Below are 72,089 nucleotides of genomic sequence, written 5' to 3' on the forward strand. Positions count from 1 at the left end.
GATTTTGCTGGGTCCCAGCACATTCAGGTGTGGAAGGAAATTAAATTGTAGACCAGTTATCTAAAAGAGCTTTAAAACAAGATATAATTGATATTAATGTTCCACTGGGTAGAGGTGAGGCCAAATGTAAGATCAGAGACATTTTGATAGATGTGTGACAGAAGAGATGGGACTCTGAGCACAAGGGACGGCATTTATATGTCCTCTAAAGGTCGGTGGACCAAGGATCAAAGGTCAGATTAGGAAGGAAGAGGTGGTGTTTACTCGATTGTGTTTAGGACATTGTACATTGAACTGGTTCTTACATCTGGTTGGCAGCATGTGAATGGTTTGTGTCTGGAGGGTATGGTCAATGAAACGGTGGAGCATGTGTTGTTATATTGTTGTAAGGATGTTGAAGAGAGGGAAAGATTGAAGTGTAGGGTCATTGAGGTTGGATGGGGTTGGGGGGGTTTGAAAGGGATTTGGGGGATAGGGGAGGGTCTATTAGAAGTTAGTAGGACTCTTTTTATTTTCTCAGAAGTTATGAGTTAGGTAGGAGGATTTAGAAATGGTGTAAACCGTGATTGAACACACTCCAGCACAGTAGGTGGCGCCATTCCCCTTTAACGTTGGTTTGTGAACCGCCATTATATCATAGAAGAAGAAGTTGGTCTGTGAGGGTTTTGTGGTTCCTGAGGAGGGCTACTATTCTTTTTTATTTTGGTTTTCAAGTATTTTCTGAATTTATTAAAGCCAAAGCTAAATCTACCCTAAACAATTCAATATATCAGTCAATGTATTTTCTCTGTGATTTGATGTTTTCCCGTCAACCGTTCCATCGCATCTTAACCGTGTTACCGGGCGGGCACTAGGACCCGGGGGAGGCTGCTGCTGCAGAGGCTGCTGCACCGGTAGTGACGTCAGTCCTACTTGTAGCTCATTGTGGTCAACGTCAGCTGTGGCTCGAGACTGCTAGCTAACGGTTAACGGAGAGGAAAAGACTCTGACAGGACACATTCATGTAGATAGGCTATGATGGCAATTTGTGGTAAGAGACTTTTCACTACTATAGACTTTGGTCATAATCAAAGCTTTGTTAACCAATACGTTTTAATGTGAGGCTGCCGGTAAGTTACAGTGTAACAGACGTTGTGAGCTAGCTAACGGTAACGTTAACGGTGTCTTTTAAATTCCACATAAGTTATGTGGCGATGATATCTAGATAACGTTGTATTTAATGTAGTTTTACTATCTGTACCAGGCTATAAATGACACAAATGATATCTAGTTAACGTTGTATTTAATGTAGTTTTACTATCTGTACCAGGCTATAAATGAGACAGATGAAATAACATCAGACACATATCTTTTCATCCTCAGTTGTTTTCATTCAGTAGCCGTTGTAAAATAGTTATCAGTAGGTCATGTGTAGAAAAGGTGACAGTGTTGATCACAGCTTTCTGCTTTCCATGTAGAGGTTTTGGCAAAAAACATTACATTTGATTATTTTTTGTACCTGCCTGTCCAGGAGGGAGGAGAGTAGAGCAGGACCAAGAGGTGTTCTGTACCTGTCTGTCCAGGAGGGAGGAGAGTAGAGCAGGACCAAGAGGTGTTCTGTACCTGTCTGTCCAGGAGGGAGGAGAGTAGAGCAGGACCAAGAGGTGGTCTGTACCTGTCTGTCCAGGAGGGAGGAGAGTAGAGCAGGACCAAGAGGTGTTCTGTACCTGTCTGTCCAGGAGGGAGGAGAGTAGAGCAGGACCAAGAGGTGTTCTGTACCTGTCTGTCCAGGAGGGAGGAGAGTAGAGCAGGACCAAGAGGTGTTCTGTACCTGTCTGTCCAGGAGGGAGGAGAGTAGAGCAGGACCAAGAGGTGGTCTGTACCTGTCTGTCCAGGAGGGAGGAGAGTAGAGCAGGACCAAGAGGTGTTCTGTACCTGTCTGTCCAGGAGGGAGGAGAGTAGAGCAGGACCAAGAGGTGTTCTGTACCTGTCTGTCCAGGAGGGAGGAGAGTAGAGCAGGACCAAGAGGTGTTCTGTACCTGTCTGTCCAGGAGGGAGGAGAGTAGAGCAGGACCAAGAGGTGTTCTGTACCTGTCTGTCCAGGAGGGAGGAGAGTATAGCAGGACCAAGAGGTGTCCTGTACCTGTCTGTCCAGGAGGGAGGAGAGTAGAGCAGGACCAAGACGTGTTCTGTACCTGTCTGTCCAGGAGGGAGGAGAGTAGAGCAGGACCAAGAAGTGTTCTGTACCTGTCTGTCCAGGAGGGAGGAGAGTGAGCAGGACCAAGAGGTGTTCTGTACCTGTCTGTCCAGGAGGGAGGAGAGTAGAGCAGGACCAAGAGGTGTTCTGTACCCGTCTGTCCAGGAGGGAGGAGAGTAGAGCAGGACCAAGAGGTGTTCTGTACCTGTCTGTCCAGGAGGGAGGAGAGTAGAGCAGGACCAAGAGGTGTTCTGTACCTGTCTGTCCAGGAGGGAGGAGAGTAGAGCAGGACCAAGAGGTGTTCTGTACCTGTCTGTCCAGGAGGGAGGAGAGTAGAGCAGGACCAAGAGGTGTTCTGTACCTGTCTGTCCAGGAGGGAGTACAAGGCCTGGTTCGACCTGGAGAGCAGGGTGGCAGAGTTCTGACTCAATGAGTTGCAGAGGTACTGTACCTACTGTCTCTCTCTCTCTCTCTCTCTCTCTCTCTGTCTCTCTCTCTCTCTCTCTGTCTCTTTCTCTTAACAGCGCTCTGCACAGGCAGCAGTGGAGGACAGTGATCAGATCTTTACTGAGCTGATCCGCTCCATTGAGAGAAGGAGCTCTGAGGTGAAGGAGCTGATCAGAGCCCAAGAGAAGGCTCAAGTGAGTCAAGTTGAAGGACTCCTGGAGCAACTGAAGCAGGAGATAGCTGAGCTGAGGAAGAGAAGCACTGAGCTGGAGCAGCTCTCACACACAGAGGATCACATCCATTTCCTCCAGGTAACTAAACTGTCTTGTTACATGTGATATGAAATTAACTTCATGTGAAACTATTCATCTACATCATTATGTTGTCCTGTCTCTCTGTCCGTCCCTGTCTCCCTCTCTCTCTGTCCGTCCCTCTCTCTCTGTCCGTCCCTCTCTCTCTGTCCGTCCCTCTCTCTCTGTCCGTCCCTCTCTCTCTGTCCGTCCCTCTCTCTCTGTCCGTCCCTCTCTCTCTGTCCGTCCCTCTCTCTCTGTCCGTCCCTCTCTCTCTGTCTGTCCCTCTCTCTCTGTCCGTCCCTCTCTCTCGGTCCGTCCCTCTCTCTCTGTCCGTCCCTCTCTCTCTGTCCGTCCCTCTCTCTCTGTCCGTCCCTCTCTCTCTGTCCGTCCCTCTCTCTCTGTCTGTCCATCTCTCTCTGTCTGTCCCTCTCTCTCTGTCTGTCCCTCTCTCAATTCAATTCAATTCAAGGGGCTTTATTCTCTCTCTGTCTGTCCTCTCTCTCTGTCTGTCCGTCTCTCTCTCTCCCTCTGTCCTTCTCTCTCTCTCCCTCTATCTCTGTCCCTCTGTCTCTCTCTTTCCCCTACCTCTGTCTGTCTTTGTCATTCTCTGTTCCCCTTTCTCTCTCTGTCCATCTCTCTCTGTCCCTCTCTCTCTCTGTCTCTCTCTCTCCCTCTGTCCCTCGCTCTCCCTCTGTCCCTCGCTCTCCCTCTGTCCTTCACTCTCCCTCTGTCCCTCGCTGTCCCACGCTCTCTCTCTCTCTCTCTCTCTCTCCAGAGTTATCAGTCTCTCTCCGCTATCAGTGTATCTTCAGACTTACCCAGCATCGTTGTCCGTCCTCTTCAGTACTTTGGAGATGTGAGTAAGACTGTGTCTGAACTGAGAGAGAAACTAGAAGACTTCCTTAAAGGAGAATGGACCAAGATCTCCACTACAGGTGTGTTGAAAACAATAAGAACATCAACTTTAGACCATTGAAAGTTCCCTACTAGTCATATACATGTGGAATATGGTCTGATGATAACATTCCCTCTCTCTGTCAATGTGTTTGTGTGTCTGTAGTGAATATAGTGGATGTTGTACTGCCTCCAGAGCCCAAGACCAGAGAACAGTTGTTACAATGTGAGTCTCTTTATTGTGAAGTAACTAACAGTCTCTTTTTACTGACACTCCTAACAATCCCTCTAGAAATATATAGCAATAGTAGATCTAATCAAAGACTGGGTATCTATCTGACTCCTCATATTTCTCTGATTTGATCTCTGCTGTGCTCTAATCAAAGACAGGGTAGATACAGTATCTGACTTAACTTATTGTTCTGACTCCCCTCATTGGTCTCTGCTCTGCTCTTCTCCCAGATTCCTGTCAGCTCACACTGGACCCAAACACAGCACACACACACCTCTCTCTGTCTGAAGGGAACAGAAAGGTGACCTATACAGACCAAGTCCAACCATATCCTGACCATCCAGACAGATTCACCAACTACTGTCAGGTTCTGTGTAGAGAGGGTCTGTCTGGACGCTGTTACTGGGAGGTGGAGTGGACTGGGGAGTGGGTTTATACAGCAGTCTCATATAAAGACATCAGCAGAACAGAGAGAGGGACAGATAGTGGATTTGGAGACAATAACAAGTCCTGGAGTTTACAGTACTATAGTGGTGATTATTATTTCAGTCACAATAATGTTGAGACTAAAGTATCAGGCCCTCAGTCCTCCAGAGTAGGAGTGTACCTGGATCACAAGGCAGGTACTCTGTCCTTCTACAGTGTCTCTGACACAATGACCCTCCTCCACAGAGTCCAGACCACATTCACTCAGACCCTCTATCCTGGGTTTATGCTCAATGGTACTGCTGAGCTGGTTAAACTGTAGTAGGGTCCACATAGATACTAGTCATGCTGGTGTAGTCTATAGCTGAGCTGGTTAAACTGTAGTAGGGTCCACATAGATACTAGTCATGCTGGTGTAGTCTATAGCTGAGCTGGTTAAACTGTAGTAGGGTCCACATAGATACTAGTCATGCTGGTGTAGTCTATAGCTGAGCTGGTTAAACTGTAGTAGGGTCCACATAGATACTAGTCATGCTGGTGTAGTCTATAGCTGAGCTGGTTAAGCTGTAGTAGGGTCCACATAGATACTAGTCATGCTGGTGTAGTCTATAGCTGAGCTGGTTAAACTGTAGTAGGGTCCACATAGATACTAGTCATGCTGGTGTAGTCTATAGCTGAGCTGGTTAAACTGTAGTAGGGTCCACATAGATACTAGTCATGCTGGTGTCGTCTATAGCTGAGCTGGTTAAACTGTATTAGGGTCCACATAGATACTAGTCATGCTGGTGTAGTCTATAGCTGAGCTGGTTAAACTGTATTAGGGTCCACATAGATACTAGTCATGCTGGTGTCGTCTATAGCTGAGCTGGTTAAACTGTAGTAGGGTCCACATAGATACTAGTCATGCTGGTGTAGTCTATAGCTGAGCTGTTTAAACTGTAGTAGGGTCCACATAGATACTAGTCATGCTGGTGTAGTCTATAGCTGAGCTGGTTAAACTGTAGTAGGGTCCACATAGATACTAGTCATGCTGGTGTAGTCTATAGCTGAGCTGTTTAAACTGTAGTAGGGTCCACATAGATACTAGTCATGCTGGTGTAGTCTATAGCTGAGCTGGTTAAACTGTAGTAGGGTCCACATAGATACTAGTCATGCTGGTGTAGTCTATAGCTGAGCTGGTTAAACTGTAGTAGGGTCCACATAGATACTAGTCATGCTGGTGTAGTCTATAGCTGAGCTGGTTAAACTGTAGTAGGGTCCACATAGATACTAGTCATGCTGGTGTAGTCTATAGCTGAGCTGGTTAAACTGTAGTAGGGTCCACATAGAGACTAGTCATGCTGGTGTAGTCTATAGCTGAGCTGGTTAAACTGTAGTAGGGTCCACATAGATACTAGTCATGCTGGTGTAGTCTATAGCTGAGCTGGTTAAACTGTAGTAGGGTCCACATAGATACTAGTCATGCTGGTGTAGTCTATAGCTGAGCTGGTTAAACTGTAGTAGGGTCCACATAGATACTAGTCATGCTGGTGTAGTCTATAGCTGAGCTGGTTAAACTGTAGTAGGGTCCACATAGATACTAGTCATGCTGGTGTAGTCTATAGCTGAGCTGGTTAAACTGTAGTAGTGTCCACATAGATACTAGTCATGCTGGTGTAGTCTATAGCTGAGCTGGTTAAACTGTAGTAGGGTCCACATAGATACTAGTCATGCTGGTGTAGTCTATAGCTGAGCTGGTTAAACTGTAGTAGGGTCCACATAGATACTAGTCATGCTGGTGTAGTCTATAGCTGAGCTGGTTAAACTGTAGTAGGGTCCACATAGATACTAGTCATGCTGGTGTAGTCTATAGCTGAGCTGGTTAAACTGTAGTAGGGTCCACATAGATACTAGTCATGCTGGTGTAGTCTATAGCTGAGCTGGTTAAACTGTAGTAGTGTCCACATAGATACTAGTCATGCTGGTGTAGTCTATAGCTGAGCTGGTTAAACTGTAGTAGGGTCCACATAGATACTAGTCATGCTGGTGGTGATGGTCCCCAGATGTGATGATTCATTCTGCTCTGTTTTATCTACAATGATTTAACTGATTTGATCTTCAGAAGATGTTATGAATTAAAATTAAAAGTATTCATATTTTTGTAATTGCAATGTTTTAATCTTGTACATTTCCATGAATCATGATGTCTGGTGTTGATGTATATTGGTTGTCATTCAGAACCATTGATATGTTTTCTCAGTTGGTTCTCTGTCTCTATGTAATTCTCCTCAGTATCGTTGATCAGCTTGTTGGTCCTAATTGATGTGTTCAAAGTCACCTGGAGCTGCATGGAAAATGGTCCAGGAACTAAAGGACAATTCAGGACTAGTCAGCCCACTACAAGCTGGTATCACTTACTTTCTACTAAACTATATGGACTGGTTTCCCAGACACAGATTAATCCTAGTCCTGGACTAAAAAGTATGTTCAATGTAGATGTCCAGGAAACCGTCCCTAAATGTGTCATCTTTCATCCTCCCATACTGCTCAGTCCAGCAACATTAAACCTGTCCAGCAGGTGGTGCTATTGACCAAACAATAAAACCAGCAGATATCTTGACTTGCCACTCAGTATATCAGTAATGTTCAGAATAGTACTTTAATATCATTGGAGATTGATGGTCTTTTTAATCCACTATCCAGAGTCAGGAACAGATGAAGTTAGGTCTGCTACTGTTCAGTGATTAAATATGATTTATGGTGATGGGAAATAATAAAAAACACTAAACTTCATCTAGTAATAGTTGTCCTTTGTTATTTATTCCAAGGTGTGTCTTTAACTTGTAAATGTATTGTGTGGAGGTGAGCTAGTGGTGTGGCTGATAGAATAGAATGAAAAGGGAAGAGGGGAGGAAGAGGGTAGGAGTGAAGGGCTGTTCAAGAAACCAGATGAGGAAGAGGAAGATTTTCAGGGGAATTACTGTCTCTGTTCCAAATGGTTCCCTATTCCCTACGTAGTGCACTACGGTGCTTCTGACCAGGTCTAAAGTAGTGTTCTACATAGGGAATAGGGTGTAGATTTATTACAATATCATGCTTTAGTGTTTGGCACAACAATATATTAGATCTCCACCCCCCCCCACTTCCTGTCTGTCATCCCCCAGTTCTGTTAAGACTTCCTCTCAGTGAACTGGGCCTCATTCTAAATGGTCACTTTGTATTGATAGTCCATACTGGTCTTTACTATGGTTCTACATACAGTACCTGTATTGATAGTCCATACTGGTCTTTACTATGGTTCTACATACAGTATCTGTATTGATAGTCCATACTGGTCTTTACTATGGTTCTACATACAGTACCTGTATTGATAGTCCATACTGGTCTTTACTATGGTTCTACATACAGTATCTGTATTGATAGTCCATACTGGTCTTTACTATGGTTCTACATACAGTACCTGTATTGATAGTCCATACTGGTCTTTACTATGGTTCTACATACAGTACCTGTATTGATAGTCCATACTGGGCTTTACTATGGTTCTACATACAGTACCTGTATTGATAGTTCATACTGGTCTTTACTATGGTTCTACATACAGTACCTGTATTGATAGTCCATACTGGGCTTTACTATGGTTCTACATACAGTACCTGTATTGATAGTCCATACTGGTCTTTACTATGGTTCTACATACAGTATCTGTATTGATAGTCCATACTGGTCTTTACTATGGTTCTACATACAGTACCTGTATTGATAGTCCATACTGGTCTTTACTATGGTTCTACATACAGTACCTGTATTGATAGTCCATACTGGGCTTTACTATGGTTCTAGATACTGTCATGACTGTCCTGCTCGGCTCAGGTTACTAATGACCACAATCCTGCAGAGAGATTTCATCTCACCAGAGGAGAAGGGATCTCAAGGGAGAGGAAGATGGGGGTTTTATGACGCCCCTGGTGAATCTTAGGCCACAGACAACATTCCTTTGTCACTATGGATACCTCAGAACATTAAAGCAATAAAGGACTTTGGAACAATGGTGGTCATGACGATAGATGGAATATGAAAATGTATGTCATTTTTGTTTTGTTATTAAAGGTTAATAGATTACGTTATAACAAAATCATTGTAACGTTAAGAGTTTTCCTAGTATATGTTTGATGTTTATACATTGTACGTTGTGTGTAAAATGTCCAAATCAAAGAGAATGTTTTGGTAAAGATGAAATGTGAAGTTAGTTGTCTAAAATTGGATCTGAGTAAAATCTAGGCCTTTAACTTGGTACGAACAGAGAACTGCCCTGAAGGCAGTTACGCCCACTTCTGACCCGAGGGTAAGGGGGTTACGGCCACTTCTGACCCGAGGGTATAAAACCTGTGAGTGAAGAATTAACAGATCAGACTAAGTGACCCGAGCTGCAGCCAAAGGTCTAAAAGGTCAACGAACCAAAACGCAACAAGTTTGAAGACAAAGGGATCTTTTTTCTACCCATGCTACGGATGAGTAGCTGTGTCTAAGTGGGTGAATTCAAGCCAGACCACCTAGCCTCCACTCCCCATCGAATCGTGGTATCTACACTGTTTCACCCCTACGCTGTGAGCTCTGAGCTACAGAGCTGTCTGTCCTCAGAAGACCCCTTCCAGAGCAAGGGCGAGGAATCGGACCAATAAACCAAAAGGACACTGACATCGTGAGGACGACCAGAGAGTTGAGCCGGAGAAGTGCATCATTGAGAAGCCTAAAGGACCCTGACATCGTGAGGACGACCAGAGAGTTGCCCCGGAGAAGTGCGTCATTGAGAAGCCTAAAGGACACTGACATCGTGAGGACAACCAGAGAGTTGCCCCGGAGAAGTGCGTCATTGAGAAGCCTAAAGGACACTGACATCGTGAGGACAACCAGAGAGTTGCGCCGGAGAAGTGCGTCATTGAGAAGCCTAAAGGACACTGACATCGTGAGGACGACCAGAGAGTTGCCCCGGAGAAGTGCGTCATTGAGAAGCCTAAAGGACACTGACATCGTGAGGACGACCAGAGAGTTGAGCCGGAGAAGTGCGTCATTGAGAAGCCTAAAGGACACTGACATCGTGAGGACAACCAGAGAGTTGCGCCGGAGAAGTGCGTCATTGAGAAGCCTAAAGGACACTGACATCGTGAGGACGACCAGAGAGTTGCCCCGGAGAAGTGCGTCATTGAGAAGCCTAAACGACCCACGCGGAGCTTCCCATCTGAGACCTCCAACACGTAATTACATCACTATATTCTGACCCATAAGAGCGGCAGTTCGGGGCAAGGCTCGGGTTAAAATAAGCATAGCTGACAAATGTACCCAAATGTATATTTCTCTCGTGTACTTTCTCTCTTTTAAATCCCCATGTTGGGTAACACGCGCCAGAGTGTGTTGGCCCGTTATACTAAGTTCTAATCAAAAGCCTAGAATGTGTTTTTGTGTATCTTTTATCATCATTTTAGCTTTCTAGTAAATAAATACTCAACTAAGATTGGTGTGGTACGAACTCATTGGTGAGACCCGGGTCTGTGCAGATTCCCGGATTATGCGACGTTCAGAACGAGACTGTAGAGGAAACTAATTAGCGACTGTTGTAAAATCGATATTCTGATATTCTTTGAGTTAATTTGGGAAATAGAAACTCAATAAAACACATTTTCCCATGGTGCCCCAGGTTAATGAGTTAATAATTGATTCATTTAATCACGCAATTAGAAACCTTTAATCATTCGATGAGCAATAGTCGTCACGACAATAGTCGTCACTGGACCTCACCAGTACCCAGCATATAGACAACAGTGTTACAACTGTGGAGGAGGACACAGACCTCACCAGTACCCAGCATATAGACAACAGTGTTACAACTGTGGAGGAGGACACAGACCTCACCAGTACCCAGCATATAGACAACAGTGTTACAACTGTGGAGGAGAACACAGACCTCACCAGTACCCAGCATATAGAAAACAGTGTTACAACTGTGGAGGAGGACACAGACCTCACCAGTACCCAGCATATAGAAAACAGTGTTACAACTGTGGAGGAGAACACAGACCTCACCAGTACCCAGCATATAGACAACAGTGTTACAACTGTGGAGGAGAACACAGACCTCACCAGTACCCAGCATATAGACAACAGTGTTACAACTGTGGAGGAGAACACAGACCTCACCAGTACCCAGCATATAGAAAACAGTGTTACAACTGTGGAGGAGGACACAGACCTCACCAGTACCCAGTATATAGATAACAGTGTTACAACTGTGGAGGAGAACACAGACCTCACCAGTACCCAGCATATAGACAACAGTGTTACAACTGTGGAGGAGGACACAGACCTCACCAGTACCCAGCATATAGACAACAGTGTTACAACTGTGGAGGAGAACACAGACCTCACCAGTACCCAGCATATAGAAAACAGTGTTATAACTGTGGAGGAGGACACAGACCTCACCAGTACCCAGCATATAGAAAACAGTGTTACAACTGTGGAGGAGAACACAGACCTCACCAGTACCCAGCATATAGACAACAGTGTTACAACTGTGGAGGAGAACACAGACCTCACCAGTACCCAGCATATAGACAACACTGTTACAACTGTGGAGGAGATCACAGACCTCACCAGTACCCAGCATATAGACAACAGTGTTACAACTGTGGAGGAGATCACAGACCTCACCAGTACCCAGCATATAGACAACAGTGTTACAACTGTGGAGGAGGACACAGACCTCACCAGTACCCAGCATATAGAAAACAGTGTTACAACTGTGGAGGAGGACACAGACCTCACCAGTACCCAGCATATAGAAAACAGTGTTACAACTGTGGAGGAGAACACAGACCTCACCAGTACCCAGCATATAGAAAACACTGTTACAACTGTGGAGGAGGACACAGACCTCACCAGTACCCAGCATATAGAAAACAGTGTTATAACTGTGGAGGAGAATACAGACCTCACCAGTACCCAGCATATAGACAACAGTGTTACAACTGTGGAGGAGAATACAGACCTCACCAGTACCCAGCATATAGAAAACAGTGTTACAACTGTGGAGGAGATCACAGACCTCACCAGTACCCAGCATATAGACAACAGTGTTATAACTGTGGAGGAGAATACAGACCTCACCAGTACCCAGCATATAGACAACAGTGTTACAACTGTGGAGGAGAACACAGACCTCACCAGTACCCAGCATATAGAAAACAGTGTTACAACTGTGGAGGAGAACACAGACCTCACCAGTACCCAGCATATAGAAAACAGTGTTACAACTGTGGAGGAGAACACAGACCTCACCAGTACCCAGCATATAGAAAACAGTGTTACAACTGTGGAGGAGAACACAGACCTCACCAGTACCCAGCATATAGAAAACAGTGTTACAACTGTGGAGAACACAGACCTCACCAGTACCCAGCATATAGAAAACACTGTTACAACTGTGGAGGAGAACACAGACCTCACCAGTACCCAGCATATAGACAACAGTGTTACAACTGTGGAGGAGAACACAGACCTCACCAGTACCCAGCATATAGACAACAGTGTTACAACTGTGGAGGAGAACACAGACCTCACCAGTACCCAGCATATAGACAACAGTGTTACAACTGTGGAGGAGGACACAGACCTCACCAGTACCCAGCATATAGAAAACACTGTTACAACTGTGGAGGAGAACACAGACCTCACCAGTACCCAGCATATAGACAACAGTGTTACAACTGTGGAGGAGGACACAGACCTCACCAGTACCCAGCATATAGAAAACACTGTTACAACTGTGGAGGAGAACACAGACCTCACCAGGACCCAGCATATAGACAACAGTGTTACAACGGAGACAACAAAATACAGTACACTGTGTCAACTAGGACCAGGACAACAGTGGAGACAACAACATACAGTACACTGTGTCAACTAGGACCAGGACAACAGTGGAGACAACAACATACAGTACACTGTGTCAACTAGGACCAGGACAACAGTGGAGACAACAACATACAGTACACTGTGTCAACTAGGACCAGGACAACAGTGGAGACAACAACATACAGTACACTGTGTCAACTAGGACCAGGACAACAGTGGAGACAACAACATACAGTACACTGTGTCAACTAGGACCAGGACAACAGTGGAGACAACAACATACAGTACACTGTGTCAACTAGGACCAGGACAACAGTGGAGACAACAACATACAGTACACTGTGTCAACTAGGACCAGGACAACAGTGGAGACAACAACATACAGTACACTGTGTCAACTAGGACCAGGACAACAGTGGTGACAACAACATACAGTACACTGTGTCAACTAGGACCAGGACAACAGTGGAGACAACAACATACAGTACACTGTGTCAACTAGGACCAGGACAACAGTGGAGACAACAACATACAGTACACTGTGTCAACTAGGACCAGGACAACAGTGGAGACAACAACATACAGTACACTGTGTCAACTAGGACCAGGACAACAGTGGAGACAACAACATACAGTACACTGTGTCAACTAGGACCAGGACAACAGTGGAGACAACAACATACAGTACACTGTGTCAACTAGGACCAGGACAACAGTGGAGACAACAACATACAGTACACTGTGTCAACTAGGACCAGGACAACAGTGGAGACAACAACATACAGTACACTGTGTCAACTAGGACCAGGACAACAGTGGAGACAACAACATACAGTACACTGTGTCAACTAGGACCAGGACAACAGTGGAGACAACAACATACAGTACACTGTGTCAACTAGGACCAGGACAACAGTGGAGACAACAACATACAGTACACTGTGTCAACTAGGACCAGGACAACAGTGGAGACAACAACATACAGTACACTGTGTCAACTAGGACCAGGACAACAGTGGAGACAACAACATACAGTACACTGTGTCAACTAGGACCAGGACAACAGTGGAGACAACAACATACAGTACACTGTGTCAACTAGGACCAGGACAACAGCGGTGACAACGAGTACAGTGAGGGGTCCTTGGGTGACCTCTTTGTGGGAACAGTCACACTTACAGGACCAGAGGAGGACTGGACTGCTACCTACAAGACTAATAGGAACTGACATTGTAATAGGAACTGACATTGAACTGACATTGTGTTCAAACGTGACCCTGGATCACAGGTCAACATCATTCCAGAGACTGAATCGTTACGGTTACAGGTAAAACCAATGGGGAACACAACGCAAAGGAGAAGACTGAAAGGTTACAGTGGTGAAGCAGTTGTCACTTCAGGGACATGAACATTGGTGCTGGAGGGAGATGAGACATCTCACAAGGTTCAGGTTGTCATAGTAAAGGGAGGAAAAACAGCCATCATTGGGTTAAAGTCATGTGACTTACTGGGTCTAGTGAAACGGGTTCATATGGTGAAATGACTCATGTTGAGGATGCAGATGCTGATGTTTTTCAGGGACGAGGAAAACTCAAGGTGCAGCACAACATGGAGTTAGAACAGACAGATAGACCAGGGATCCATGTACCTAGAAAGATCTCATTATCACTAAGAGACCAGCTAAAAGCAGAGATACTGTAGACCAGGGATCCATGTACCTAGAAAGGTCTCATTATCACTAAGAGACCAGCTAAAAGCAGAGATACTGTAGACCAGGGATCCATGTACCTAGAAAGATCTCATTATCACTAAGAGACCAGCTAAAAGCAGAGATACTGTAGACCAGGGATCCATGTACCTAGAAAGGTCTCATTATCACTAAGAGACCAGCTAAAAGCAGAGATACTGTAGACCAGGGATCCATGTACTTAGAAAGATCTCATTATCACTAAGAGACCAGCTAAAAGCAGAGATACTGTAGACCAGGGATCCATGTACCTAGAAAGATCTCATTATCACTAAGAGACCAGCTAAAAGCAGAGATACTGTAGACCAGGGATCCATGTACCTAGAAAGGTCTCATTATCACTAAGAGACCAGCTAAAAGCAGAGATACTGTAGACCAGGGATCCATGTACCTAGAAAGATCTCATTATCACTAAGAGACCAGCTAAAAGCAGAGATACTGTAGACCAGGGATCCATGTACCTAGAAAGATCTCATTATCACTAAGAGACCAGCTAAAAGCAGAGATACTGTAGACCAGGGATCCATGTACCTAGAAAGATCTCATTATCACTAAGAGACCAGCTAAAAGCAGAGATACTGTAGACCAGGGATCCATGTACCTAGAAAGGTCTCATTATCACTAAGAGACCAGCTAAAAGCAGAGATACTGTAGACCAGGGATCCATGTACCTAGAAAGGTCTCATTATCACTAAGAGACCAGCTAAAAGCAGAGATACTGTAGACCAGGGATCCATGTACCTAGAAAGATCTCATTATCACTAAGAGACCAGCTAAAAGCAGAGATACTGTAGACCAGGGATCCATGTACCTAGAAAGGTCTCATTATCACTAAGAGACCAGCTAAAAGCAGAGATACTGTAGACCAGGGATCCATGTACCTAGAAAGGTCTCATTATCACTAAGAGACCAGATAAAAGCAGATATACTGTAGACCAGGGATCCATGTACCTAGAAAGGTCTCATTATCACTAAGAGACCAGCTAAAAGCAGAGATACTGTAGACCAGGGATCCATGTACCTAGAAAGGTCTCATTATCACTAAGAGACCAGCTAAAAGCAGAGATACTGTAGACCAGGGATCCATGTACCTAGAAAGGTCTCATTATCACTAAGAGACCAGCTAAAAGCAGAGATACTGTCGACCAGGGATCCATGTACCTAGAAAGATCTCATTATCACTAAGAGACCAGCTAAAAGCAGAGATACTGTAGACCAGGGATCCATGTACCTAGAAAGGTCTCATTATCACTAAGAGACCAGCTAAAAGCAGAGATACTGTAGACCAGGGATCCATGTACCTAGAAAGGTCTCATTATCACTAAGAGAACAGCTAAAAGCAGAGATACTGTAGACCAGGGATCCATGTACCTAGAAAGACCTCATTATCACTAAGAGACCAGCTAAAAGCAGAGATACTGAGGATAGAGACCTTAAATATCCTAGACAAAGTAGCAGAGCCTACTGAATGGGTCCACTCACTAGTAATAGTGGAGAAGAAAGACTCTCTCAGACTGTGTATGGATCCAACAGAGATAAACAAGCATGTAAAAAGGGAACACTTCCAGCTGCCTACCAGAGGGGAGATATTCAGGGACATAACAGGTGATAAATACTACTCAAAGCTAGACGCCTCATCAGGGTTTTGTCAGAACAGTCTAGACAAGGAGAGTACAAGGCTTTCTACTTTCAATAGTCCTTCTGGTAGGATCTCATTTAAAAGGCTCCCGTTTGGTCTCACTTCAGCCCCAGAAGTCTTTCGTAGGACAGTCCAACAGATATGAGAGAGTGTGCCAGGCACCACAGTGTCCATTGATGATGTGTTAATATGGAGTCAGACTGTTGAAGAACACAAAACCAGGTTGAAAGCAGCACTTGATCTAACCAGAGATAACGGACTAAAGATAAAACACAGACAAATGCCAATTCAGAAAGACACAAATCACCTTCTTGGATGAAAAACTAACATGTGAAGGTGTTCAGATAGACCAGAGCAAAGTGACAGCCATCAAGAACATGCCACCGTCTACCGATCAAGAGGGTGTACAAAGGTTCTTAGATATGGTTAACTATGTGGGTAAATGTGTACCTAGTCTGTCAACTCCCACGATTCAGATGAGAAGTGTACTGTGTAAAACTACAGAGTGGTGTTGGAACAGTCATCAGCAGAAAGAGTTGGAGCAGCTCAAGGCATTGATCATGAACGCTCCAGTACTGAGGCTCTGTGATGCTCAACACCAACATCTCAGCAGATGCCTCTAAAGCAGGTTTAGGTGCTGTGTTGTTACAGCAGTATGATACTAGGTGGTGTCCAGATGCCTCTAAAGCAGGTTTAGGTGCTGTGTTGTTACAGCAGTATGATACTAGGTGGTGTCCAGATGCCTCTAAAGCAGGTTTAGGTGCTGTGTTGTTACAGCAGTATGATACTAGGTGGTGTCCAGATGCCTCTAAAGTAGGTTTAGGTGCTGTGTTGTTACAGCAGTATGATACTAGGTGGTGTCCAGATGCCTCTAAAGCAGGTTTAGGTGCTGTGTTGTTACAGCAGTATGATACTAGGTGGTGTCCAGATGCCTCTAAAGCAGGTTTAGGTGCTGTGTTGTTACAGCAGTATGATACTAGGTGGTGTCCAGATGCCTCTAAAGCAGGTTTAGGTGCTGTGTTGTTACAGCAGTATGATACTAGGTGGTGTCCAGATGCCTCTAAAGCAGGTTTAGGTGCTGTGTTGTTACAGCAGTATGATACTAGGTGGTGTCCAGATGCCTCTAAAGCAGGTTTAGGTGCTGTGTTGTTACAGCAGTATGATACTAGGTGGTGTCCAGATGCCTCTAAAGCAGGTTTAGGTGCTGTGTTGTTACAGCAGTATGATACTAGGTGGTGTCCAGATGCCTCTAAAGCAGGTTTAGGTGCTGTGTTGTTACAGCAGTATGATACTAGGTGGTGTCCAGATGCCTCTAAAGCAGGTTTAGGTGCTGTGTTGTTACAGCAGTATGATACTAGATGGCGCCCAGTCACATAACATGCAGGTGGTCTGTACAAGCTGTACCCTTATGGTCAATACAGGGATGAGATATCTGTACTGGAGGGAGTTGACCTATACCCTACCATTATGGTCAATACAGGGATGAGATATCTGTACTGGAGGGAGTTGACCTATACCCTACCATTATGGTCAATACAGGGATGAGATATCTGTACTGGAGGGAGTTGACCTATACCCTACCATTATGGTCAATACAGGGATGAGATATCTGTACTGGAGGGAGTTGACCTATACCCTACCATTATGGTCAATACAGGGATGAGATATCTGTACTGGAGGGAGTTGACCTATACCCTACCATTATGGTCAATACAGGGATGAGATATCTGTACTGGAGGGAGTTGACCTATACCCTACCATTATGGTCAATACAGGGATGAGATATCTGTACTGGATGGAATTCTGTTTAAGGGTTCATGAATTACAGAACAACATGCTGATCAAAATACACCAGGACCATCTAGGGATGGAAAAGTCAAAACGACGTACAGAAGCAGTGTTATTCTGGCCCAAGATGAATGGTGATATAGAGCAGACAGTCAGAGCCTGTGGAACATGCCAGAAATACAGGTCAAAACAGAGCAAAGAGCCAATGAAGGTTGAGGAAGAAGAGGTATTAGGACCATGGGACCAAGTAGGACTAGATGTCTGTTCTCTGGAGGGAGAGAACCATGTTCTACTGATGGACTCTCATTACCCAGACAGCTTTGCTGAAGGACACTACTGCTAGTCAGCTGATAACTCACATTGAGTCATTCTTTGCTCGTCATGGGGTCTCAGAGGTCGTCCGTACGGACACCTCACAGTTCAGCTGATAACTCACATTGAGTCATTCTTTGCTCGTCATGGGGTCTCAGAGGTAGTCCGTACAGACACCTCACAGTTCAGCTGATAACTCACATTGAGTCATTCTTTGCTCGTCATGGCGTCTCAGAGGTAGTCCGTACAGACACCTCACAGTTCAGCTGTTCAGCTTTCAGTGATTTTGATCAGCTGTAGGGGTTCAAGCATGTCCCCTCCAGCCCACTGTACCCACAGTCTAATGGGTTAGAGGAGAACGGGGTCAGAACAGTCAAACTACTGGTTAAGAAAGCTCTGGACTCAAAGACAGATCCGTATCTTGTTAAACTAGAGGGCTACTCCACTAAAACCTGGTGTGTCTCCTGCAGAGCTGTTGTTCAACAGGAAACTCATTTACATTTACATTTACATTTAAGTCATTTAGCAGACGCTCTTATCCAGAGAGACTTACAAATTGGTGCATTCACCTTATGATATCCAGTGGAACAACCACTTTACAATAGTGCATCTAACTCTTTTAAGGGGGGGGTGGTTAGAAGGATTACTTATCCTATCCTAGGTATTCCTTAAAGAGGTGGGGTTTCAGGTGTCTCCGGAAGGTGGTGATTGACTCCGCTGACCTGGCGTCGTGAGGGAGTTTGTTCCACCATTGGGGTGCCAGAGCAGCGAACAGTTTTGACTGGGTTGAGCGGGAACTGTACTTCCTCAGAGGTAGGGAGGCGAGCAGGCCAGAGGTGGATGAACGCAGTGCCCTTGTTCGGGTGTAGGGCCTGATCAGAGCCTGAAGGTACGGAGGTGCCGTTCCCCTCACAGCTCCGTAGGCAAGCACCATGGTCTTGTAGCGGATGCGAGCTTCAACTGGAAGCCAGTGGAGAGAGCGGAGGAGCGGGGTGACGTGAGAGAACTTGGGAAGGTTGAACACCAGACGGGCTGCGGCGTTCTGGATGAGTTGTAGGGGTTTAATGGCACAGGCAGGGAGCCCAGCCAACAGCGAGTTGCAGTAATCCAGACGGGAGATGACAAGTGCCTGGATTAGGACCTGCGCCGCTTCCTGTGTGAGGCAGGGTCGTACTCTGCGAATGTTGTAGAGCATGAACCGACAGGAACGGGTCACCGCCTTGATGTTAGTTGAGAACGACAGGGTGTTGTCCAGGATCACGCCAAGGTTCTTAGCACTCTGGGAGGAGGACACAATGGAGTTGTCAACCGTGATGGCGAGATCATGGAACGGGCAGTCCTTCCCCGGGAGGAAGAGCAGCTCCGTCTTGCCGAGGTTCAGCTTGAGGTGGTGATCCGTCATCCACACTGATATGTCTGCCAGACATGCAGAGATGCGATTCGCCACCTGGTTATCAGAAGGGGGAAAGGAGAAGATTAATTGTGTGTCGTCTGCATAGCAATGATAGGAGAGACTATGTGAGGATATGACAGAGCCAAGTGACTTGGTGTATAGCGAGAATAGGAGAGGGCCTAGAACAGAGCCCTGGGGGACACCAGTGGTGAGAGCACGTGGTGCGGAGACAGATTCTCGCCACGCCACCTGGTAGGAGCGACCTGTCAGGTAGGACGCAATCCAAGCGTGGGCCGTGCCGGAGATGCCCAACTCGGAGAGGGTGGAGAGGAGGATCTGATGGTTCACAGTATCAAAAGCAGCCGATAGGTCTAGAGGGATGAGAGCAGAGGAGAGAGAGTTAGCTTTAGCAGTGCAGAGCGCCTCCGTGACACAGAGAAGAGCAGTCTCAGTTGAATGACTAGTCTTGAAACCTGACTGATTTGGATCAAGAAGGTCATTCTGAGAGAGATAGCAGGAGAGCTGGCCAAGGACGGCACGTTCAAGAGTTTTGGAGAGAAAAGAAAGAAGGGATACTGGTCTGTAGTTGTTGACATCGGAGGGATCGAGTGTAGGTTTTTTCAGAAGGGGTGCAACTCTCGCTCTCTTGAAGACGGAAGGGACGTAGCCAGCGGTCAAGGATGAGTTGATGAGCGAGGTGAGTTAAGGGAGAAGGTTTCCGGAAATGGTCTGGAGAAGAGAGGAGGGGATAGGGTCAAGCGGGCAGGTTGTTGGGCGGCCGGCCGTCACAAAACGCGAGATTTCATCTGGAGAGAGAGGGGAGAAAGAGGTCAAAGCACAGGGTAGGGCAGTGTGAGCAGAACCAGCGGTGTCGTTTGACTTAGCAAACGAGGATCGGATGTCGTCGACCTTCTTTTCAAAATGGTTGACGAAGTCATCCGCAGAGAGGGAGGAGGGGGGGGGGGGGGGGGGAGGAGGATTCAGGAGGGAGGAGAAGGTGGCAAAGAGCTTCCTAGGGTTAGAGGCAGATGCTTGGAATTTAGAGTGGTAGAAAGTGGCTTTAGCAGCAGAGACAGAAGAGGAGAATGTAGAGAGGAGGGAGTGAAAGGATGCCAGGTCCGCAGGGAGGCGAGTTTTCCTCCATTTCCGCTCGGCTGCCCGGAGCCCGGTTCTGTGAGCTCGCAATGAGTCGTCGAGCCACGGAGCAGGAGGGGAGGACCGAGCCGGCCTGGAGGATAGGGGACATAGAGAGTCAAAGGATGCAGAAAGGGAGGAGAGGAGGGTTGAGGAGGCAGAATCAGGAGATAGGTTGGAGAAGGTTTGAGCAGAGGGAAGAGATGATAGGATGGAAGAGGAGAGAGTAGCGGGAGAGAGAGAGAAGGTTGGGACGGCGCGATACCATCCGAGTGGGGGCAGTGTGGGAAGTGTTGGATGAGAGCGAGAGGGAAAAGGATACAAGGTAGTGGTCGGAGACTTGGAGGGGAGATGCAATGAGATTAGTGGAAGAACAGCATCTAGTAAAGATGAGGTCAAGCGTATTGCCTGCCTTGTGAGTAGGGGGGGAAGGTGAGAGGGTGAGGTCAAAAGAGGAGAGGAGTGGAAAGAAGGAGGCAGAGAGGAATGAGTCAAAGGTAGACGTGGGGAGGTTAAAGTCACCCAGAACTGTGAGAGGTGAGCCATCCTCAGGAAAGGAACTTATCAAGGCGTCAAGCTCATTGATGAACTCTCCAAGGGAACCTGGAGGGCGATAAATGATAAGGATGTTAAGCTTGAAAGGGCTGGTAACTGTGACAGCATGGAATTCAAAGGAGGCGATAGACAGATGGGTCAGGGGAGAAAGAGAGAATGTCCACTTGGGAGAGATGAGGATCCCAGTGCCACCACCCCGCTGACCAGAAGCTCTCGGGGTGTGCGAGAACACGTGGGCAGACGAGGAGAGAGCAGTAGGAGTAGCAGTGTTATCTGTGGTAATCCATGTTTCCGTCAGTGCCAAGAAGTCGAGGGACTGGAGGGAAGCATAGGCTGAGATGAACTCTGCCTTGTTGGCCGCAGATCGGCAGTTCCAGAGGCTGCCGGAGACCTGGAACTCCACGTGGGTCGTGCGCGCTGGGACCACCAGGTTAGAGTGGCAGCGGCCACGCGGTGTGAAGCGTTTGTATGGTCTGTGCAGAGAGGAGAGAAGAGGGATAGACATACACATAGTTGACAGGCTACAGAAGAGGCTACGCTAATGCAAAGGAGATTGGAATGACAAGTGGACTACACGTCTCGAATGTTCAGAAAGTTAAGCTTACGTTGCAAAAAATCTTATTGACTAAAATGATACAGTACTGCTGGCTGGTGAAGTAGGCTAGCTAGCAGTGGCTGCGTTGTTGTTGACTTTGTTTGAAAGTGTAGCTGGCTAGGTAACCTCGATAACCTCGATAATTACTCTAAACTACACAATTATCTTAGACACAAAGACAGCAAAGACAACTATGTAGCTAGCTAACACTACACTAATCAAGTCGTTCCGTTGTAATGTAATAGTTCCTACAGTGCTGCTATTCGGTAGAAGTTAGCTAGCTGGCTAGCTAGCAGCTAGCAGTGATGACTACGTTAGAAGGACGAAAATAGCAGGCTAGCTAACCTCGATAATTACTCTAAACTACACAATTATCTTTGATACAAAGACGGCTATGTAGCTAGCTAACTAAGAAAAAATTGCTAAGATCAAACAAATCAAACCGTTGTACTGTAATGAAATGAAATGTAATACTACCTGTGGAGCGAAGCGAAATCTCTAGATGCGAAATGCGACTACTCGCTCCAACCCGGAAGTTGCACGAACGGCGGCGCTAGCTAACGGCGGCGCTAGCTAACCTCGATAATTACTCTAAACTACACAATTATCTTAGATACAAAGACAGTAAAGACAACTATGTAGCTAGCTAACACTACACTAATCAAGTCGTTCCGTTGTAATGTAATAGTTCCTACAGTGCTGCTATTCGGTAGAAGTTAGCTAGCTGGCTAGCTAGCAGTGTTGACTACGTTAGAAGGACGAAAATAGCTGGCTAGCTAACCTCGATAATCACTCTAAACTACACAATTATCTTTGATACAAAGACGGCTATGTAGCTAGCTAACTAAGAAAAAATTGCTAAGATCAAACAAATCAAACCGTTGTACTGTAATGAAATGAAATGTAATACTACCTGTGGAGCGAAGCGAAATCTCTAGATGCGAAAAACTCCACACTAGGTTGTCCTCCTAGAAACAGAGCAGCAGGACGAGGTGATTCTTAACAAACGGAGAGGAAAGAGGGAACAGAAAAGGTACGATGACAAAGGGTCCAAGGTGCTCCGTGCACTCAGTCCAAATGATAGGGGGGAAATGCATGATGGGAAAACATGGAGCGTTGAGGCCCGTGTGGTGAAAACAGTGGCAACCAGGTCACATGATGTAATGACACCTGAGGGAGTTCCATACAGGAGAAATAGGAGACACGTGTTCCATGTACCTGAGTGTGAGCAGACAGACAGGCAAGAGAGTGACATTACAGGTCAGACCACGTCAAGCCCAGACACTCCTGTGTCAGACCCACCAGGGCAGCCTGTTGTAATGAGACGGTCAGGTAGAGAAGCCCAGACACTCCTGTATCAGACCCACCAGGGCAGCCTGTTGTAATGAGAAGGTCAGGTAGAGAAGCCCAGACACTCCTGTATCAGACCCACCAGGGCAGCCTGTTGTAATGAGACAGTCAGGTAGAGAAGCCCAGACACTCCTGTATCAGACCCACCAGGGCAGCCTGTTGTAATGAGGTCAGGTAGAGAAGCCCAGACACTCCTGTGTCAGACCCACCAGGGCAGCCTGTTGTAATGAGGTCAGGTAGAGAAGCCCAGACACTCCTGTGTCAGACCCACCAGGGCAGCCTGTTGTAATGAGGTCAGGTAGAGAAGCCCAGACACTCCTGTATCAGACCCACCAGGGCAGCCTGTTGTAATGAGACAGTCAGGTAGAGAAGCCCAGACACTCCTGTATCAGACCCACCAGGGCAGCCTGTTGTAATGAGACGGTCAGGTAGAGAAGCCCAGACACTCCTGTGTCAGACCCACCAGGGCAGCCTGTTGTAATGAGACGGTCAGGTAGAGAAGCCCAGACACTCCTGTATCAGACCCACCAGGGCAGCCTGTTGTAATGAGACGGTCAGGTAGAGAAGCCCAGACACTCCTGTATCAGACCCACCAGGGCAGCCTGTTGTAATGAGACGGTCAGGAAGAGAAGCCCAGACACTCCTGTATCAGACCCACCAGGGCAGCCTGTTGTAATGAGGTCAGGTAGAGAAGCCCAGACACTCCTGTATCAGACCCACCAGGGCAGCCTGTTGTAATGAGGTCAGGTAGAGAAGCCCAGACACTCCTGTATCAGACCCACCAGGGCAGCCTGTTGTAATGAGACGGTCAGGTAGAGAAGCCCAGACACTCCTGTATCAGACCCACCAGGGCAGCCTGTTGTAATGAGACGGTCAGGTAGAGAAGCCCAGACACTCCTGTATCAGACCCACCAGGGCAGCCTGTTGTAATGAGACGGTCAGGTAGAGAAGCCCAGACACTCCTGTATCAGACCCACCAGGGCAGCCTGTTGTAATGAGGTCAGGTAGAGAAGCCCAGACACTCCTGTATCAGACCCACCAGGGCAGCCTGTTGTAATGAGACGGTCAGGTAGAGAAGCCCAGACACTCCTGTATCAGACCCACCAGGGCAGCCTGTTGTAATGAGGTCAGGTAGAGAAGCCCAGACACTCCTGTATCAGACCCACCAGGGCAGCCTGTTGTAATGAGACGGTCAGGTAGAGAAGCCCAGACACTCCTGTATCAGACCCACCAGGGCAGCCTGTTGTAATGAGACGGTCAGGTAGAGAAGCCCAGACACTCCTGTATCAGACCCACCAGGGCAGCCTGTTGTAATGAGACGGTCAGGTAGAGAAGCCCAGACACTCCTGTATCAGACCCACCAGGGCAGCCTGTTGTAATGAGGTCAGGTAGAGAAGCCCAGACACTCCTGTATCAGACCCACCAGGGCAGCCTGTTGTAATGAGACGGTCAGGTAGAGAAGCCCAGACACTCCTGTATCAGACCCACCAGGGCAGCCTGTTGTAATGAGGTCAGGTAGAGAAGCCCAGACACTCCTGTATCAGACCCACCAGGGCAGCCTGTTGTAATGAGAAGGTCAGGTAGAGAAGCCCAGACACTCCTGTATCAGACCCACCAGGGCAGCCTGTTGTAATGAGGTCAGGTAGAGAAGCCCAGACACTCCTGTATCAGACCCACCAGGGCAGCCTGTTGTAATGAGACGGTCAGGTAGAGAAGCCCAGACACTCCTGTATCAGACCCACCAGGGCAGCATGTTGTAATGAGGTCAGGTAGAGAAGCCCAGACACTCCTGTATCAGACCCACCAGGGCAGCCTGTTGTAATGAGGTCAGGTAGAGAAGCCCAGACACTCCTGTGTCAGACCCACCAGGGCAGCCTGTTGTAATGAGACGGTCAGGTAGAGAAGCCCAGACACTCCTGTATCAGACCCACCAGGGCAGCCTGTTGTAATGAGACGGCCAGGTAGAGAAGCCCAGACACTCCTGTATCAGACCCACCAGGGCAGCCTGTTGTAATGAGACGGTCAGGTAGAGAAGCCCAGACACTCCTGTATCAGACCCACCAGGGCAGCCTGTTGTAATGAGACGGTCAGGTAGAGAAGCCCAGACACTCCTGTATCAGACCCACCAGGGCAGCCTGTTGTAATGAGGTCAGGTAGAGAAGCCAGACACTCCTGTATCAGACCCACCAGGGCAGCCTGTTGTAATGAGACGGTCAGATAGAGAAGCCCAGACACTCCTGTATCAGACCCACCAGGGCAGCCTGTTGTAATGAGGTCAGGTAGAGAAGCCCAGACACTCCTGTATCAGACCCACCAGGGCAGCCTGTTGTAATGAGGTCAGGTAGAGAAGCCCAGACACTCCTGTATCAGACCCACCAGGGCAGCCTGTTGTAATGAGACGGCCAGGTAGAGAAGCCCAGACACTCCTGTATCAGACCCACCAGGGCAGCCTGTTGTAATGAGGTCAGGTAGAGAAGCCCAGACACTCCTGTATCAGACCCACCAGGGCAGCCTGTTGTAATGAGACGGCCAGGTAGAGAAGCCCAGACACTCCTGTATCAGACCCACCAGGGCAGCCTGTTGTAATGAGGTCAGGTAGAGAAGCCCAGACACTCCTGTATCAGACCCACCAGGGCAGCCTGTTGTAATGAGACGGCCAGGTAGAGAAGCCCAGACACTCCTGTATCAGACCCACCAGGGCAGCCTGTTGTAATGAGGTCAGGTAGAGAAGCCCAGACACTCCTGTATCAGACCCACCAGGGCAGCCTGTTGTAATGAGACGGTCAGGTAGAGAAGCCCAGACACTCCTGTATCAGACCCACCAGGGCAGCCTGTTGTAATGAGACGGTCAGGTAGAGAAGCCCAGACACTCCTGTATCAGACCCACCAGGGCAGCCTGTTGTAATGAGGTCAGGTAGAGAAGCCCAGACACTCCTGTATCAGACCCACCAGGGCAGCCTGTTGTAATGAGACGGTCAGGTAGAGAAGCCCAGACACTCCTGTATCAGACCCACCAGGGCAGCCTGTTGTAATGAGACGGTCAGGTAGAGAAGCCCAGACACTCCTGTATCAGACCCACCAGGGCAGCCTGTTGTAATGAGACGGTCAGGTAGAGAAGCCCAGACACTCCTGTATCAGACCCACCAGGGCAGCCTGTTGTAATGAGACGGCCAGGTAGAGAAGCCCAGACACTCCTGTATCAGACCCACCAGGGCAGCCTGTTGTAATGAGGCCAGGTAGAGAAGCCCAGACACTCCTGTATCAGACCCACCAGGGCAGCCTGTTGTAATGAGGCCAGGTAGAGAAGCCCAGACACTCCTGTGTCAGACCCACCAGGGCAGCCTGTTGTAATGAGACGGTCAGGTAGAGAAGCCCAGACACTCCTGTATCAGACCCACCAGGGCAGCCTGTTGTAATGAGGTCAGGTAGAGAAGCCCAGACACTCCTGTATCAGACCCACCAGGGCAGCCTGTTGTAATGAGGTCAGGTAGAGAAGCCCAGACACTCCTGTATCAGACCCACCAGGGCAGCCTGTTGTAATGAGACGGTCAGGTATAGAAGCCCAGACACTCCTGTGTCAGACCCACCAGGGCAGCCTGTTGTAATGAGACGGTCAGGTAGAGAAGCCCAGACACTCCTGTATCAGACCCACCAGGGCAGCCTGTTGTAATGAGGTCAGGTAGAGAAGCCCAGACACTCCTGTATCAGACCCACCAGGGCAGCCTGTTGTAATGAGACGGTCAGGTAGAGAAGCCCAGACACTCCTGTATCAGACCCACCAGGGCAGCCTGTTGTAATGAGGTCAGGTAGAGAAGCCCAGACACTCCTGTATCAGACCCACCAGGGCAGCCTGTTGTAATGAGACGGTCAGGTAGAGAAGCCCAGACACTCCTGTATCAGACCCACCAGGGCAGCCTGTTGTAATGAGACGGTCAGGTAGAGAAGCCCAGACACTCCTGTATCAGACCCACCAGGGCAGCCTGTTGTAATGAGGTCAGGTAGAGAAGCCCAGACACTCCTGTATCAGACCCACCAGGGCAGCCTGTTGTAAAGAGACGGTCAGGTAGAGAAGCCCAGACACTCCTGTATCAGACCCACCAGGGCAGCCTGTTGTAATGAGGTCAGGTAGAGAAGCCCAGACACTCCTGTATCAGACCCACCAGGGCAGCCTGTTGTAATGAGGTCAGGTAGAGAAGCCCAGACACTCCTGTATCAGACCCACCAGGGCAGCCTGTTGTAATGAGACGGTCAGGTAGAGAAGCCCAGACACTCCTGTATCAGACCCACCAGGGCAGCCTGTTGTAATGAGACGGTCAGGTAGAGAAGCCCAGACACTCCTGTATCAGACCCACCAGGGCAGCCTGTTGTAATGAGGTCAGGTAGAGAAGCCCAGACACTCCTGTATCAGACCCACCAGGGCAGCCTGTTGTAATGAGACGGTCAGGTAGAGAAGCACAGACACTCCTGTATCAGACCCACCAGGGCAGCCTGTTGTAATGAGGTCAGGTAGAGAAGCCCAGACACTCCTGTATCAGACCCACCAGGGCAGCCTGTTGTAATGAGACGGTCAGGTAGAGAAGCCCAGACACTCCTGTATCAGACCCACCAGGGCAGCCTGTTGTAATGAGGTCAGGTAGAGAAGCCCAGACACTCCTGTGTCAGACCCACCAGGGCAGCCTGTTGTAATGAGACGGGCAGGTAGAGAAGCCCAGACACTCCTGTATCAGACCCACCAGCCTGTTGTAATGAGGTCAGGTAGAGAAGCCCAGACACTCCTGTATCAGACCCACCAGGGCAGCCTGTTGTAATGAGGTCAGGTAGAGAAGCCCAGACACTCCTGTATCAGACCCACCAGGGCAGCCTGTTGTAATGAGACGGTCAGGTAGAGAAGCCCAGACACTCCTGTATCAGACCCACCAGGGCAGCCTGTTGTAATGAGGTCAGGTAGAGAAGCCCAGACACTCCTGTATCAGACCCACCAGGGCAGCCTGTTGTAATGAGACGGTCAGGTAGAGAAGCCCAGACACTCCTGTATCAGACCCACCAGGGCAGCCTGTTGTAATGAGGTCAGGTAGAGAAGCCCAGACACTCCTGTATCAGACCCACCAGGGCAGCCTGTTGTAATGAGGTCAGGTAGAGAAGCCCAGACACTCCTGTATCAGACCCACCAGGGCAGCCTGTTGTAATGAGACGGTCAGGTATAGAAGCCCAGACACTCCTGTGTCAGACCCACCAGGGCAGCCTGTTGTAATGAGACGGTCAGGTAGAGAAGCCCAGACACTCCTGTATCAGACCCACCAGGGCAGCCTGTTGTAATGAGGTCAGGTAGAGAAGCCCAGACACTCCTGTATCAGACCCACCAGGGCAGCCTGTTGTAATGAGACGGTCAGGTAGAGAAGCCCAGACACTCCTGTATCAGACCCACCAGGGCAGCCTGTTGTAATGAGGTCAGGTAGAGAAGCCCAGACACTCCTGTATCAGACCCACCAGGGCAGCCTGTTGTAATGAGACGGTCAGGTAGAGAAGCCCAGACACTCCTGTATCAGACCCACCAGGGCAGCCTGTTGTAATGAGACGGTCAGGTAGAGAAGCCCAGACACTCCTGTATCAGACCCACCAGGGCAGCCTGTTGTAATGAGGTCAGGTAGAGAAGCCCAGACACTCCTGTATCAGACCCACCAGGGCAGCCTGTTGTAATGAGACGGTCAGGTAGAGAAGCCCAGACACTCCTGTATCAGACCCACCAGGGCAGCCTGTTGTAATGAGGTCAGGTAGAGAAGCCCAGACACTCCTGTATCAGACCCACCAGGGCAGCCTGTTGTAATGAGGTCAGGTAGAGAAGCCCAGACACTCCTGTATCAGACCCACCAGGGCAGCCTGTTGTAATGAGACGGTCAGGTAGAGAAGCCCAGACACTCCTGTATCAGACCCACCAGGGCAGCCTGTTGTAATGAGACGGTCAGGTAGAGAAGCCCAGACACTCCTGTATCAGACCCACCAGGGCAGCCTGTTGTAATGAGGTCAGGTAGAGAAGCCCAGACACTCCTGTATCAGACCCACCAGGGCAGCCTGTTGTAATGAGACGGTCAGGTAGAGAAGCACAGACACTCCTGTATCAGACCCACCAGGGCAGCCTGTTGTAATGAGGTCAGGTAGAGAAGCCCAGACACTCCTGTATCAGACCCACCAGGGCAGCCTGTTGTAATGAGACGGTCAGGTAGAGAAGCCCAGACACTCCTGTATCAGACCCACCAGGGCAGCCTGTTGTAATGAGGTCAGGTAGAGAAGCCCAGACACTCCTGTGTCAGACCCACCAGGGCAGCCTGTTGTAATGAGACGGGCAGGTAGAGAAGCCCAGACACTCCTGTATCAGACCCACCAGCCTGTTGTAATGAGGTCAGGTAGAGAAGCCCAGACACTCCTGTATCAGACCCACCAGGGCAGCCTGTTGTAATGAGGTCAGGTAGAGAAGCCCAGACACTCCTGTATCAGACCCACCAGGGCAGCCTGTTGTAATGAGACGGTCAGGTAGAGAAGCCCAGACACTCCTGTATCAGACCCACCAGGGCAGCCTGTTGTAATGAGGTCAGGTAGAGAAGCCCAGACACTCCTGTATCAGACCCACCAGGGCAGCCTGTTGTAATGAGACGGTCAGGTAGAGAAGCCCAGACACTCCTGTATCAGACCCACCAGGGCAGCCTGTTGTAATGAGGTCAGGTAGAGAAGCCCAGACACTCCTGTATCAGACCCACCAGGGCAGCCTGTTGTAATGAGGTCAGGTAGAGAAGCCCAGACACTCCTGTATCAGACCCACCAGGGCAGCCTGTTGTAATGAGACGGTCAGGAAGAGAAGCCCAGACACTCCTGTATCAGACCCACCAGGGCAGCCTGTTGTAATGAGACGGTCAGGTAGAGAAGCCCAGACACTCCTGTATCAGACCCACCAGGGCAGCCTGTTGTAATGAGACGGTCAGGTAGAGAAGCCCAGACACTCCTGTATCAGACCCACCAGGGCAGCCTGTTGTAATGAGACGGTCAGGAAGAGAAGCCCAGACACTCCTGTATCAGACCCACCAGGGCAGCCTGTTGTAATGAGGTCAGGTAGAGAAGCCCAGACACTCCTGTATCAGACCCACCAGGGCAGCCTGTTGTAATGAGACGGTCAGGAAGAGAAGCCCAGACACTCCTGTATCAGACCCACCAGGGCAGCCTGTTGTAATGAGACGGTCAGGTAGAGAAGCCCAGACACTCCTGTATCAGACCCACCAGGGCAGCCTGTTGTAATGAGGTCAGGTAGAGAAGCCCAGACACTCCTGTATCAGACCCACCAGGGCAGCCTGTTGTAATGAGGTCAGGTAGAGAAGCCCAGACACTCCGGTATCAGACCCACCAGGGCAGCCTGTTGTAATGAGGTCAGGTAGAGAAGCCCAGACACTCCTGTATCAGACCCACCAGGGCAGCCTGTTGTAATGAGGTCAGGTAGAGAAGCCCAGACACTCCTGTATCAGACCCACCAGGGCAGCCTGTTGTAATGAGACGGTCAGGTAGAGAAGCCCAGACACTCCTGTATCAGACCCACCAGGGCAGCCTGTTGTAATGAGGTCAGGTAGAGAAGCCCAGACACTCCTGTATCAGACCCACCAGGGCAGCCTGTTGTAATGAGGTCAGGTAGAGAAGCCCAGACACTCCTGTATCAGACCCACCAGGGCAGCCTGTTGTAATGAGGTCAGGTAGAGAAGCCCAGACACTCCTGTATCAGACCCACCAGGGCAGCCTGTTGTAATGAGACGGTCAGGAAGAGAAGCCCAGACACTCCTGTGTCAGACCCACCAGGGCAGCCTGTTGTAATGAGGTCAGGTAGAGAAGCCCAGACACTCCTGTATCAGACCCACCAGGGCAGCCTGTTGTAATGAGACGGTCAGGAAGAGAAGCCCAGACACTCCTGTATCAGACCCACCAGGGCAGCCTGTTGTAATGAGACGGTCAGGTAGAGAAGCCCAGACACTCCTGTATCAGACCCACCAGGGCAGCCTGTTGTAATGAGACGGTCAGGAAGAGAAGCCCAGACACTCCTGTATCAGACCCACCAGGGCAGCCTGTTGTAATGAGACGGTCAGGTAGAGAAGCCCAGACACTCCTGTATCAGACCCACCAGGGCAGCCTGTTGTAATGAGGTCAGGTAGAGAAGCCCAGACACTCCTGTGTCAGACCCACCAGGGCAGCCTGTTGTAATGAGACGGTCAGGTAGAGAAGCCCAGACACTCCTGTATCAGACCCACCAGGGCAGCCTGTTGTAATGAGACGGTCAGGTAGAGAAGCCCAGACACTCCTGTATCAGACCCACCAGGGCAGCCTGTTGTAATGAGACGGTCAGGAAGAGAAGCCCAGACACTCCTGTATCAGACCCACCAGGGCAGCCTGTTGTAATGAGGTCAGGTAGAGAAGCCCAGACACTCCTGTATCAGACCCACCAGGGCAGCCTGTTGTAATGAGGTCAGGTAGAGAAGCCCAGACACTCCTGTATCAGACCCACCAGGGCAGCCTGTTGTAATGAGACGGTCAGGTAGAGAAGCCCAGACACTCCTGTATCAGACCCACCAGGGCAGCCTGTTGTAATGAGACGGTCAGGTAGAGAAGCCCAGACACTCCTGTATCAGACCCACCAGGGCAGCCTGTTGTAATGAGGTCAGGTAGAGAAGCCCAGACACTCCTGTATCAGACCCACCAGGGCAGCCTGTTGTAATGAGGTCAGGTAGAGAAGCCCAGACACTCCTGTATCAGACCCACCAGGGCAGCCTGTTGTAATGAGGTCAGGTAGAGAAGCCCAGACACTCCTGTATCAGACCCACCAGGGCAGCCTGTTGTAATGAGGTCAGGTAGAGAAGCCCAGACACTCCTGTATCAGACCCACCAGGGCAGCCTGTTGTAATGAGGTCAGGTAGAGAAGCCCAGACACTCCTGTATCAGACCCACCAGGGCAGCCTGTTGTAATGAGACGGTCAGGTAGAGAAGCCCAGACACTCCTGTATCAGACCCACCAGGGCAGCCTGTTGTAATGAGGTCAGGTAGAGAAGCCCAGACACTCCTGTATCAGACCCACCAGGGCAGCCTGTTGTAATGAGACGGTCAGGTAGAGAAGCCCAGACACTCCTGTATCAGACCCACCAGGGCAGCCTGTTGTAATGAGACGGTCAGGTAGAGAAGCCCAGACACTCCTGTATCAGACCCACCAGGGCAGCCTGTTGTAATGAGACGGTCAGGTAGACAAGCCCAGACACTCCTGTATCAGACCCACCAGGGCAGCCTGTTGTAATGAGACGGTCAGGTAGAGAAGCCCAGACACTCCTGTATCAGACCCACCAGGGCAGCCTGTTGTAATGAGACGGTCAGGTAGAGAAGCCCAGACACTCCTGTATCAGACCCACCAGGGCAGCCTGTTGTAATGAGGTCAGGTAGAGAAGCCCAGACACTCCTGTATCAGACCCACCAGGGCAGCCTGTTGTAATGAGACGGTCAGGTAGAGAAGCCCAGACACTCCTGTATCAGACCCACCAGGGCAGCCTGTTGTAATGAGGTCAGGTAGAGAAGCCCAGACACTCCTGTATCAGACCCACCAGGGCAGCCTGTTGTAATGAGGTCAGGTAGAGAAGCCCAGACACTCCTGTATCAGACCCACCAGGGCAGCCTGTTGTAATGAGGTCAGGTAGAGAAGCCCAGACACTCCTGTATCAGACCCACCAGGGCAGCCTGTTGTAATGAGACGGTCAGGTAGAGAAGCCCAGACACTCCTGTATCAGACCCACCAGGGCAGCCTGTTGTAATGAGGTCAGGTAGAGAAGCCCAGACACTCCTGTATCAGACCCACCAGGGCAGCCTGTTGTAATGAGACGGTCAGGTAGAGAAGCCCAGACACTCCTGTATCAGACCCACCAGGGCAGCCTGTTGTAATGAGGTCAGGTAGAGAAGCCCAGACACTCCTGTATCAGACCCACCAGGGCAGCCTGTTGTAATGAGACGGTCAGGTAGAGAAGCCCAGACACTCCTGTGTCAGACCCACCAGGGCAGCCTGTTGTAATGAGACGGTCAGGTAGAGAAGCCCAGACACTCCTGTATCAGACCCACCAGGGCAGCCTGTTGTAATGAGACGGTCAGGTAGAGAAGCCCAGACACTCCTGTATCAGACCCACCAGGGCAGCCTGTTGTAATGAGACGGTCAGATAGAGAAGCCCAGACACTCCTGTATCAGACCCACCAGGGCAGCCTGTTGTAATGAGACGGTCAGGTAGAGAAGCCCAGACACTCCTGTATCAGACCCACCAGGGCAGCCTGTTGTAATGAGACGGCCAGGTAGAGAAGCCCAGACACTCCTGTATCAGACCCACCAGGGCAGCCTGTTGTAATGAGGTCAGGTAGAGAAGCCCAGACACTCCTGTATCAGACCCACCAGGGCAGCCTGTTGTAATGAGACGGGCAGGTAGAGAAGCCCAGACACTCCTGTATCAGACCCACCAGGGCAGCCTGTTGTAATGAGACGGTCAGGTAGAGAAGCCCAGACACTCCTGTATCAGACCCACCAGGGCAGCCTGTTGTAATGAGACGGTCAGGTATAGAAGCCCAGACACTCCTGTATCAGACCCACCAGGGCAGCCTGTTGTAATGAGGTCAGGTAGAGAAGCCCAGACACTCCTGTATCAGACCCACCAGGGCAGCCTGTTGTAATGAGGTCAGGTAGAGAAGCCCAGACACTCCTGTATCAGACCCACCAGGGCAGCCTGTTGTAATGAGACGGTCAGGTATAGAAGCCCAGACACTCCTGTATCAGACCCACCAGGGCAGCCTGTTGTAATGAGACGGTCAGGTAGAGAAGCCCAGACACTCCTGTATCAGACCCACCAGGGCAGCCTGTTGTAATGAGGTCAGGTAGAGAAGCCCAGACACTCCTGTATCAGACCCACCAGGGCAGCCTGTTGTAATGAGACGGTCAGGTAGAGAAGCCCAGACACTCCTGTGTCAGACCCACCAGGGCAGCCTGTTGTAATGAGACGGTCAGGTAGAGAAGCCCAGACACTCCTGTATCAGACCCACCAGGGCAGCCTGTTGTAATGAGACGGTCAGGTAGAGAAGCCCAGACACTCCTGTATCAGACCCACCAGGGCAGCCTGTTGTAATGAGACGGTCAGGTAGAGAAGCCCAGACACTCCTGTATCAGACCCACCAGGGCAGCCTGTTGTAATGAGGTCAGGTAGAGAAGCCCAGACACTCCTGTATCAGACCCACCAGGGCAGCCTGTTGTAATGAGACGGTCAGGTAGAGAAGCCCAGACACTCCTGTATCAGACCCACCAGGGCAGCCTGTTGTAATGAGACAGTCAGGTAGAGAAGCCCAGACACTCCTGTATCAGACCCACCAGGGCAGCCTGTTGTAATGAGACGGTCAGGTAGAGAAGCCCAGACACTCCTGTATCAGACCCACCAGGGCAGCCTGTTGTAATGAGACGGTCAGGTAGAGAAGCCCAGACACTCCTGTATCAGACCCACCAGGGCAGCCTGTTGTAATGAGGTCAGGTAGAGAAGCCCAGACACTCCTGTATCAGACCCACCAGGGCAGCCTGTTGTAATGAGGTCAGGTAGAGAAGCCCAGACACTCCTGTGTCAGACCCACCAGGGCAGCCTGTTGTAATGAGACGGTCAGGTAGAGAAGCCCAGACACTCCTGTATCAGACCCACCAGGGCAGCCTGTTGTAATGAGGTCAGGTAGAGAAGCCCAGACACTCCTGTATCAGACCCACCAGGGCAGCCTGTTGTAATGAGGTCAGGTAGAGAAGCCCAGACACTCCTGTGTCAGACCCACCAGGGCAGCCTGTTGTAATGAGGTCAGGTAGAGAAGCCCAGACACTCCTGTATCAGACCCACCAGGGCAGCCTGTTGTAATGAGGTCAGGTAGAGAAGCCCAGACACTCCTGTATCAGACCCACCAGGGCAGCCTGTTGTAATGAGGTCAGGTAGAGAAGCCCAGACACTCCTGTATCAGACCCACCAGGGCAGCCTGTTGTAATGAGACGGTCAGGTAGAGAAGCCCAGACACTCCTGTATCAGACCCACCAGGGCAGCCTGTTGTAATGAGACGGTCAGGAAGAGACGGTCATCCACCCGAGCCACGGCCTGTTCACCCTGCTACCATCTAGAAGGCGAGGTCAGTACAGGTGCATCAAAGCTGGGACCGAGAGACTAAAAAACAGCTTCTATCTCAAAGACATCAGACTAGTCACCACTAGCTAGCCCCGCCCAGTACCCTGTCCTGAACTTTAGTCACTGTCACTAGACGGCTACCACCCGGTTACTCTACCCTGTCCTGAACTTTAGTCACTGTCACTAGACGGCTACCACCCGGTTACTCTACCCTGTCCTGAACTTTAGTCACTGTCACTAGACGGCTACCACCCGGTTACTCTACCCTGTCCTGAACTTTAGTCACTGTTACTAGACGGCTACCACCCGGTTACTCTACCCTGTCCTGAACTTTAGTCACTGTCACTAGACGGCTACCACCCGGTTACTCTACCCTGTCCTGAACTTTAGTCACTGTCACTAGGCCCTCCTTGTGGCCTGCTGGAGGTCATTTTGCAGGGCTCTGGCAGTGCCCCTCCTTGCACAAAGGCGGAGGTAGCGGTCCTGCTGCTGGGTTGTTGCCCTCCTACGGCCTCCTCCACGTCTCCTGATGTACTGGCCTGTCTCCTGGTAGCGCCTCCATGCTCTGGACACTACGCTGACAGACACAGCAAACCTTCTTGCCACAGTTCGCATTGATGTGCCATCCTGGATGAGCTGCACTACCTGAGCCACTTGTGTGGGTTGTAGACTCCGTCTCATGCTACCACTAGAGTGAGAGCACCGCCAGCATTCAAAAGTGACCAAAACATCAGCCAGGAAGCATAGGAACTGAGAAGTGGTCTGTGGTCACCACCTGCAGAATCACTCCTTTTTTGGGGGTGTCTTGCTAATTGCCTATAATTTCCACCTTTTGTCTATTCCATTTGCACAACAGCATGTGAAATTTATTGTCAATCAGTGTTGCTTCCTAAGTGGACAGTTTGATTTCACAGAAGTGTGATTGACTTGGAGTTACATTGTGTTGTTTAAGTGTTCCCTTTATTTTTTTGAGCAGTGTACCACACCTCCTCAGTCCTTATCCGTGGTGCTGTATATTAACCATATACCACACCTCCTCAGGCCTTATTGATTAATTACAACACATAGGTGTATTATAAGGCATTATAAACGTCATTAAAATAATGATTCACACGTACTTCATAGAAACTGTTACCCTTCAGATATTCTAACAACTTACATTTTAACATTCATTATGTCATTTGTTGCATGTTAAGGGCTCTAACCTTGGAACAAAACTATTTGTCTCCCTCTTGCTGTTGCATGCAGTTCCACTCTCTCTTCCTCCATTCCTCTAACCCCTCCCTCCTTCTAACCCCACCCCTCTGGCAGAACCAGGAAGTCCCTCCCCTCCCACAAACTCTCTTCTGAGGAAACAAAACTGATCTGAGTCTCTCTGTCGTCTGTCTGTGTGAGAGTGAACAACCGTCCAAATGGCTCAACAGGGAGATCTGCTGGACCAGGACCAGTTCTGTTGTTCTGTCTGTCTGGATCTACTGAAGGAGCCGGTCACTACTGCCTGTGGACACAATTACTGTAGAATATGTATTGAGGGCTGCTGGGATCAGGATGTTCTGAAAGGGGTCTATAGCTGTCCTCAGTGCAGAGAGACCTTCACTCCAAGGCCTAATCTGAGGAAAAATAACATGTTGGCTGAGCTGGTGGAGAAACTGAGGAAGACAGGACTCCAGGCTGCTCCCCCTCCTGCTCTGTGCTATGCTGGACCTGGAGATGTGGCGTGTGATTTCTGCACTGGGACCAGAAAGCAGAAAGCCCTCATGTCCTGTCTGGTGTGTCTGGCCTCTTATTGTGAGACTCACCTCCAACCTCACTATGAATTTCATCCTTTGAAGAAGCACAAGCTGGTCAAAGCCACCGCACAACTACAGGAGAAGATCTGCTCTCATCATGACAAACTGCTGGAGGTTTACTGTCGTACTGATCAGCAGTGTATCTGTATGCTGTGTACAATGGATGAACATAAAGGCCATGATACAGTGTCAGCTGCAGCAGAGAGGACTGAGAAACAGGTAAGACCAGAACAACTTGTTGGTGACTGTCTGATAAACAAAGAATTAAAGATACAGTAGGAACTAAATCTGTTTGAATATGAGATCATTCAAATGAAATGGATCCACAAATATGAACACAAACCTTGAGTATATAGATATGTTAACCCAGATTCTCCAAATGTATCACCATTTTCTAAAGTCAAACACTATTATCATTCTGAATGGCCTTTTATGAGTCCAAAGTTCAGTCTAAACCCCTTGATACATGTAGGCCTACCATAAAAACTATAATCATTCACATAGCAACATAATATCATATTGTAAAGGGACTTCCTCAGGATTGTAGATGTTACTCTCTATGGGTCCTATGTCACATGACTATACCATTGATCTACTGGACTAATAAAGCTTGATAGCTCATTGAAGAGTGATTCTCCACAGAGGCAGCTGGGGATGAGTCAGCAGAAGGTCCAGCAGAGATTCCAGGAGAGAGAGAAGGAGCTGAAGGAGCTCCAACAGGCTGTGGAGTCTCTCAAGGTGAGTATTGTTGACCAGAGGAGACACACCATTTCACTTCTCTCCTCCAATCAGAGAGAGGGAGAGGGGTCCCTATCCCTTTGAACCCAGGACTACCGTGGGAGAAACCAACATCTTGACCGTTACACCAAGAGGACATTCCCTATTGGACCGACACTGATTTAGAAGTAGCAGGCGGGGCTACCTCATCACATAACCATGAGTAACCATGACTGACTCATGTCCCCTATACATTAACATGGAGTTCTCTCTCTCAATTCAATTCAAAGATCTTTATTGGCATGGGAAACATATCTTTACTATGCCAAAGAAGTGAAGTAGATAATAAACAATCATGAATGAACAGTAAACATTACACAACATTTATTTTCAAAAGAATAGAGACATTTCAAATGTTATAATTCAAGTGCAAACAGAGTGAGTCGTGCACCAGACTGAGTTCTGGAGGTGAAATGGAAATGAATGAGGGAGAGTTAAGTGAGGTAGAAGGTGTGGTGAAGAGTTCAGAACCAGAGAAGTATTTGGTCGTACGAGATTTGACTTCAGAAGAGTTACAGGATGTGTTGAGTGGTGGTGTCCCGTCCTCCCAGGTAGTTGACATGGTGCAGGAGCAGATAGGGTCAAAGTAGTGGAATGGGGTAGTGGGTTTTTAATGAGTGTAGGGTTAGTTGTCATGGTGCAGGAGCAGATAGGGTCAAAGTAGTGGAATGGGGTAGTGGGTTTTTAATGAGTGTAGGGTTAGTTGGCATGGTGCAGGAGCAGATAGGGTCAAAGTAGTGGAATGGGGTAGTGGGTTTTTAATGAGTGTAGGGTTAGTTGGCATGGTGCAGGAGCAGATAGGGTCAAAGTAGTGGAATGGGGTAGTGGGTTTTTAATGAGTGTAGGGTTAGTTGGCATGGTGCAGGAGCAGATAGGGTCAAAGTAGTGGAATGGGGTAGTGGGTTTTTAATGAGTGTAGGGTTAGTTGGCATGGTGCAGGAGCAGATAGGGTCAAAGTAGTGGAATGGGGCAGTGGGTTTTTAATGAGTGTAGGGTTAGTTGGCATGGTGCAGGAGCAGATAGGGTCAAAGTAGTGGAATGGGGTAGTGGGTTTTTAATGAGTGTAGGGTTAGTTGGCATGGTGCAGGAGCAGATAGGGTCAAAGTAGTGGAATGGGGTAGTGGGTTTTTAATGGGTGTAGAGTTAGTTGGCATGGTGCAGGAGCAGATAGGGTCAAAGTAGTGGAATGGGGCAGTGGGTTTTTAATGAGTGTAGGGTTAGTTGGCATGGTGCAGGAGCAGATAGGGTCAAAGTAGTGGAATGGGGTAGTGGGTTTTTAATGAGTGTAGGGTTAGTTGGAATCGTGCAGGAGCAGATAGGGTCAAAGTAGTGGACTGGGGTAGTGGGTTTTTAATGAGTGTAGGGTTAGTTGGCATGGTGCAGGAGCAGATAGGGTCAAAGTAGTGGAATGGGGTAGTGGGTTTTTAATGGGTGTAGAGTTAGTTGGCATGGTGCAGGAGCAGATAGGGTCAAAGTAGTGGAATGGGGTAGTGGGTTTTTAATGAGTGTAGGGTTAGTTGGCATGGTGCAGGAGCAGATAGGGTCAAAGTAGTGGAATGGGGTAGTGGGTTTTTAATGAGTGTAGGGTTAGTTGGAAGGGTGTTACTTAGTATGATTATAATATCCCCTTTTCCCATTTTGTATCACAAAGTAAAATAGATTTATATTATAGTCCAGTTGGGGGCGGTAATGCAACATATTGGATGCCAACCACCGTTAAACTCCAAAGAAGAAAAAACGTTATATTATGTCTATGTACAGTGTTGTAACGATGTCTCTCTCTCTTCTCATTCCATCACTTTCGTGGTAGTTGGTTGTGTGGGTCTCTGGTTATGAATGGGGTGCTGACAGACAATCGTTGATGGATATTTATAGAGCTCTGATGAGGACAACAATTGATTACAGGTGTATAGTTTATGGAACAGCAGCAAAGACTTGTCTTCAGAAGCTGGACAGAATCCAGTATATAGCTTTAAGGATATGTATTGGTGCATTTAAATCAACATCTGTATGTGTCTTACTAGTGGAGGCAGGTGAGATGCCTTTGGATATACGGTGTAATAAATTGTCATTAGCTTATTGGGTTGAAAGGCTGTGAGGTTGAGCATCCCACTGCTACTGTTCTAGATGACTGTTGGGAATATACTAGTAGACAAGGCAGTGGTTTTGGTTGGACAGTTGGAAAGCTTGCTGATGAGAGTGGTTTGAGGGAGTTGGAGGTTGGCCCTTCTGTGGTGATAGGGGATGTTCCTCCATGGTTACTCCCAGATCCTGTTGTTGATCTAACCCTGGTAGACAAAAGGAAAGATTGGTCAGAGATTTATATTTTATCCAACTATGCAAGTCAGTTAAGAACAAATTCTAATTTTCAATGATGGCCTACAAGGGAACAGTGGGTTAACTGTGGTTTTTGTTGGACAGTTGTAGGTATCAATGTTATTATGGAGAATTGAGAGAATGGGTGTAGTAGTGAGATTCTGCTGGGTCCCAGCACATTCAGGTGTGGAAGGAAATTAAATTGTAGACCAGTTATCTAAAAGAGCTTTGAAACAAGATATAATTGATATTAATGTTCCACTGGGTAGAGGTGAGGCCAAATGTAAGATCAGAGACATTTTGATAGATGTGAGGCAGAAGAGATGGGACTCTGAGCACAAGGGATGCCATTTATATGTCCTCCAAAGGTCGGTGGACCAAGGATCAAAGGTCAGATTAGGAAGGAAGAGGTGGTGTTTACTCGATTGTGTTTAGGACATTGTACATTGAACTGGTCCTTACATCTGGTTGGCAGCATGTGAATGGTTTGTGTCTGGAGGATATGGTCAATGAAACGGTGGAGCATGTGTTGTTATATTGTTGTAAGGATGTTGAAGAGAGGGAAAGATGGAAGTGTAGGGTCATTGAGGTAGGACGGGGTTGGGGGGGGGTTTGGAAGGGATTTGGGGGATGGGGGAGGGTCTATTAGAAGTTAGTAGGAGTCTTTTTTATTTTCTCTGAAGTTCTGAGTTAGGTAGGAGGATTTAGAAATGGTGTAAACCGTGATTGAACACACTCCAGCACAGTAGGTGGCGCCATGCACCATTAACGTTGGTTTGTGGACCGCCATTATATCATCGAAGAAGAAGTTGGTCTGTGAGGGTTTTGTGGTTCCTGAGGGCTACTATTCTTTTTTATTTTTATTTTCAAGTATTTTCAGAATTTATTAACCTTTCTAGCCCCGGCGTTCCGCTAGCGGAACTCCTCCCACATTCCACTGAAAAGGCAGAGGGCAAAATTCAAAAAATATTTTTTAGAAATATTTAACTTTCACACATTAACAAGTCCAATACAGCAAATGAAAGATACACATCTTGTGAATCCAGTCAACATGTCCGATTTTTTAAATGTTTTACAGTGAAAACACCACATATATTTATGTTAGCTCACCACCAAATACAAAAAAGGACAGACATTTTTCACAGCACAGGTAGCATGCACGAAACCAACCAAACTAATCAAGAACCAACCAAACTAACCAAGAAACAACTTCATCAGATGATAGTCCTATAACATGTTACACAATAAATCTATGTTTTGTTCGAAAAATGTGCATATTTGAGGTATAAATCAGTTTTACATTGCAGTTTTACATTGCAGCTACCATCAAAAATAGCACCGAAGCAGCCAGAGTAATTATAGAGACCAACGTGAAATACCTAAATACTCATCTTAAAAACATTTCTGAAAAATACATGGTGTACAGCAAATTAAAGACAAACATCTTGTGAATCCAGCCAATATTTCCGATTTTTTAAGTGTTTTACAGCGAAAACACAATATAGCATTATATTAGCTTACTACAAAAGCCTACCACACAACCGCATTCATTCATCAAGGCACGTTAGCGATAGCAATAGGCACGTTAGCGTTAGCGAATAAACCAGCAAAGATATTAATTTTCACTAACCTTCATAAACCTTCATCAGATGACAGTCCTATAACATCAGGTTATACATACACTTATGTTTTGTTCGAAAATGTGCATATTTAGAGCTGAAATCAGTGGTTATACAATTTGCTAACGTAGCATCTTTTTCCCAGAATGTGCGGATATTTCTATTAGACTCTCACCTATTCTGACCAAATAACTATTCATAAACATTACAAAAAAAAACATGTTGTATAGGAAATGATAGATACACTAGTTCTTAAAACCTGTTATGGCTGCAAGCCCGATATCGGTACAAGTATGACAACAGCCAGCTCAAAGTGCAGGGCGCGAAATTCAAAATCTATTTTTTAAAAATATTTAACTTTCACACATTAACAAGTCCAATACAGCATATGAAAGGTACAGATCTTGTGAATCAAGCCAACATGTCCGATTTTTAAAATGTTTTACAGGGAAGACAAAATATGTAAATCTATTAGCTAACCACGTCAGCAAAATACACCACTTTTCTTACTCCATCAGTTTTTTACTCCATCAGTAGCTATCACAAATTCGACCAAATAAAGAAATAAATAGCCACTAACCAAGAAACAACTTCATAAGATGTCAGTCTGATAACATATTTATGTGCATTTTTCAGGTATAAATCATAGTTTACATTTCAGCTACAATCAGAAATTGCACCGAAAGCAGCCATAATATTTACAGACACCAACCTCAACTACCTAATTACTCATCATAAAACATTTCAGAAAAATATATGGTGTATAGCAAAATGAAAGACAAAGATCTTGTGAATACAGCCAATATTTCCGATTTTTTAAGTGTTTTACAGCGAAAACACAATATATCGTTATATTAGCTTACTGCAATAGCTAACACACAAGAGCATTGATTCCAAGTAGTCGGTAGCGATAGCACAGTTCGACAGATATATGAAATAGCATCCCAAATTGGGTCCTTATCTTTGTTGATCATCCATCAGAATGTTCTCCAAGGGGTCCTTTGTTCAGAACCGTCTTTGTTTGGATCCAGAACGAACTATTTCCCTCTTGAATTAGCAAGCACACTGGCCGTGCGGCGCTAACCTCTCCATCTTGAACAAATTCGTCCAACGCATCACATCTAAAGTCCCGAATAAATTTCAATAATATAATTAAACTATATTGAAAAAACATGCTTTAGGATGATATTGTGACATGTATCAAATAAAATCGAAGCCGGAGATCATATTCACCTATAACGACGGTTTTCCAGGAGGCTAGTCCAGGACCAACTTCGCGCCTTCGACCAAAAAAATAACGTCGGACCTCTCAGTCCAAGAGGTTGTATTCAATCCCTGAACGAGATAATCAAGTCATTTCTGCTCTCACTTCCGCATGACACCCAGGGGAAGGCGTATGACGTGTTTCTACAGTCCTAAGTGACATGCCCTTTTATAGACAAGCTCTTGAAGAGAGACATCGCTTTTTGGAAATCTCACTTCCGGATAGAAAATGGGCTGTAAAAAGAGTTCTGTTTCACTTAGAGAAATATTTCAAACTGTTTTAGAAACTAGAGAGTGTTTTCTATCCAATAGTAATAATAATATGCATATTGTACGAGCAAGAATTGAGTACGAGGCCGTTTGAAATGGCCACCTCTTTCCAGGTTACTCACTGCTGCTCCTTCAGCCATAACAGGTTAATGCAATCGCAGTGTTAGAATTCTAAAAATAACTTCTTTACGACATAACGTTATGGCGAGATAGTGACCAAAACCTGGGCGCAAAACTAATAGTACACAGTTCGACAGATATATGAAATAGCATCATAAAATAAAATAAAATGGGTCCTACTTTTGATGAGCTTCCATCAGAATGTTGTACAAGAGGTCCTTTGTCGGGAACAATCGTTGTTTGGTTTTAGAATGTCCTTTGTCCCTCTTGAATTAGCAAGCACACTAGCCAAGTGGCGCGAAGCTCTCCTTCCTGAACAAAAGCACCCAACGCAACACGCCAAACGTCCCGAATAAATTTCAATAATCTAATAAAACTATATTGAAAAAACATACGTTACGATGATATTGTGACATGTATCAAATAAAATCAAAGCCGGAGATAGTAGTCGCCTATAACGACAGCTTTTCAGAAGGCAAATCCAGGTCCATCTTCGCGCTTTCCAGAAAACAGGAAATGGGTGACACGTCATTCCAAGAGGATTTATTCCACCTCAGACCAAGATAAACACCCCATTTCTTCTCTCACTGCCTCTTGACATCTAGTGGAAGGTGTATGACGTGCATGTATACTAATACTGCCCATTTATAGGCAGGCCCTAGTCGTTTTCAGACTTACCACTTCCTGGTCAGGAAGTTTGCTGCCAAACGAGTTCTGTTTTACTCACAGATATAATTCAAACAGTTTTAGAAACTTTCTATCCAATAGTAATAATAATATGCATATTGTACGAGCAAGAATTGAGTACGAGGCCGTTTAAATTGGGCACGATTTTCCCCCAAAGTGTAAATAGCGCCCTCTATCCTCAACAGGTTAACCAATACGTTTTTATGTGAGGCTGCCGGTAAGTTACAGTGTAACAGACGTTTTCAGCTAGCTAACGGTAACATTAAAGGTGTCTTTTAAATTCGACATAAGTTATGTGGCGATGATATCTAGTTAACGTTGTATTTAATGTAGTTTTACAATCTGTGCCAGGCTATAAATGACACAGATGATATCTAGTTAACGTTGTATTTAATTTTCCATGTGAATCATTTAGCAGACACTCTTATCCAGAGCCACTAGGGTTAAGTAACTAATTCTGCCTAAAAAAGTCGATTTACAGATTTTTCACCTAGTCTGCTACTTAACACCAAGCGGTCCAGGAAGTGAGACAAGTTGTTATTTTCCAGTTTGGTCCTAAGAACAGGTTTTAGTGGTCAAATAAAAAGGGAGACATTTTTTGGTGCCATTTAGGGGAAATGGAATTCTAAGGATCATTCCAGTCAGAAGAGGCTCTGTGAAGGTTTGTTTCAATTCATTTGCTATGGCCTCGCTAGTGATCCAGCTCAGACAACGTTCTTTCGCCGTTTGGACTCGTTCTATTGTCCAGCCTACTAGGATTCAGGGGGCAGAGGCTGGGTCTAGCTCTGCTACGGGGCAGGCTACTGGAGGGGGTACCAAGAGGGAGGAGAGTAGAGCAGGACCCAGAGGTGTTCTGTACCTGTCTGTCCAGGAGGGATGAGAGTAGAGCAGGACCAAGAGGTGTTCTGTACCTGTCTGTCCAGGAGGGAGGAGAGTAGAGCAGGACCAAGAGGTGTTCTGTACCTGTCTGTCCAGGAGGGAGGAGAGTAGAGCAGGACCAAGAGGTGTTCTGTACCTGTCTGTCCAGGAGGGAGGAGAGTAGAGCAGGACCAAGAGGTGTTCTGTACCTGTCTGTCCAGGAGGGAGGAGAGTAGAGCAGGACCAAGAGGTGTTCTGTACCTGTCTGTCCAGGAGGGAGGAGAGTAGAGCAGGACCAAGAGGAGTTCTGTACCTGTCTGTCCAGGAGGGATGAGAGTAGAGCAGGACCAAGAGGTGTTCTGTACCTGTCTGTCCAGGAGGGAGGAGAGTAGAGCAGGACCAAGAGGTGTTCTGTACCTGTCTGTCCAGGAGGGAGGAGAGTAGAGCAGGACCAAGAGGTGTTCTGTACCTGTCTGTCCAGGAGGGAGGAGAGTAGAGCAGGACCAAGAGGTGTTCTGTACCTGTCTGTCCAGGAGGGAGGAGAGTAGAGCAGGACCAAGAGGTGTTCTGTACCTGTCTGTCCAGGAGGGAGGAGAGTAGAGCAGGACCAAGAGGTGTTCTGTACCTGCCTGTCCAGGAGGGAGGAGAGTAGAGCAGGACCAAGAGGTGTTCTGTACCTGCCTGTCCAGGAGGGAGGAGAGTAGAGCAGGACCAAGAGGTGTTCTGTACCTGTCTGTCTTGGAGGGGGGACAAGGCCTGGTGGACCTGGAGAACAGGGTGGCAGCGTTCTGACTCAATGAGGTGCAGAGAGGCTACTGTACCTACTCTGTCTCTGTCTCTCTCTCTGTCTCTCTCTCTGTCTCTCTCTCTCTTTGTCTCTCTCTCTCTGTCTCTCTCTCTCAACAGCGCTCTCTCTCTCTCTCTCTTAACAGCGCTCTGCACAGGCAGCAGTGGAGGACAGTGATCAGATCTTTACTGAGCTGATCCGCTCCATTGAGAGAAGGAGCTCTGAGGTGAAGGAGCTGATCAGAGCCCAAGAGAAGGCTCAAGTGAGTCAAGCTGAAGGACTCCTGGAGCAACTGAAGCAGGAGATAGCTGAGCTGAGGAAGAGAAGCACTGAGCTGGAGCAGCTCTCACACACAGAGGATCACATCCATTTCCTCCAGGTAACTAAACGGTCTTGTTACAAGTGATATGAAATTAACTTCATGTGAAACTATTCATCTCAATCATTATGTTGTCCTGTCTGTCTCTCTGTCCGTCCCTCTCGCTCTGTCCGTCCTTCTCTCTCTGTCTGTCCCTCTCTCTCTGTACGTCCCTCTCTCTCTCTCTCTGTACGTCCCTCTCTCTCTCTCTCTGTCCGTCCCTCTATCTCTCTCTGTCCGTCCCTCTCTCTCTCTCTGTCCGTCCCTCTCTCTGTCCGTCCCTCTCTCTGTCCCTCTGTCTCTCTCTGTCCCTCTGTCTCTCTCTGTCCGTCCCTCTCTCTCTCTCTGTCCGTCTCTCTCTCTCCCTCTGTCCGTCCCTCTCTCCCACTGTCCCTCCCTCTGTCCCTCCCTCTCTCTCCCTCTGTCCCTCCCTCTCTCTCCCTCTGTCCTTCCCTCTCTCTCCCTCTGTCTCTGTCCGTCTCTGTCCCTCCCCCTCTCTGTCCGTCTCTGTCCCTCCCCCTCTCTGTCCCTCTCTGTCCCTCTCTCTCTCTGTCCCTCTCTCTCTCTGTCCCTCTTTCTCCGTGTCCCTCTTTCTCCCTGTCCCTCTTTCTCTCTGTCCCTCTTTCTCTCTGTCCCTCTTTCTCTCTGTCCCTCTTTCTCTCTGTCCCTCTTTCTCTCTGTCCCTCTTTCTCTCTGTCCCTCTTTCTCTCTGTCCCTCTTTCTCTCTGTCCCTCTTTCTCTCTGTCCCTCTCTCTCTCTGTCTCTCTCTTTGTCCCTCTCTCTCTCTCGCTCTGTCCCTCTCTCTCTCTTGCTCTGTCCCTCTCTCTCTCTCTGTCTCTCTCTCTCTGTCTCTCCCTCTGTCCCTCGCTCTCCCTCTGTCCCTCTCTCTCTCTCTGTTGCTCTCTCTCTGTCTCTCTCTCTCTCTCTCTCTCTGTCCCTCGCTCTCCCTCTCTCCTTCTCTGTCCCTCTCTCTCTGTCCCTCTCTCTCTGTCCCTCTCCTTCTCTGTCCCTCTCTCTCTGTCCTTCTATCTCTCTGTCCCTCTCTCTCTCTGTCTCTCTCTCTCTTTGTCCCTCTCTCTCTCTCTTTGTCCCTCTCTCTCTCTCTTTGTCCCTCTCTCTCTCTTGCTCTGTCCATCTCTCTCTCTGTCTCTCCCTCTGTCTCTCCCTCTGTCCCTGACTCTCCCTCTGTCCCTCGCTCTCTCTATCTCTCTCTCTCTCTCCCCCTCTTTCTCTCTCTCTCTGTCTCCAGAGTTATCAGTCTCTCTCCAGTATCAGTGTATCTTCAGATTTACCCAGCATCGTTGTCCGTCCTCTTCAGTACTTTGGAGATGTGAGTAAGACTGTGTCTGAACTGAGAGAGAAACTAGAAGACTTCCTTAAAGGAGAATGGACCAAGATCTCCACTACAGGTGTGTTGAAAACAATAAGAACATCAACTTTAGACCATTGAAAGTTCCCTACTAGTCATATACATGTGGAATATGGTCTGTAGATAACATTCCCTCTCTCTGTCAATGTGTGTGTGTGTCTGTAGTGAATATAGTGGATGTTGTACTGCCTCCAGAGCCCAAGACCAGAGAACAGTTGTTACAATGTGAGTCTCTTTATTGTGAAGTAACTAACAGTCTCTTTTTACTGACACTCCTAACAATCCCTCTAGAAATATATAGCAATAGTAGATCTAATCAAAGACTGGGTATCTATCTGACTGCTCATATTTCTCTGATTTGATCTCTGCTGTGCTCTAATCAAAGACAGGGTAGATACAGTATCTGACTTAACTTATTGTTCTGACTCCCCTCATTGGTCTCTGCTCTTCTCCCAGATTCCTGTCAGCTCACACTGGACCCAAACACAGCACACACACACCTCTCTCTGTCTGAAGGGAACAGAAAGGTGACCTGTACAGGCCAAGTCCAACCATATCCTGACCATCCAGACAGATTCACCAACCAGTGTCAGGTTCTGTGTAGAGAGGGTCTGTCTGGACGCTGTTACTGGGAGGTGAAGTGGACTTGTAATGTTTTGACAGCAGTCTCATATAAAGACATCAGCATAACAGAGGAAGATGAAGGTATATTTGGATTCAATAACAAGTCCTGGAGTTTACAGTGCTCTAGTGATGGTTATTGTTTCATACACAATAAGGTTGTGACTAAAGTATCAGGCCCTAAGTCCTCCAGAGTAGGAGTGTACCTGGATCACAAGGCAGGTACTCTGTCCTTCTACAGTGTCTCTGACACAATGACCCTCCTCCACAGAGTCCAGACCACGTTCACTCAGCCCCTCTATCCTGGGTTTTGGCTCTATGGTACTGCTGAGCTGGTTAAACTGTAGTAGGGTCCACATAGATACTAGTCATGCTGGTGTAGTCTATAGCTGAGCTGGTTAAACTGTAGTAGGGTCCACATAGATACTAGTCATGCTGGTGTAGTCTATAGCTGAGCTGGTTAAACTGTAGTAGGGTCCACATAGATACTAGTCATGCTGGTGTAGTCTATAGCTGAGCTGGTTAAACTGTAGTAGGGTCCACATAGATACTAGTCATGCTGGTGTAGTCTATAGCTGAGCTGGTTAAACTGTAGTGGGGTCCACATAGATACTAGTCATGCTGGTGTAGTCTATAGCTGAGCTGTTTAAACTGTAGTAGGGTCCACATAGATACTAGTCATGCTGGTGTAGTCTATAGCTGAGCTGGTTAAACTGTAGTAGGGTCCACATAGATACTAGTCATGCTGGTGTAGTCTATAGCTGAGCTGGTTAAACTGTAGTAGGGTCCACATAGATACTAGTCATGCTGGTGTAGTCTATAGCTGCGCTGGTTAAACTGTAGTAGGGTCCACATAGATACTAGTCATGCTGGTGTAGTCTATAGCTGAGCTGGTTAAACTGTAGTAGGGTCCACATAGATACTAGTCATGCTGGTGTAGTCTATAGCTGAGCTGGTTAAACTGTAGTAGGGTCCACATAGATACTAGTCATGCTGGTGGTGATGGTCCCCAGATGTGATGATTCATTCTGCTCTGTTTTATCTACAATGATTTAACTGATTTGATCTTCAGAAGATGTTATGAATTAAAATTCAATGTTTTCATATTTTTGTAATTGCAATGTTTTAATCTTGTACATTTCCATGAATCATGATGTCTGGTGTTGATGTATATTGGTTGTCATTCAGAACCATTGATATGTTTTCTCAGTTGGTTCTCTGTCTCTATGTAATTCTCCTCAGTATCATTGATCAGCTTGTTGGTCCTAATTGATGTGTTCTCTGTCACCTGGAGCTGCATGGAAAATGGTCCAGGAACTAAAGGACAATTCAGGACTAGTCAGCCCACTACAATCTGGTATCACTTACTTTCTACTAAACTATATGGACTGGTTTCCCAGACACAGATTAATCCTAGTCCTGGACTAAAAAGTATGTTCAATGTAGATGTCCAGGAAACCGGCCCTAAATGTGTCATCTTTCATCCTCCCATACTGCTCAGTCCAGCAACATTAAACCTGTCCAGCAGGTGGTGCTATTGACCAAACAATAAAACCAGCAGATATCTTGACTTGCCACTCAGTATATCAGTAATGTTCAGAATAGTACTTTAATATCATTGGAGATTGATGGTCTTTTTAATCCACTATCCAGAGTCAGGAACAGATGAAGTTAGGTCTGCTACTGTTCAGTGATTAAATATGATTTATGGTGATGGGAAATAATAAAAAACACTAAACTTCATCTAGTAATAGTTTTCCTTTGTTATTTATTCCAAGGTGTGTCTTTAACTTGTAAATGTATTGTGTGGAGGTGAGCTAGTGGTTTGGCTGATAGAATAGAATGAAAAGGGAGGAGGGGAGGAAGAGGGGAGGAGTGAAGGGCTGTTCAAGAAACCAGATGAGGAAGAGGAAGATGTTCAGGGGAATTACTGTCTCTGTTCCAAATGGTTCCCTAATCCCTACGTAGTGCACTACGGTGCTTCTGACCAGGTTTAAATTAGTGTTCTACATACAGTACCTGTATTGATAGTCAATACTGGTCTTTACTATGGTTCTACATACAGTACCTGTATTGATGAGGGCCTCATCATCCGGCTGCACAAAGAAAGCCAGGGACTGCAGTGTGCTCCAGTTTCCAGCAGGGGGCAGTAAAACCCTATGGACCTGAAAGGGACTGCAGTGTGCTCCAGTCTCCAGCAGGGGGAAGTAAAACCCTATGGACCTGAAAGGGACTGCAGTGTGCTCCAGTCTCCAGCAGGGGGCAGTAAAACCCTATGGACCTGAAAGGGACTGCAGTGTGCTCCAGTCTCCAGCAGGGGGCAGTAAAACCCTATGGCCTTGAAAGGGACTGCAGTGTGCTCCAGTCTCCAGTAGGGGGCAGTAAAACCCTATGGACCTGAAAGGGACTGCAGTGTGCTCCAGTCTCCAGCAGGGGGCAGTAAAACCCTATGGACCTGAAAGGGAAAGTGAGGAGTAAAAATCAAAGGTGAATTTACATTGATGTTTCCACGGAGACCTGAATCATATCCACGAGGCAGCAAACTGAAGAAAATCAACTGAAACAGGGAGGGACTAACTGAACTAAAATAATTCTGTTACTAAATGTTTTGCTACAGTTTTCTCTAACGAATACCACCCTGGATTCAAATACTATTTGAAATCTTACAAATACTTTGAGCATTTCCTTTAGTCCTCCAGGTGGGCGGGGTTTGTTTGTACTTTTAGGACGTTTCTATTGGTTCCATTACAACAAACTCAATCAACCACTGCTTATTAAATATTCAACATTATTTTAATGTAGGCGAATATAACATATTAGATCTGGTAAAAGATAATACAAACAAAAAAATGTTTTTTCTTCCCATCTTTGAAATGCAAGAGAAAGGCCATAATGTAATATTTCAGGTTTGGCACAATTTTGACTTTGGCCACTTAATGGAAGCAGTGTATTTGCAAAGTTTATGACTGATTCAGTGAACCATTCTGTTAAAAAATGTTGTATCGAGACTGCCCAATTGTGCCCAATTGGTTTATTAATACATGTTCAAGTATATAGCTGTGCACTCTCCTCAAAAAATAGCATGGTATTCTTTCACTGTAACAGCTACTGTAAATTGGAGAGTGCAGTTAGATGAACAATAATGTAAGCTTTCTGCCCATATTAGATATGTCTATGTCCTGGGAAATGTTATTGTTACTTACAACCTCATGCTAATCACATTAGCCTACGTTAGCTCAACCGTCTCGTGGGGGGATACGGATCCTGTAGAGGATAATGCCCTTTAAGTGTAACACCAGATCCCAAATGAGGGGATTTCACTAATGTAATCTGTTCACAATGACAGCTTCTCAAGTGGTTTTAATACTTCATTTGTGGAGGTGAAGATTCTTTCAAAACTCATTTTGAGCATTTTTTTATGAAAGTTAACTGAAGAGGAAACGTTTATGTTAACCTATATTCTAATTCTAATAGTCTGTTTATCAAAACATCATGAACATCCTCTGTTGTCTGTCTAGAAACGGTGCTGTTACAGATACTGCTTCTGTTTGTCATCATGTGACTGCACGGGAAGATTAGAACATGTCACCACCCTTTTCTTTATGTTTAATGTGAAAACAAGGTTCATTTCATTCTAATCCTGAAGATGAATAAAAACATTTAGGGATTAAAATAAATACATGGAAGCAAGGTGTTAAGTTGTAAACAGAGTATGAACTCAAACGAATGCAGAGAAAAGCTCAAACCGGGTTTATTCACCCCACTGTAATCTGCATCTATATACCAAAGCTTGTACAAAACCAAACAATAATTTATTTGTCAAGACAAAGGTAGGGGTGTGACTTCTCAGAAATGTTCATCTGTTTCCCAGAACTGCCTGTTGGTCTGTTGTTGAGCGGCTGGTATCACCCTCCCCCCCATTATCCCCCACGTTGTTCCACCTCCGCTTCTGGGAGGAACCAGGCGAGGCCACAGATCAGGTAAGTACAGATTCTTCTCCAGTGACGTCAACGTGATACTATCTCTGTTACACTGAACACATATCCTAGATCTAGAGGAACTTGATTTACAAACAGCAGAATGTTCTGTAGGTGTGATGATTGGGGTGATGTGTGTTCCAGATTCCACTGCCAACAAGGAACACAACTGCTCTACACATTGCATTGGTGTCAACCATCCTTTAATTCAGTCTAATCCAGCTGACCCAGTTATACCTGTTGTAAATGTTGTTTTATCATAACAAACTGTCTAAAGTTTCATGACATATATTTGAGACTTTAACAGTTAAATCAGTATTTCTGATGTTTTCTTGTTTTGTTTGTTCATCATGTTTTGACCTCCAGACTCCTCCATCTCATCCCACCAACTCTGTCAGTCCACCAGGCCCCACAATGCAGCCTCCACACCACTGCAGTAACAGCCACATCTTCCCATCACAAAGCTTCAGTACTATCTGAATGTGTTGTAAGTCCTGTACAGCACTTGGTATTCATCACTATTCAGACAATGTTATAACTGATAACATGTAATGACATTTCCAACCTAACCAACCCCCTCTGATTCTTCTCATTCAGGAAGTACCATCCAGGATCCTGTGGCAACGTCAATGTGAAACAGCATTGACCCCTGATCACCACCAACCAGGACTCCACAGCGGTTGCCTTGGACACCCAGTGAAACAGCATTGACCCCTGATCACCACCAACCAGGGCCCCACAGTGGTTGCCTTGGACACCCAGTGAAACAGCATTGACCCCTGATCACCACCAACCAGGGCCCCACAGCGGTTGCCTTGGACACCCAGTGAAACAGCATTGACCCCTGATCACCACCAACCAGGGCCCCACAGTGGTTGCCTTGGACACCCAGTGAAACAGCATTGACCCCTGATCACCACCAACCAGGGCCCCACAGCGGTTGCCTTGGACACCCAGTGAAACAGCATTGACCCCTGATCACCACCAACCAGGGCCCCACAGCGGTTGCCTTGGACACCCAGTGAAACAGCATTGATCCCTGATCACCACCAACCAGGGCCCCACAGCGGTTGCCTTGGACACCCAGTGAAACAGCATTGACCCCTGATCACCACCAACCAGGGCCCCACAGCGGTTGCCTTGGACACCCAGTGAAACAGCATTGACCCCTGATCACCACCAACCAGGGCCCCACAGCGGTTGCCTTGGATACCCAGTGAAACAGCATTGACCCCTGATCACCACCAACCAGGGCTCCACAGTGGTTGCCTTGGATACCCAGTGAAACAGCATTGACCCCTGATCACCACCAACCAGGGCCCCACAGCGGTTGCCTTGGACACCCAGTGAAACAGCATTGACCCCTGATCACCACCAACCAGGGCCCCACAGCGGTTGCCTTGGATACCCAGTGAAACAGCATTGACCCCTGATCACCACCAACCAGGGCTCCACAGTGGTTGCCTTGGACACCCAGTGAAACCAGAGAGAGCACACCAGGCAGCAGGGAGCACTTTGATGTGATTGGCTGTTCAGCAGGAAGATTCATCTGGCTAAACAGAAGGGATGATGGCTCTGACCAATACATTTTTTGTTATGATAATCTTTTATTCAACTCTATTCTACTGATAATTTAATTACTTATGATTTTAAAAAACAAAACAAGTTTTTTGGAAATTATAATTTTATTAATTAAGATATTAACAAACAAATATGATTGCTATACCTGGGGCGACAGGGTAGCCTAGTGGTTAGAGCATTGGACTAGTAAGTTATTACATTATAATGACTTATTACAGTAATTATTGGTTATTACATTATGGATCAATTAACAATACACCAATCTGTTATAATACATGGAAGAATTTGATTAGTCAAGGTACAATACAGAATAACATTTATGGAATGACCAGACTAGTCAAGGTACAATACACAAAAACATTTATGGAATAACCAGACTAGTCAAGGTACAATACAGAATAACATTTATGGAATGACCAGACTAGTCAAGGTACAATACACAATAACATTTATGGAATGACCAGACTAGTCAAGGTACAATACACAATAACATTTATGGAATGACCAGACTAGTCAAGGTACAATACACAATAACATTTATGGAATGACCAGACTAGTCAAGGTACAATACACAATAACATTTATGGAATGACCAGACTAGTCAAGGTACAATACACAATAACATTTATGGAATGACCAGACTAGTCAAGGTACAATACACAATAACATTTATGGAATGACCAGACTAGTCAAGGTATATGGAATGACCAGACTAGTCAAGGTATATGGAATGACCAGACTAGTCAAGGTACAATACACAATAACATTTATGGAATGACCAGACTAGTCAAGGTATATGGAATGACCAGACTAGTCAAGGTATAATACACAAGAACATTTATGGAATGACCAGACTAGTCAAGGTACAATACACAATAACATTTATGGAATGACCAGACTAGTCAAGGTACAATACACAATAACATTTATGGAATGACCAGACTAGTCAAGGTATAATACACAAAAACATTTATGGAATGACCAGACTAGTCAAGGTACAATACACAATAACATTTATGGAATGACCAGACTAGTCAAGGTACAATACACAATAACATTTATGGAATGACCAGACTAGTCAAGGTATAATACACAATAACATTTATGGAATGACCAGACTAGTCAAGGTATAATACACAATAACATTTATGGAATGACCAGACTAGTCAAGGTATAATACACAATAACATTTATGGAATGACTAGACTAGTCAAGGTACAATACACAATAACATTTATGGAATGACCAGACTAGTCAAGGTACAATACACAATAACATTTATGGAATGACCAGACTAGTCAAGGTATAATACACAAAAACATTTATGGAATGACCAGACTAGTCAAGGTACAATACACAATAACATTTATGGAATGACCAGACTAGTCAAGGTATATGGAATGACCAGACTAGTCAAGGTATATGGAATGACCAGACTAGTCAAGGTACAATACACAATAACATTTATGGAATGACCAGACTAGTCAAGGTACAATACACAATAACATTTATGGAATGACCAGACTAGTCAAGGTACAATACACAATAACATTTATGGAATGACCAGACTAGTCAAGGTACAATACACAATAACATTTATGGAATGACCAGACTAGTCAAGGTACAATACACAATAACATTTATGGAATGACCAGACTAGTCAAGGTACAATACACAATAACATTTATGGAATGACCAGACTAGTCAAGGTACAATACACAATAACATTTATGGAATGACCAGACTAGTCAAGGTACAATACACAATAACATTTATGGAATGACCAGACTAGTCAAGGTATATGGAATGACCAGACTAGTCAAGGTATATGGAATGACCAGACTAGTCAAGGTACAATACACAATAACATTTATGGAATGACCAGACTAGTCAAGGTACAATACACAATAACATTTATGGAATGACCAGACTAGTCAAGGTATATGGAATGACCAGACTAGTCAAGGTATATGGAATGACCAGACTAGTCAAGGTATATGGAATGACCAGACTAGTCAAGGTATATGGAATGACCAGACTAGTCAAGGTACAATACACAATAACATTTATGGAATGACCAGACTAGTCAAGGTACAATACACAATAACATTTATGGAATGACCAGACTAGTCAAGGTACAATACACAATAACATTTATGGAATGACCAGACTAGTCAAGGTATAATACACAAGAACATTTATGGAATGACCAGACTAGTCAAGGTATAATACACAATAACATTTATGGAATGACCAGACTAGTCAAGGTACAATACACAAGAACATTTATGGAATGACCAGACTAGTCAAGGTACAATACACAATAACATTTATGGAATGACCAGACTAGTCAAGGTACAATACACAATAACATTTATGGAATGACCAGACTAGTCAAGGTACAATACACAATAACATTTATGGAATGACCAGACTAGTCAAGGTATATGGAATGACCAGACTAGTCAAGGTACAATACACAATAACATTTATGGAATGACCAGACTAGTCAAGGTACAATACACAATAACATTTATGGAATGACCAGACTAGTCAAGGTACAATACACAATAACATTTATGGAATGACCAGACTAGTCAAGGTACAATACACAATAACATTTATGGAATGACCAGACTAGTCAAGGTATATGGAATGACCAGACTAGTCAAGGTACAATACACAAGAACATTTATGGAATGACCAGACTAGTCAAGGTACAATACACAATAACATTTATGGAATGACCAGACTAGTCAAGGTATAATACACAAGAACATTTATGGAATGACCAGACTAGTCAAGGTATATGGAATGACCAGACTAGTCAAGGTATATGGAATGACCAGACTAGTCAAGGTATAATACACAAAAACATTTATGGAATGACCAGACTAGTCAAGGTACAATACACAATAACATTTATGGAATGACCAGACTAGTCAAGGTATAATACACAAAAACATTTATGGAATGACCAGACTAGTCAAGGTACAATACACAATAACATTTATGGAATGACCAGACTAGTCAAGGTATAATACACAAAAACATTTATGGAATGACCAGACTAGTCAAGGTATAATACACAAAAACATTTATGGAATGACCAGACTAGTCAAGGTACAATACACAATAACATTTATGGAATGACCAGACTAGTCAAGGTATATGGAATGACTAGACTAGTCAAGGTACAATACACAAGAACATTTATGGAATGACCAGACTAGTCAAGGTATATGGAATGACCAGACTAGTCAAGGTATAATACACAAAAACATTTATGGAATAACCAGACTAGTCAAGGTACAATACACAATAACATTTATGGAATGACCAGACTAGTCAAGGTACAATACACAATAACATTTATGGAATGACCAGACTAGTCAAGGTACAATACACAATAACATTTATGGAATGACTAGACTAGTCAAGGTACAATACACAATAACATTTATGGAATGACCAGACTAGTCAAGGTACAATACAGAATAACATTTATGGAATGACCAGACTAGTCAAGGTATATGGAATGACCAGACTAGTCAAGGTACAATACACAAGAACATTTATGGAATGACCAGACTAGTCAAGGTATATGGAATGACCAGACTAGTCAAGGTACAATACACAAAAACATTTATGGAATGACCAGACTAGTCAAAGTATATGGAATAACTTGAGCAGTAAATGCATGATACTGACTTGGACTTTCAACATGAGACAGTCATTAGTTTATCAGTCCTGCCTCTAGTGACACATTGGCCCCTTGTCAGTGGCACTAGGAGTGAAGGGCCCGACAGGCATACCGCAAATTATAATGTAATAACCAATAATTACTGTAATAACTCATTATAATGTAATAACTTAAGTTATTATGTAATTTCCCCCCATTTTAGTTAAGTATTCATTTCTTTCTAATTTATTAAGCATTTGCCCCAATTTCAGGTGCAGAATGTTTTAAGGCCCAGGTAAATGTGATTTTCCTGTGTTTTTATATATATTTTAACGCTATGATGTTGGAATAATACTGTGAAATTGCGAAAATGATAATGTCCTTTTAGTGTAACAGCTGTTTGAAAAGACCACTTGACATTTCAGCCTGTTTTGGTGGGATGGAGTTTTGACCTGCAAAATGTGTTAATATACCAGTAAGAAAGAGAGGCCCAGGTGAACACCAGATCACAAATGAGTGCATTTCACACATTTAATCTGTTCTCAATGAAATGTTATCAAGTCTGTTTAATACTTCAAATTGTGAAGGTGGAGGACAAAATGGGGGTAAGATTCTTTTAAAACTCACTTTGAGAATTTTTTTATGAAAGTGAACTAAAGAAGTGAAGATTATGTTAACCTATATTCTATTTACAAAAGTCTGTTTATCAAACGATCAATAACTTGAAACGGTGCTGTTTAAGATACTGCTTGTGTTGATCATATAAATGCACGAGAAGATTAAAAACATGTCACTGAGGCGGAGGTGACAACGGTAGATAGCTAGCCCTAAACTGGTAGACAGTGTCCTTCGTCCTGCCGGGCGGCCACTGTTTTTCTGTAGGTCTATTACAGAAGGCGAGTGCAGATGTTTGGCAGGCGGGAGCGAAGGATACTCTGCTAGCTAGCTAACTATAAAATTATATATATATTTTACCTTTATTGAACTAGGCAAGTCAGTTAAGAACAAATTCTTATTTACAATGATGGCCTAGGAACGGTGGGTTAACTGCCTTGTTCAGGGGCAGAACGACAGATTTTTACCTTGTCAGCTCAGGGATTCGATCTGTCAACATTTCAGATACTAGTTCAACACTCTAACCACTAGGCTACACTGCTGCCCCAGCTAAAGTAGTGTTCTACTTAGGGAAAAGGGTGTAGATTTATTACAATATCATGCTTTAGTGTTTGGCACAACAATATATTAGATCTCCACCCCCCCACTTCCTGTCTGTCATCCCCCAGTTCTGTTAAAACTTCCTCTAATTGAACTGGGCCTCATTCTAAATGGTCACTTTGTATTGATTGTCCATACTGGGCTTTACTATGGTTCTACATACAGTACCTGTATTGATAGTCCATACTGGTCTTTACTATGGTTCTACATACAGTACCTGTATTGATGAGGGCCTCATCATCCGGCTGCAGTCTCCAGCAGGGGGCAGTAAAACCCTATGGACCTGAAAGGGACTGCAGTGTGCTCCAGTCTCCAGCAGGGGGCAGTAAAACCCTATGGACCTGAAAGGGACTGCAGTGTGCTCCAGTCTCCAGCAGGGGGCAGTAAAACCCTATGGACCTGAAGGTGAATTTACATTGATGTTTCCACGGAGACCTGAATCATATTCACGAGGCACCAAACTGAAGAAAATGAACTGAAACAGGGAGGGACTAACTGAACTAAAATAATTATGTTGCTAAATGTTTTGCTACAGTGTTCTCTAACGAATACGACCCTGGATTCAAATACTATTTGAAATCTTACAAATACTTTGAGCATTTCCCTTAGTCCTCCAGGTGGGCGAGGTTTGTTTGTACTTTTAGGACTTTTCTATTGGTTCCATTACAACAAACTCAATCAAACACTGCTTATTAAATATTCAACATTATTTTAACGCAGGTCTGTTACCACGTGCAATAAGCCTGTAACGTCTTGTTTGATCTTATCAGGTAAAGGTGTGTCAAATGGAAGGGCAAGTCTCACCACTGAGAGGAAAACATCACTGGTCCACCTCTGCATCAGGTCAGCTATGTTGATCAGTACTGTCCCAGGGATGCTGGGAGCAGAGATGAACTCCCCTGACCTGGTACCACCTATGGAGTTGTCATTTTAATATCAGTTTAACCGCATTACTGCTATAACACATAAACCATGTTAATAGAATGAAATGGATCCAGGTTCCATTTATTCTACAATAGATTTACTGCCTGTGGAACACTTCTCCAAAGTGTCTGAAATCAAGATGACTGCAGGTCTGAATCCCAAACTAATGGGGGGAAATGGCTCCATCTAATAAGATGGTATTTAGAGGTATGAACCTTTCTATTGGGGTGAACCATCCCCTTAACATACAGGACCAGTCAAAAGTTTGGACACATCTACTCATTCAAGGGTGTTTCTTTACAGTGGGGCAAACAAGTATTTAGTCAGCCACCAAACAGGGAGGGACTAACTGAAGAAAATGAACTGAAACATCGAGGGACTAACTGAGCAAGAAATGTTTTCAATGTTTGTACTTTTAGGACTTTTCTACTGGTTCCATTATAACAAACTCAATCAAGCACTGCTTATTGTTCGGTTCTGAGTGAACCTGTTAAAACTCACGGACGTTAAGACTCCTGTCTAAACATATTACTAGGCAGGAAGTGAAGTTATACAGGCCTCAAACTGTTCCATCTCCCTTAAGCTGACCTGTCCTGACCTCAACCCCCTTCCTCACTGATCCACAGCTCTGCATCCTTATCAGTGCCTGTCAACATGTGATGATCTTTTCTTCACTCAGTACATTCCTGGTTAACTGCCTCCACCAGATACATTCCTCCTACAGATACTAACTTCTGAGACTCTCTAGACCACTCAGTGTTTCAATAGGATACCTGATAATTAACACTGGTCCAAGTTTAGGAGTCACAACCCAGAATCCATCAGTCCCCCGTTCTGAACATTTAACTCCATACTGTTCAACATTACATAAACCTGGAAATAACTTATAAATGAACAAACAGTGATAAAACATTTAACAAAAAAAATGAAACATAATTAGCACTAACGTTCACAGTGTCCAACTCCGAGACTTAAGGCCTCTGTTCTATAATCACACCGTGAACACTCTGATATCTGTTTCTCATAGAACCCTGATAATAACGTGTCGTCTGGACCTCTTCCTCCTGTTGAACTTCCTCCTGAGAGAGTGACGGCACAGGACTTGAAACGCAACGAGAAACACACAACATAACACTACTAACAACATGGTAAGCTATGCATCATTTTATATGCTACGAGAAACACACAACATAACACTACTAACAACATGGTAAGCTATGCATAATTTTATATGCTACGAGAAACACACAACATAATACTACTAACAACATGGTAAGCTATGCATCATTTTATATGCAATGAGAAACACACAACATAACACTACTAACAACATGGTAAGCTATGCATCATTTTATATGCAATGAGAAACACACAACATAACACTACTAACAACATGGTAAGCTATGCATCATTTTATATGCAATGAGAAACACACAACATAACACTACTAACAACATGGTAAGCTATGCATCATTTAATATGCAACGAGAAACACACAACATAACACTACTAACAACATGGTAAGATATGTATCATTTAATATGCAACGAGAAACACACAACATAACACTACTAACAACATGGTAAGCTATGCATCATTTAATATGCAACGAGAAACACACAACATAACACTACTAACAACATGGTAAGCTATGCATCATTTAATATGCTACGAGAAACACACAGCATAACACTACTGACAACATGGTAAGCTATGCATCATTTAATATGCAAAGAAAAACCAAAGTCTGATAACATGACATTTCCCAGTCTCTCGTCGCCTGACTCTGCCTTCAGGACACTTTCCTGCTGAGGTTGGTCCTAAAAAGCTTCTGCTTCCACCCAGTCTTCCCCGTCAGACCCCCGGATCCAAGAGGTCTTCCCAAGACATGTCATTCTCTCTTCGTTCCCCATCTCCTTCCTCCTCCATTGTCATCTGAAAGGCATGTGCATATCCCTAATCAACGCTACATCCTCTTGAGGTAACTCAGCACTGTATATGCTCTCACATCGATGCCTTCAACATGTTGTTTAGAGTACAAATACCCCAACATCTATCCTTTCATCTGATGCATTAACCAATAAAACAGCTAACCCAACCCATCTATGATGTTAAAGTAGTTCCCAGACCAACCCATCTATGATGTTAAAGTAGTTCCCAGACCAACCCATCTATGATGTTAAAGTAGTTCCCAGACCAACCCATCTATGATGTTAAAGTAGTTCCCAGACCAACCCATCTATGATGTTAAAGTAGCTCCCAGACCAACCCATCTATGATGTTAAAGTAGCTCCCAGACCAACCCATCTATGATGTTAAAGTAGTTCCCAGACCAACCCATCTATGATGTTAAAGTAGTTCCCAGACCATCTATGATGTTAAAGTAGTTCCCAGACCAACCCATCTATGATGTTAAAGTAGTTCCCAGACCAACCCATCTATGATGTTAAAGTAGTTCCCAGACCAACCCATCTATGATGTTAAAGTAGTTCCCAGACCATCTATGATGTTAAAGTAGCTCCCAGACCAACCCATCTATGATGTTAAAGTAGTTCCCAGACCAACCCATCTATGATGTTAAAGTAGCTCCCAGACCAACCCATCTATGATGTTAAAGTAGCTCCCAGACCAACCCATCTATGATGTTAAAGTAGCTCCCAGACCAACCCATCTATGATGTTAAAGTAGCTCCCAGACCAACCCATCTATGATGTTAAAGTAGCTCCCAGACCAACCCATCTATGATGTTAAAGTAGCTCCCAGACCAACCCATCTATGATGTTAAAGTAGCTCCCAGACCAACCCATCTATGATGTTAAAGTAGCTCCCAGACCAACCCATCTATGATGTTAAAGTAGTTCCCAGACCAACCCATCTATGATGTTAAAGTAGCTCCCAGACCAACCCATCTATGATGTTAAAGTAGTTCCCAGACCAACCCATCTATGATGTTAAAGTAGTTCCCAGACCATCTATGATGTTAAAGTAGCTCCCAGACCAACCCATCTATGATGTTAAAGTAGTTCCCAGACCAACCCATCTATGATGTTAAAGTAGTTCCCAGACCAACCCATCTATGATGTTAAAGTAGTTCCCAGACCAACCCATCTATGATGTTAAAGTAGCTCCCAGACCAACCCATCTATGATGTTAAAGTAGTTCCCAGACCAACCCAACTATGATGTTAAAGTAGTCCCCAGACCATCCCATCTAGGATGTTAAAGTAGTTCCCAGACCAACCCATCTATGATGTTAAAGTAGTCCCCAGACCAACCCATCTATGATGTTAAAGTAGTCCCCAGACCAACCCATCTATGATGTTAAAGTAGCTCCCAGACCAACCCATCTATGATGTTAAAGTAGTTCCCAGACCAACCCATTTATGATGTTAAAGTAGTTCCCAGACCATCCCATCTATGGTGGTAAAGTAGTTCCCAGACCAACCCATCTATGATGTTAAAGTAGTTCCCAGACCAACCCATCTATGGTGTTAAAGTAGCTCCCAGACCAACCCATCTATGGTGTTAAAGTAGTTCCCAGACCAACCCATCTATGGTGGTAAAGTAGTTCCCAGACCAACCCATCTATGATGTTAAAGTAGTTCCCAGACCAACCCATCTATGGTGTTAAAGTAGCTCCCAGACCAACCCATCTATGGTGTTAAAGTAGTTCCCAGACCAACCCATCTATGATGTTAAAGTAGTTCCCAGACCAACCCATCTATGGTGTTAAAGTAGTTCCCAGACCAACCCATCTATGGTGGTAAAGTAGTTCCCAGACCAACCCATCTATGATGTTAAAGTAGTTCCCAGACCAACCCATCTATGATGTTAAAGTAGCTCCCAGACCAACCCATCTATGATGTTAAAGTAGTTCCCAGACCAACCCATCTATGATGTTAAAGTAGTTCCCAGACCAACCCATCTATGATGTTAAAGTAGTCCCCAGACCAACCCATCTATGATGTTAAAGTAGTCCCCAGACCAACCCATCTATGATGTTAAAGTAGTCCCCAGACCAACCCATCTATGGTGTTAAAGTAGTTCCCAGACCAACCCATCTATGATGTTAAAGTAGTCCCCAGACCAACCCATCTCTGATGGTAAAGTAGTCCCCAGACCAACCCATCTGTGATGTTAAAGTAGTTCCCAGACCAACCCATCTATGATGTTAAAGTAGTTCCCAGACCAACCCATCTATGATGTTAAAGTAGCTCCCAGACCAACCCATCTATGATGTTAAAGTAGTTCCCAGACCAACCCATCTATGATGTTAAAGTAGTTCCCAGACCAACCCATCTATGTTAAAGTAGTTCCCAGACCAACCCATCTATGATGTTAAAGTAGTTCCCAGACCAACCCATCTATGATGTTAAAGTAGCTCCCAGACCAACCCATCTATGATGTTAAAGTAGTTCCCAGACCAACCCATCTATGTTAAAGTAGTTCCCAGACCAACCCATCTATGATGTTAAAGTAGTTCCCAGACCAACCCATCTATGATGTTAAAGTAGTTCCCAGACCAACCCATCTATGATGTTAAAGTAGTTCCCAGACCAACCCATCTATGATGTTAAAGTAGTTCCCAGACCAACCCATCTATGATGTTAAAGTAGTTCCCAGACCAACCCATCTATGATGTTAAAGTAGTTCCCAGACCATCCCATCTATGATGTTAAAGTAGTTCCCAGACCAACCCATCTATGATGTTAAAGTAGTTCCCAGACCAACCCATCTATGATGTTAAAGTAGTTCCCAGACCAACCCATCTATGATGTTAAAGTAGTTCCCAGACCAACCCATCTATGATGTTAAAGTAGTTCCCAGACCATCCCATCTATGATGTTAAAGTAGTTCCCAGACCAACCCATCTATGGTGTTAAAGTAGTTCCCAGACCAACCCATCTATGATGTTAAAGTAGTTCCCAGACCAACCCATCTATGATGTTAAAGTAGTTCCCAGACCAACCCATCTATGATGTTAAAGTAGTTCCCAGACCGACCCATCTATGATGTTAAAGTAGTTCCCAGACCAACCCATCTATGATGTTAAAGTAGTTCCCAGACCAACCCATCTATGATGTTAAAGTAGTTCCCAGACCATCTATGATGTTAAAGTAGTTCCCAGACCAACCCATCTATGATGTTAAAGTAGTCCCCAGACCAACCCATCTATGATGTTAAAGTAGTTCCCAGACCAACCCATCTATGATGTTAAAGTAGTTCCCAGACCAACCCATCTATGATGTTAAAGTAGTTCCCAGACCATATATGATGTTAAAGTAGCTCCCAGACCAACCCATCTATGATGTTAAAGTAGTTCCCAGACCAACCCATCTATGATGTTAAAGTAGCTCCCAGACCAACCCATCTATGATGTTAAAGTAGCTCCCAGACCAACCCATCTATGATGTTAAAGTAGCTTCCAGACCAACCCATCTATGATGTTAAAGTAGTTCCCAGACCAACCCATCTATGATGTTAAAGTAGTCCCCAGACCAACCCATCTATGATGTTAAAGTAGTTCACAGACCAACCCAACTATGATGTTAAAGTAGTTCCCAGACCAACCCATCTATGATGTTAAAGTAGTTCCCAGACCAACCCATCTATGATGTTAAAGTAGTTCCCAGACCAACCCATCTATGATGTTAAAGTAGTCCCCAGACCAACCCATCTATGATGTTAAAGTAGTTCACAGACCAACCCAACTATGATGTTAAAGTAGCTCCCAGACCAACCCATCTATGATGTTAAAGTAGTTCCCAGACCAACCCATCTATGATGTTAAAGTAGTTCCCAGACCAACCCATCTATGATGTTAAAGTAGTTCCCAGACCAACCCATCTATGATGTTAAAGTAGTTCCCAGACCAACCCATCTATGATGTTAAAGTAGTTCCCAGACCAACCCATCTATGATGTTAAAGTAGTTCACAGACCAACCCATCTATGATGTTAAAGTAGTTCCCAGATCAACCCATCTATGATGTTAAAGTAGTTCCCAGACCAACCCATCTATGATGTTAAAGTAGTTCCCAGACCAACCCATCTATGATGTTAAAGTAGCTCCCAGACCAACCCATCTATGATGTTAAAGTAGTTCCCAGACCAACCCATCTATGATGTTAAAGTAGCTCCCAGACCAACCCATCTATGATGTTAAAGTAGTTCACAGACCAACCCATCTATGATGTTAAAGTAGTTCCCAGATCAACCCATCTATGATGTTAAAGTAGTTCCCAGACCAACCCAACTATGATGTTAAAGTAGTTCCCAGACCATCTATGATGTTAAAGTAGTTCCCAGATCAACCCATCTATGATGTTAAAGTAGTTCCCAGACCAACCCAACTATGATGTTAAAGTAGTTCCCAGACCATCTATGATGTTAAAGTAGTTCCCAGACCAACCCAACTATGATGTTAAAGTAGTTCCCAGACCAACCCATCTATAATGTTAAAGTAGTTCCCAAACCAACCCATCTATGATGTTAAAGTAGTTCCCAGACCAACCCATCTATGATGTTAAAGTAGTTCCCAGACCAACCCATCTATGATGTTAAAGTAGTTCCCAGACCAACCCATCTATGATGTTAAAGTAGTTCCCAGACCAACCCATCTATGATGTTAAAGTAGTTCCCAGACCAACCCATCTATGATGTTAAAGTAGTCCCCAGACCAACCCATCTATGATGTTAAAGTAGTTCCCAGACCAACCCATCTATGATGTTAAAGTAGTTCCCAGACCAACCCATCTATGATGTTAAAGTAGTTCCCAGACCAACCCATCTATGATGTTAAAGTAGTTCCCAGACCAACCCATCTATGATGTTAAAGTAGTTCCCAGACCAACCCATCTATGATGTTAAAGTAGCTCCCAGACCAACCCATCTATGATGTTAAAGTAGTTCCCAGACCAACCCATCTATGATGTTAAAGTAGTTCCCAGACCAACCCATCTATGATGTTAAAGTAGTTCCCAGACCAACCCATCTATGATGTTAAAGTAGTTCCCAGACCAACCCATCTATGATGTTAAAGTAGTTCCCAGACCAACCCATCTATGATGTTAAAGTAGTTCCCAGACCAACCCATCTATGATGTTAAAGTAGTTCCCAGACCAACCCATCTATGATGTTAAAGTAGTTCCCAGACCAACCTATCTGCATGTCTACAGGGTAATCTAGTTTCTCTCTCTCTTTAGCTCCGCTTCCTCTGTCATTGTGTCTTCAAGCTCACCCATTATGCAGCTGGACCTCACTTCACGTGAGAACTCTGCACCCCCCAAGGAGAAACATGACCATCTTTACCACTGCAGGTGCTGTAAGGAGTACTGTGTGGACCAGACCATCGCTCAGTCTCAGTCTACTCCTTTTATACAGTTTCATCCTTATAGAAGTGTCATAGTCCCCCCAATTTATGCTAATAACCAGATCCCCTCGGCTTTACTCCACCATTGTTTCCAAATTTAAGTTCTTTCCTCTAGGCGGGGTTCCCCTCTCCTCTAGGTGGGGTTCCCCTCTCCTCTAGGCGGGGTTCCCCCTCTCCTCTAGGCGGGGTTCCCCTCTCCTCTAGGTGGGGTTCACCTCTCCTCTAGGTGGGGTTCCCCTCCCCTCTAGGTGGGGTTCCCCTCTCCTCTAGGTGGGGTTCTCCTCTCCTCTAGGTGGGGTTCCCCTCTCCTCTAGGTGGGGTTCCCCTCTCCTCTAGGTGGGGTTCTCCTCTACTCTAGGTGGGGTTCCCCTCTCCTCTAGGTGGGGTTCCCCTCCCCTCTAGTTCCTTGGATCAATTATATTGGTGGCGCACCTATACATTATTTCCAGAAAATAATAAGTACAGATTACTATATGAAATTATGGGGAAAGAGAGGAGGACCAAGGTGCAGCGTGGTAAGTGTATATATTATTTAATGAAATACGCAACACTAGACAAAACAAACACGACAAACACACAAACACTAAACAGGAAACAACCACCCACAAACACAGTGGGAAAACAGGCTACCTAAGTATGATTCTCAATCAGAGACAACGATCGACACCTGCCTCTGATTGAGAACTATACTAGGCCAAACACATAGAAATATAACACCCTAGACATACAACATAGAATGACAACATAGAATGCCCACCCCAACTCACGCACTGACCAAACTAAAATAAAGACATACAAATTAAACTAAGGTCAGAACGTGACATACATGCCATTATCGGACTATAATATTACTACGGGCCATTATAGGATTAAGTACAGATAACTATAGTCCATTATAGAATTATACCAATAAGTACACTCAATCCCAGGACTACACATAGTGGCTTTGCTTACTCCCTTTAGTGATATTCAGCCTTTTAACAAGAAACACATTCTGTTAACAGAAAACACCCACACTATCTATTGCTGCAAAGAAACCACTGCTAAAGGACACCAATAATAAGAAGAGACTTGCTTGGGGCAAAAAAACACGAGCAATGGACATTAGACCGGTGGAAATCTGTCCTTTGGTCTGATGAGTCCAAATTTAAGATTTCTGGTTCCAACCGCCGTGTCTTTGTGAGACGCAGAGTAGGTAAACAGATGATCTCTGCATGTGTATTTTCCACCGTGAAGCATGGAGGAGGAGGTGTGATGGTGCTTTGCTGGTGATACTGTCAAGAATTTATTTAGAATTCAAGGCACACTTAACCAGCATAGCTACCACAGCATTCTGCAGCGATACGCCATCCCATCTGGTTTGTGCTTAGTGGGACTATCATTTGTTTTTCAGCAGGACAATGACCCAACACACCTCCAGACTGTGTAAGGGCTATTTGACCAAGAAGGAGAGTTGCATCAGATGACCTGGCCTCCACTTGATTTGTTTAACACGTTTTTGGTTACTACATGATTCCATATGTGTTATTCCATAGTTTTGATGTCTTCACTATTATTCTACAATGTAGAAAATAGTAAAAATAAAGAAAAACCCTTGAATGAGTAGGTGTGTCCAGACTTTTGACTGGTCCTGTCACAATCCCGGATCCGGGAGCATCCTCATCAGTAAAAAAGCTGACTAGCATAGCCTAGCATAGCGCCACAAGTAAATACTAGCATATAAATATCATGAAATCACAAGTCCAAGACACCAGATGAAAGATAAACATCTTGTGAATACAGCCATCATTTCCGATTTTTAAAATGTTTTACAGTGAAAACACAATATGTATTTCTATTAGCTAACCACGATAGCAAAAGACTCAACCGCATATTTTCACAATTTTTTTACCGCATAGGTAGCTATCACAAATTCGACCAGATAAAGATATAATTAGTCACTAACCAAGAAACAACTTCATCAGATAACAGTCTTATAACAGATTTCTTGTATAGCATATGTTTTGTTCGAAAAATGTGCATATTTCAGGTATATATCATAGTTTTACATTGCAGCCACCATCACAAATATCACCAAAGCAGCTAGAATAACTACAGAGAGCAACGTGAAATACCTAAATACTCATCATAAAACATTTATGAAAAATACATGGTGTACAGCAAATGAAAGACAAAGATCTTGTGAATCCAGCCAATATTTCAGATTTTTTAAGTGTTTTACAGTGAAAATACAATATAGCATTATATTAGCTTACTACAATAGCCAACCACACAACCGCATTCATTCACCGCAAAGGTAGCGATAGCGAAAAAAACAGCAAAATATATAAATTTATTCACTAACCTTCACAAACTTCATCAGATGACAGTCCTATAACATCATATCACACAATACATATATGGTTTGTTCGAAAATGTGCATATTTAGCGGTACAAATCGTGGTTTGACAATGTGAATACGTAGTCAAAATGCACAAAAATGTCCGGAGAAATCTTGGAGAGTCACCTAATCTAATCAAATAACTCATCATAACCTTTACTAAAAAATACATGTTGGACAGCAAATGAAAGATACACTAGTTCTTAATGCAACCGCTGTGTTAGATTTTTTTAAATAACTTTAGTACGACATACAGCTTACGTTATAGCGAGACAGCGCCCAAAATCAGGGCGGAAAATATGACTACACATTTTCGACAGAAATACGAAATAACATCATAAATGGTTCCTACCATCAGAATGTTGTACAAGTTGTCCTTTGTCCAGAATAATCGTTGTTTGGTTGTAGAATGTCCTCTTCTCCTGTCGAATTAGCAACCAAAGCTAGCCATGTGGCACAAACGTGCCCAACTTCACATAACGCAAAGAAAAGAAAATGCCGAAAAACGCAATAAACGTCAATAACTCGGTTTAAAATAACTACTTTATGATGTTTTTAACATATATATCAAATAAAATCAGAGCAGGAGATATCTAACGTCTATACCGAAAGCTTTTCAGAACGCAATCTGGGGTCCCTTCTCGCGCCTTCCAAGACAATGAAAAATCTGGTAACGTCATTCCAAAAGCTCTTGTTCGGCCTCAGATCAAGCTTCCACCTTTCACTGGCTTGAGACATCTAGTGGAAGGCGTATGCAGTGCATGTAGATCCATAGATTTCAGGCAAATTAATAGGATGGCCCTGGAACAGAGCCTCGATTTCAGATTTTTCACTTCCTAACAGGAAGTTTGCTGCAAAATTAGTTCTGTTTTACTCACAGATATAATTCAAACGGTTTTAGAAACTAGAGAGTGTTTTCTATCCAATAGTAATAATAATTTGCATATTATACGAGCAAGAATTGAGTACGAGGCAGTTTAATTTGGGAACGATTTTTTACAAAGTGAAAATAGCGCCCCCCTATTGAGAAAAGGTTTTAAGGGGATGGTTCACCCCAATAGAAAGGTTCATATCTCTAAATACCATCTTATTAGATGGAGCCATTTCCCCCCATTAGTTTGGGATTCAGACCTGCAGTCATCTTCATTTCAGACACTTTGGAGAAGTGTTCCACAGGCAGTAAATCTATTGTAGAATAAATGGAACCTGGATCCATTTCATTCTATTAACATGGTTTATGTGTTATAGTAGTAATGGGGTTAAACTGATATTAAAATGACAACTCCATAGGTGGTACCAGGTCAGGGGAGTTCATCTCTGCTCCCAGCATCCCTGGGACAGTACTGATCAACATAGCTGACCTGATGCAGAGGTGGACCAGTGATGTTTTCCTCTCAGTGGTGAGACTTGCCCTTCCATTTGACACACCTTTACCTGATGAGATCATACAAGACGTTACAGGCTTATTGGACGTGGAAACAGACCTGCGTTAAAATAATGTTGAATATTTAATAAGCAGTGTTTGATTGAGTTTGTTGTAATGGAACCAATAGAAAAGTCCTAAAAGTACAAACAAACCCCGCCCACCTGGAGGACTAAAGGAAATGCTCAAAGTATTTGTAAGATTTCAAATAGTATTTGAATCCAGGGTCGTATTCGTTAGAGAACACTGTAGCAAAACATTTAGCAACATCATTATTTTAGTTCAGTTAGTCCCTCCCTGTTTCAGTTGATTTTCTTCAGTTTGGTGCCTCGTGGATATGATTCAGATCTCCGTGGAAACATCATTGTAAAATCACCTTTGATTGTTACTCCTCACTTTCCCTTTCAGGTCCATAGGGTTTTACTGCCCCCTGCTGGAGACTGGAGCACACTGCAGTCCCTTTCAGGTCCATAGGGTTTTACTGCCCCCTGCTGGAGACTGGAGCACACTGCAGTCCCTTTCAGGTCCATAGGGTTTTACTGCCCCCTGCTGGAGACTGGAGCACACTGCAGTCCCTTCCAGGTCCATAGGGTTTTACTGCCCCCTGCTGGAGACTGGAGCACACTGCAGTCCCTTTCAGGTCCATAGGGTTTTACTGCCCCCTGCTGGAGACTGGAGCACACTGCAATCCCTGGCTTTCTTTGTGCAGCCAGGATGATGAGGCCCTCATCAATACAGGTACTGTATGTAGAACCATAGTAAAGACCAGTATGGACTATCAATACAGGTACTGTATGTAGAACCATAGTAAAGTCCAGTATGGACTATCAATACAGGTACTGTATGTAGAACCATAGTAAAGACCAGTATGGACTATCAATACAGGTACTGTATGTAGAACCATAGTAAAGCCCAGTATGGACTATCAATACAGGTACTTTATGTAAAACCATAGTAAAGTCCAGTATGGACTATCAATACAGGTACTGTATGTAGAACCATAGTAAAGACCAGTATGGACTATCAATACAAAGTGACCATTTAGAATAAGGCCCAGTTCAATGAGAGGAAGTCTTAACAGAACTGGGGGATGACAGACAGGAAGTGGGGGGGGTGGAGATCTAATATATTTTTGTGCCAAACACTAAAGCATGATATTGAAATAAATCTACACCCTATTCCCTACGTAGAACACTACTTTAGACCTGGTCAGAAGCACCGTAGTGCACTACGTAGGGAATAGGGAACCATTTGGAACAGAGACAGTAATTCCCCTGAACATCTTCCTCTTCCCCATCTGGTTTCTTGAACAGCCCTTCACTCCTCCCCTCTTCCTCCCCTCCTCCCTTTTCATTCTATTCTATCAGCCACACCACTAGCTCACCTCCACACAATACATTTACAAGTTAAAGACACACCTTGGAATAAATAACAAAGGAAAACTATTACTAGATGAAGTTTAGTGTTTTTTATTATTTCCCATCACCATAAATCATATTTAATCACTGAACAGTAGCAGACCTAACTTCATCTGTTCCTGACTCTGGATAGTGGATTAAAAAGACCATCAATCTCCAATGATATTAAAGTACTATTCTGAACATTACTGATATACTGAGTGGCAAGTCAAGATATCTGCTGGT

The 72,089-nt window shown here is 45.5% G+C and overlaps 2 protein-coding genes and 1 long non-coding RNA gene across 3 annotated transcripts in view; all 3 read left to right on the forward strand.

The window, feature by feature from the left end:
* LOC120035721 (tripartite motif-containing protein 16-like) overlaps nucleotides 1–4,865 on the forward strand; it is a 7,461-nt gene extending 2,596 nt beyond the window's left edge. The window contains exons 3-6 of the mRNA XM_038982287.1: nucleotides 2,701–2,934; nucleotides 3,692–3,851; nucleotides 3,977–4,036; nucleotides 4,273–4,865. Of these exons, the coding sequence (XP_038838215.1) occupies nucleotides 2,701–2,934; nucleotides 3,692–3,851; nucleotides 3,977–4,036; nucleotides 4,273–4,790 (972 nt within the window). The 3' untranslated portion in view covers nucleotides 4,791–4,865. The remainder of the gene's footprint in view (nucleotides 1–2,700; nucleotides 2,935–3,691; nucleotides 3,852–3,976; nucleotides 4,037–4,272) is intronic.
* A 31,559-nt stretch (nucleotides 4,866–36,424) lies between these two features.
* Nucleotides 36,425–48,307, forward strand: LOC120035705 (tripartite motif-containing protein 16-like). The gene is made up of 6 exons (XM_038982266.1): nucleotides 36,425–37,068; nucleotides 37,492–37,587; nucleotides 45,692–45,925; nucleotides 47,154–47,313; nucleotides 47,439–47,498; nucleotides 47,730–48,307. Exons 1-6 carry the CDS (start codon nucleotides 36,472–36,474, stop codon nucleotides 48,239–48,241), a joined length of 1,659 nt encoding a protein of 552 aa, XP_038838194.1. The 5' UTR covers nucleotides 36,425–36,471; the 3' UTR covers nucleotides 48,242–48,307.
* Nucleotides 48,308–51,663: 3,356 nt separating this feature from the next.
* On the forward strand, nucleotides 51,664–53,429 carry LOC120035735. Its single transcript, XR_005474269.1, has 3 exons — nucleotides 51,664–51,874; nucleotides 52,238–52,358; nucleotides 52,469–53,429. It is a non-coding gene; the product is annotated as an uncharacterized LOC120035735 (long non-coding RNA).
* The last annotated feature ends 18,660 nt before the right edge of the window (nucleotides 53,430–72,089 follow it).

Source organism: Salvelinus namaycush, unplaced genomic scaffold, assembly GCF_016432855.1.
Source record: "Salvelinus namaycush isolate Seneca unplaced genomic scaffold, SaNama_1.0 Scaffold11, whole genome shotgun sequence".
Lineage (NCBI taxonomy): Eukaryota > Metazoa > Chordata > Actinopteri > Salmoniformes > Salmonidae > Salvelinus > Salvelinus namaycush.

What these genes read in the sequence shown, in the direction of transcription:
- LOC120035705 (XM_038982266.1), top strand. Translation starts at nt 36,472, where the DNA reads ATGGCTCAACAGGGAGATCTGCTGGACCAGGACCAGTTCTGTTGTTCT. An exon ending in AGGCTGTGGAGTCTCTCAAG is followed by an intron (nt 37,588 to 45,691) that starts GTGAGTATTGTT and finishes CTCTCTTAACAG; the next exon opens with CGCTCTGCACAGGCAGCAGT. An exon ending in CAGAGAACAGTTGTTACAAT is followed by an intron (nt 47,499 to 47,729) that starts GTGAGTCTCTTT and finishes CTCTTCTCCCAG; the next exon opens with ATTCCTGTCAGCTCACACTG.